The sequence below is a fragment of the Nyctereutes procyonoides genome, unplaced genomic scaffold, assembly GCF_905146905.1.
Source record: "Nyctereutes procyonoides isolate TBG_1078 unplaced genomic scaffold, NYPRO_anot_genome, whole genome shotgun sequence".
Classification (NCBI taxonomy): domain Eukaryota; kingdom Metazoa; phylum Chordata; class Mammalia; order Carnivora; family Canidae; genus Nyctereutes; species Nyctereutes procyonoides.
The window spans coordinates 10,850,059-10,921,677 of NW_026575040.1; the positions used below are offsets into that span (position 1 = coordinate 10,850,059).

The 71,619-nt window shown below is 46.5% G+C and overlaps 1 protein-coding gene across 1 annotated transcript; it reads left to right on the forward strand.

The window, feature by feature from the left end:
• Nucleotides 1-10,533: 10,533 nt before the first annotated feature.
• PARP16 (poly(ADP-ribose) polymerase family member 16) lies at nt 10,534-34,106 on the forward strand. The gene is made up of 6 exons (XM_055320131.1): nt 10,534-11,116; nt 23,731-23,868; nt 26,270-26,476; nt 29,597-29,768; nt 31,201-31,342; nt 32,659-34,106. The coding sequence occupies exons 1-6, from the start codon at nt 10,943-10,945 to the stop codon at nt 32,792-32,794; spliced, it is 969 nt and encodes a 322-aa protein (XP_055176106.1). The 5' UTR covers nt 10,534-10,942; the 3' UTR covers nt 32,795-34,106.
• The last annotated feature ends 37,513 nt before the right edge of the window (nt 34,107-71,619 follow it).

Sequence of the window (71,619 nt, forward strand, 5' to 3'; positions counted from 1 at the left end):
CAGAGACATTGGGCTCCCTACAGGGGAAAGAGGCAGAGACACAGGCAGAGGGAGAAGCAGGCTCCCTGTGGGGAGCCCAATGTGGGACTCAATCCCAGGACCCTGGGATCCCCACCTGAGCCAAAGGCAGATTTTTTTAACCACAGAGCCACCCAGGTGTGCCCTGTTCATAGTTTTCACTGGACCACCATTAAGTGAGAAATTTGCTGTAGACAGGTGGGGCATCATGAGCAGGCAATCTATGCAGTTGCCCTGTGCTCGCTCATATGGCCCCAGCTCAGCAGTCACCTTCATGAAATTCTTAGTCATTTTGAAAAAAGATCCTGCATGTTCATTTTGTACTGGGCCTCAAAAGGATTCTGGTAGAAACTCTTCTAATTAAGGTAGTCCCATTCTATTCCAAGTTGCCATGATTTTTTTTTATTGTACTAGAGGTTAGCATTGAGATAATCATAAGTTTTCTCTTTTAATCTATTAATATGGAAAGTTACACTCACAGACTTTCTATCATAAATCATTCCTGCAGTCATAGCCTAAACTCTATTTTGCAATTATGTATTTTTAAATAGACCTTATTGTTTAGAAAAGTTTTAAATATACAGAAAAGATGTGAAGATAGTGCAAAGAGTTCTGTATATCCCACACCCATTTGCCTCTATCACTAACATGTTAGTATGGTACAATTGTTAAAATTAATGGATCAATAGTTTATAGTTTATACAGATTTGTTGAGTTTATGTTATGTCTTTTTTTCTGTTCAAGGACCCTCCCCAGAATATTATATTTAGTTGTCATGTCTCCTGAGAGTCCTCTGGGCTGTAAGTTTCTTATACTTTCTTTGCTTTGATGACCTGGATAGTTTTGAGGCATCCTGGTAAGATATTTTGTAGAATGTCCTTCTACTGGGATTTGTCTGATGTTTTCCTTATGAACAGATTGGGGTAATGTGTTTTTGAGAGGAAAACCTCATAGATAGCCATTTTCATCACCTCATTTTAAGGGTATGTACATCAACATGACTTATCCCTCCTGATATGATGATATTAATCACCTCCAGAGAGGAGACAGGGCTGAAGGTTGAATCAATGGCCAATGATTTAATTAATTGTGCCTAACTAATGAAACCTCCATAAAACCCCAAAAAGGATGAGGTCCAGAGACCTTCAGGATTGGTGAACATGTGGATATGCAGGGAGAGGAGTGTACCCAGAGAGAGTATGGAAAGCATCTCTTCCCACATACGTTGGCCTGTGTATCTCTTCCATATGGCTGTTCTTGAGTTATATATTTTTAAAATGTTTTATTTATTTGAGAGGGAGTAAGAGAGAGCAAGAGCGAGAGTGAGAGGGGATCCCTGGGTGGTGCAGCGGTTTGGCGCCTGCCTTTGGCCCAGGGCGCGATCCTGGAGACCCGGGATCGAATCCCACGTCAGGCTCCCGGTGCATGGAGCCTGCTTCTCCCTCTGCCTATGTCTCTACCTCTCTCTCTCTGTGTGTGACTATCATAAATAAATAAATAAATAAAAAAAAAAAAAAAGAGCGAGAGTGAGAGAACATGAGTGGTGTGAGGGACAGGGGAAGAATTATACTCTCTGCTAAGCAAGGAGCCTGATGCAGAGCTTGACCCTGGGATCATGAGCTGAAGGCAAATACTTAACTGACTGAGCCATCCAGGTGCCTCAAGTTATATCTTTTATAATAAACCAATAATCTAGTAAGTAAACTGTTTTCCTGAATTCTGTGAGTTACTCTAGCAAATTAACCAAATCTGAGGAGGAGGGTGATGAAAACCTCCAATTTATAGTTGGTTGGTCAGAGGTACAGGTATAGCCTAGACTTGCCATTGCAACAAAAATTTATGAGATGCAAAGAAACAGAAGAAGTATGACCTATACATTGTTGAATAAAGCAGTCAACAAAAACTGCCTGTGAAGGCAACCAGATGTTGACTTGAACAAAGACTTGAAAGTAGCTATTACAAATATGTTTAAGGAAGTAAAGTAAGTAAGGTATGAGGACAATGTCACATCAAATATAGTATTAATAAAAGGATAAAAATTATTGAAAAAGAAACAAATGAAAATGCTGGATTTGAAAACTACAGTAATTGAAATGAAAAATTCACCACAGGGATTCACAATAGATGTTAACAAGCAGAAGAAAGAACTAGCAAACTTGAAGATAGATCAATAGAGATCATGTAATCCAAAGAACAAAGAGGAAAACAATGAAGAAAATTAACAGAGCCTCAGAGAAATGTGGAACACCATTAAACACATCAACATACGTGTAATGGGAGTACTGGAAGGAGAGAAGGGAGAAAGGAGAGGAAAACAATATTTGAAGAAATGATAGCTGAAAACTTCCCAAATTATAGAAAAACAATCATTTACATATCCAGGAAGCCCAGTGAATTCCGTGTGGAATACATTCAAGGAGATCCACAAACAGACATATAGTAAAAATGCCAAAAGTCAAAGACAAGGAGGGGATTTTTTTTTTAATTTTTATTTTAAGTAGGTTCCATGCCCAACAGTGGGACTTGAACTCACAATCCTGAGATCAAGAGTCACATGCTTTACTGATTGAGCTAGCCAGGCACCCAAGGAGTGAACCTTGGAAGCAGCAAGAGAATAATAAGTCATCAGTTAAAACAGAATCCAAATGAAGTTAACAGCAACAAAGCCAGCCAGAAGGCAGGGAGATAACATGTTCAAAGTGCTCACAGAAGGGGTACCTGGGTAGTGCAGTGGGTTAAGTGTACAACTCTTGGTTTTGGCTCAGGTCGTGATCTCAGGGTTGTGAGATTGAGCCCCACATCCAGCTCTGTGCTCAGCATGGAGTCTGCTTGGGATTCTCTTTCCCTCTCCCTCTGTCCCTCCTGATCATTTTCTCTCTCTCTCTTTCTCAAATAAATAAATCTTTTTTTAAAAAGTGCTCAAAGAAAACACTACCAACCAAAATCCTATATCCAAAAAAGTGATCTTTTAAAAATGAAGTCAGGGGCTCCTGGGTGGCTCAGTTGGTTAAGCATCTGCCTTCAGCTTGGGTTGTGATCTCAGGGTCCTGGGTTCAAGTTGGGCTCCCTGCTCAGTGGGGATTCTGCTTCTTCCTCTGCCCCTCCCCCTGTTCATGCTCTCTTTCATGTGTTCTCTCTCTCTTAAGTAAATAAATAAAATCTTCAAAACAATTAAAATAAAAATGAAGGCAAATTTGCAGATAAACAAAAACTGAGAGAATTTGTTACTAGGAAACTTGCCTTACAAGAAATAGAGGAAGTTCATCAGGCTTAAAGCAAGTGACCTCAGATAGTAATGATAGTCCACACAAAAAACCAAAGAGCACCTGTAATTATGTAATTACCAGGTAATTATGTAATTACAAAAGATAGAGTAAATGCAGTTTTGTTGTCCTGGTTTTCTCTTAACTATTTAACTTATTTTTAAAATTTATTTATTCTTGAGAGACAAAGAGAGAGGCAGAGACATAGACAGAGGGAGAATCAGGCTCTCCACAGGGAGCCTGATGTGGGACACAGTCCCAGGACCTCGGGATCACTATCCAAGCCAAAGGCCAACTCTCAAGCAACTGAGTCACCCAGGCATCCCTCTTAACTAATTTTTTAAAAAAGATTTTATTTATTTATTCATTTTAGAGAGAGAGAGAGCAGGGAGAAGGGGCAGAGGGAGAGGGAGAGAGAGAATTTTAAGCAGGCTCCATGCTCAGTGTAGAGCTCAACACTGGGCTCAATCTCACAACTCTGAGATTATAACTCTGAGATCACAACCTGAGCCAAAACAAGAGTTGGACGCTTAACTGACTGAGCCACCAAGGAGCCCCTCTCAACTGATTTAAAAAGCAATTGTAGGGGTGTTTGTGTGGCTCAGTCAGTTAAATGTCTGACTTTGGTTCAGGTCATGATCTCAGGGTCCTGGGATTGAGCCCTGCATCTGGCATCCCCCCTCAACAAGGAGTTTGTTTGTCCTTCTCTCTCTGCCTCTCCCCCTGTTCATGCTCTCTTTCTTACTCTCTCTCTCTCTCTCAAATAAATAAATAAATAAACAAACAAATCAATCTTCAAAAAAAAAAAACAAAACAAAAAGCAATTGTATAATATGTATTATAATATGTATACAATGTATTGTATACAATGTATTGTTGGGCTTATAACAGAGGAATATAATATATATTGCCAATAAAAGCACATAGAGTATGTGTGGGAACAAAGAAATGTCTCCAGATGGTAACTCAAATCCAGAAGAAGAAATAAAGACAAACAAATGATAAATAAGAAGAATACTATAACAAAAGTGATAAAGCAACAGAATAAACATTCTTTTCAAGTGCACATGGAACATGCTCCAGAATAGATCACATAGCAGGTCACAAATCAGGTCTCAACTGGTACCAAAAGGTTGGGATCATTTCCTGTGTATTTTTGGACCACAATGCCTTGAAATTGGAACTCAATCACATGAAGAAATTTGGAAAGAACTCAAATATGTAGAGGCTAAAGAGCATCCTACTAAAGAATGAATGGGTCAACCAGGGAAGTAAAGAATTTTTAAAAATTCCTGGAAACAAATGAAAATTAAACACAATTGTTTAAAACCTTTGGGACCAAAGGCAGTCTAAAGAGGGAAGTATATAGCAATACAAGCCTTTCCCAAGAAACAAGAAAGGTCTCAAATACCCAATCTGACCTTACACCTAAAGGAGCTGGAGAAAGAGCAGCAAATAACCCACCAGGAGAAGAGAATTAATTAATTAATTAATTAATTAAGATTAGAGCAGAAATCAATGAAATAGAAACCAAAATAATAGAACAGGTCAATGAAAGCAGGAGCTGGTTCTTTGAAAGAATTAATAAGATTGATAAACCACTGGCCCAACTTATAAAAAGAAAAGAGAAAGGACCCAAATAAATAAAATCCTGTATGAAAGAAGAGAGATCACAACCAACAGCAAAGAAATATAAACAATTAAAAGAACACAGTATGAGCAGCTATATTGCCACAGTAGGCAATCTGGAAAAAATGGATGCATTTCCAGAGACATATAAACTACCAAATCTGAAACAGGGAGAAATAGAAAACCTGAACAGACTCATAACCAGAAAGAAAACTGAAGCAGTAATAAAAAATATCCCAACAAACAAGAGTCCAGGGCTGAATGGCTTCCCAGGGAAGCTTGTTTTTAAAATATTTTACTTACTCATTTGAGAGAGAGAGAGAGAGAATATGCACATGAGAGAGAGCATGAGCAGGGCGAGGAGCGCAGAGGGAGAAGCAGACTCCCCACTTAGCAGGGAGCCTAATGTGGGTGGGACTCCAAGATCATAACCTGAGCCGAAGGCAGATGTTCAACTGACTGAGCCACCCAGGTGCCCCATCTATCAAACTTTTTTTTTTAATATTTTATTTATTCATTCATGAGAGACACACACACACAGAGAGAGAGAGAGAGAGAGAGGTAGAGACACAGGCAGAGAGAGAAGCGGGCTCCCCACAGGGAGCCCAATGTGAGACTAGATCCTGGGACCCCAGGATCATGCCCTGGGCCAAAGGCAGGTGCTTAACTGCTGAGCCACCCAGGTGCTCCTCTACCAAGCATTTAAAGAAGAATTAATACCTATTCTTCTGAAATTGTTTCAAGAAACAGAAATGGAAGGAAAACTTCCAAACTCTTTCAATGAAGCAGCATTACCTTGATCCCAAAACCAGACAAAGACCCTCACCAAAAAATAGAATCACAGGTCAATATTCCTGATAAACATGGATGCAAAAATTCTCACCAAGTACTAGCCAATAGGATCTAACAGTATATTACAAGATTATTCACTATGACCAAGTGGGATTTATTCCTGGGCTGCAAGGGTGGTTCAACATCCACCAATCACACTACATTAATAAAAGAAAGGATAAGAACCATATGATCCTCTCGATAGATGCAAAAAAAGCATTTGACAAAGTGAACATCCTTTTTTGATTGAAACTCTTCACAGTGTAGGGATAGAGGGAACATACCTCAATATCATAAAAGTCATCTATGAAAAGCCCACAGCAAATATCATCTTCAACAGGGGAAAACTGAGAGCTTTCCCCCTAAGGTCAGGAACACAGCAGGGGTGTCCAGTATCACCATTGATGTTCAACATAGTACTAGAAATCCTAGCTTCAGCAGTCAACAAAAAGAAATAAAACCATCTGAATTGGCAAAGAAGTTAAACTCTCACTCTTCACAGATGACATGATACTCTACAAGGAAAACCTAAAAGACTCCACCCTAAAATTGCTAGAACTCATACAGGAATTCAGCAAAGTGGCAGGAAATAAAATCAATGCACAGAAATCAGTTGCATACCTATACACTAACAGTGAGACGGAAGAAAGAGAATTTAAGGAGTTGATCCCATTTACAATTGTACCCTATACCATAAGATCCCTAGGAATAAACCTAACCAAAGAGGCAAAGGATCTGTACTCAGAAAAGTAAAGAAGACTCATGAAGAAAATCAAGAAAGACACAAAGAAATGGAAAAATATTCCATGCTCATGGACTGGATGGACAAATATTGTTACGATGTCTATGCTATCTAGAACAATCTATACATTCAATGAAATCTCTATTAAAATACCATCAACTTTTTTCACAGAGCTGGAACAAATAATCCTATGATTTGTACAGAACCAGAAAAAAACCCGAATAGCCAAAGGAATGTTGAAAAAGAAAACCAAAACTGGTGGCATCACAATCCCAGACTTCAAGCTCCATTACAAAGCTGTGATCATCAAGACACTATGATACTGGCACAAAAGCAGACACATAGATCAATGGAACAGAATAGAGAGCCCAGAAATGGACCCTCAACTCTATGGTCAACTGATCTTTGACAAAGCAGGAAAGAATATCCAATGGAAAAAAGATAGTCTCTTCAACAAATGATGTTGGGAAAATTGGACAGCCACAGGCAGAAGAATGAAACTGGACCATTTTCTTATGCTATACACAAAAATAGGTTCCAAATTGATTAAGGATCTAAATGTTAAGACAGGAACCCGTCAAAATCCTCGAGGGAGGGATGCCTGGGTGGCTCAGTGATTGAGTGTCTGCCTTTGGCTCAGAGCATGATCCCAGGGTGCTGGGATTGAGTCCCGCATTGGGCTCGATACAGGGAGCCTACTTCTCCTCTCTGCCTATGTCTCTGCCTCTTTCTCTGTGTCTCTCATGAATAAATAAATAAAATCTTTAAACCAAAAATATCCTCTAGGAGAACACAGGTAGCAACCTCTATGACCTTGGCCACAGCAACTTCTTGCTGGACATGTCTCCAAAGGCAAGGGAAACAAAGGCATAAATGAACTATTGAGACTTCATTAAGATAAAAGCTTTTGCACAGCAAAGGAAAAAGTCAACAGAACCAAGAGACAACCCACAGAATGGGAGATGATATTTGCAAATGTCTTATCAGATAAAGGACTAGTATCTAAAATCTATAAAGAACTTATCAAACTCAAAAAAAAAAAGAACTTATCAAACTCAATACCCAAAGAATAATCCAGTCAAGAAATGGGCAGAAGACATGAATAGATATTTTTCCAAAGAAGAAATACAAATGGCCAACAGAGACATAAAAAAATGCTCAATATCACTTGATATCAGGGAAATACAAATCAAAACCATAATGAGATACCACCTCACACCGGTCAGAAAGGCTAAACTTAACAAGTCAGGAACTGACAGATATTGGTGAGGATGCAGAGAAAGGGGAGCCCTCTTACACTGTTGGTACAAGCTGGTGCAGCCACTCTGGAAAACAACTTAACATTTGTTGATCCAACAATAGCAGAATATATATTTTTCTCAGGTGCTCATGGAACATTCTCTAGGATAGAGGTATGGTGAGAGCCATAAGACAAAGGTCAATAAACTAGAAGAATAGAGGTAATACAATATATGTTCTCTGACCACAATGAAATGCAATCAGAAATCAGTAACAGGAAGAAATTTGAGATACTCACAAATAGGCAGAAATTAAGTGGCATACTCCTATACAACCAATGTGTTAAGAAAGAGATAAAAAGAGAGATTAGAAAATACTTTGAGATGAATGAAAATGAAGATACAACATATCAAAGCTCATGGGATGTAGCTGTACTGCAGTACTTAGAGGAAAATTTATATGTATAAAGTACCTAGATTAGGAAAAAAGAAAGGTCTCAAAACAATAAACTAATAGGTCTCAAAACAATAAATTTTCACCTTAACACACTCAAAAGAATAAACTCAATCTGAAAAAGTAGAGAGAAGAAAATAAAGAAGATCGGAGCAGAACTTGATGAAAAGACTACTAAGTAAGATAGCAAACCATGAAACCAAAGAAGCACCAGACATATACTCAGAAAACTACAAAGCATTGCTGAAAAAAATTTTAAAGATCTGAATAAATGGGAAAACATCCTATGTTCATGTACTGCAAGCACCTACTACAGAGTTTCTTTTGAATGTGATGAAAATGTTCTAAATTGACTGCAGTGACAGTTACACATATCTGTGAAAATACTAAAACTAAAGTTTTACACTTTATTTTTTTTAATATTTTATTTATTTATCTATGAGAGACACAGAGAGAGGCAGAGACACAGGCAGAGGGAGAAGCAGGCAGAGGGAGAGGCAGGCTCCACCCAGGAACCCGACGTGGGACTCCATCCTGGGACCCCCAGGATCACGCCCTGGGCCGAAAGCAGACGCTAAACCACTGAGCCACTCAGGGATCCCCAGTTTTACACTATAAATAGGTGAATTGTATGGGCTGTGGATTATATTTCAATAAAGTTGTCTTTAAAAAAATAAAAAAGGAAATAAACAGGAGCTCCTGGTTGGCTCTGTCCAAAGAGCATGCGACTCCTGATCTCAGGGTCATGAGCTCAAGCCCCAGGTTGGAATAGAGATTGCTAAAAAATAAATAAACTTTTTTAAAAAAGGGAATAAACACAATGATAACTCAGCTTGCTCTGCAGAGCGCCCAGAGTCTGAGCACTGCATCTTCAGAGCATTTCCCACATCCCAAGGGATGTGGGTGTTTTGCTATGATTCTCATTTCATGTGTGAGAAAACATATTCAGAAAAGCAAATTTCATGTTTTCATCCAACAAACAAGCCTTGAGGCCAAGGAGTTGGCCTGGCCTAAGGGGCCACAGCGAAGAAGAGGTGGAATGACAGAGGGTTCCCAGGTCTCCTGTCCCACTGTTTCCAGATCTTTCTGGGCCTGAACTTCAGCAGCCATGCTAGTTCCTGTGTCCCCTGAGGTCTTGGAGGCACTTAGTGATCTTGTCTGAGGGCATAAGTTTCCACGACACTTGTTCCTGCGTCTGCACCAGTCTGGGCCTCATAGCAACCAGAGGTTTGATGTGGATTCCTGGGCGCAGCTCGCACTCATTACCTGGCCTGGGATGCCCTGTGGTGTCTGGAGGCCCAGTATTGCTCTTCCTCCCAAAGTCGTATAGGATCCAAAGTCATGGACCACCTCTTCTCTGAACCCAGAGCCCGGAGCCCAGCGTAGCCTGGATGGGGAGGGAGGGGAAGCTCCTCTCTCAGAGGATGCTGGAGTGTTGTTGCAGTGGGGGCCAGGGTATTGAGGGACATCTTGGTCTAGGAATTAGGCAACTCCCTGTGCTTCACTTCCACGTAACTATGAGGCCAAACTGGGGTTTTCTCTAGTGGGGTTGTGAATTGGGAGAGGGAATGGGAGTCTAGTCCCTTCCCTTCTGCAAGGCTGGGTCAACTTCTCCTCCCGCCTCCCCCATTAATTGTCTCTCCAGGCTCTTTTTCGGAGAGGACCCCAAAGAAGGGTCTTGCTAACAACACCTCGCCTGAGAGGCCAGGGACCTGAGCAATGCAGTGAATTCTGTAAAAAGCAGAGGAGAGGTCTCTCGGTTTTCAGATCCAGGTGTGAATGCCGGGGTCCATGCCCTCTGGCTGTGGGACCTTGGGCCTGCAGTGCAGCCCTCTGGGGCGCAGTTCCCTGGGTGTTCACTGGCTCCTTGTGCTCAGTCCGTTTCGGAGGGAACCGGTTCAGGAGGGAGGCCATGGGTCGTAGCAATTCCCCGGGAAGAGCCAAGCAGCTCAGCCGGCGGCGCGGCACAAAGTCAAAGGCCGCCGGGGTCAGCTCCCACCCCGCGCCTCTGGCTGGAGGGCGCGCGGCCGCGTGGGCGACTCCCCGGGGCGCACCTGGCGGCCGGCCCCCCCCACCCCCGGCGCGGGCGGGGCGGGGCGGGCTCGCGGGGCCCCCGGCGGGCTGGGCGGGCGGGGCGGGCTCGCGGGGCCCCCGGCGGGCGGGGCGGGGCGGGGCGGGGCGGGCGGCGGCGGGGCGGAGCGGCGCGAGGGGAGGTAGGCGGGGGGCGGGGCGCGCGGCCCGGGCGGGAGTCGGCCCGGGGGCAGGGCGCGGCGAGCTCGGCGGCGGGGCTGGCGGGGCGCCGGGGGCGCGGGGGCTTCGGCGGGGCGGGGCGGGGCGGGGCGGGAGGCGGAGCAGGAAGGCACCGGCCGCGCGGCAGCCTCGCCCGGCGCGGAGAGGGGCTCCTCCCCGGCTTCCCTGGGGCTGCCCCCCGGACCCCCGCCCCTGCGGAGGACGCGTGTCAGCGCGTACCCGCCGCTGTCGTCTCATCCCATGTCATAGCCCCTCCCCCAGGCCTGGGACACCCCCCCCCACGGGGCCCATTATCCCCAGCCCCCCCTCGCGCTGACCCCAGGTCCCGGCCGGGCCCCCCTCCTCCGCCGGCGGGTCTCCCCCGCCGAAGCCAGCCGCCAGCACGCCCCAACCCCTGTCATCCCTCCGCCTCGCTCCACCTCGGGCCTGGGAACCCCGGCGCCCTCGGGCCCTCGTCCCTGGGCTCGGCCGGCCCTAGCTCCCGGCCGTCTCCCCCGGCGACGCGCCGCCCCCCGGGATGCAGCCCGCAGGCTGGGCGGCCGTCCGGGAGGCGGCGGCCGGCGACGTGCTGGCCGCCGACCTCCGGTGCAGCCTTTTCGCCTCCGCGCTGCAGAGCTACAAGCGCGACTCGGCGCTGCGGCCCTTCCCGGCGGCCTACGCCCGCCACGACTGCAAGGACTTTGAGGCCCTGGTGAGTGCGCTTCCCTCCCACCCGACCCCGGGCTGCCCTCGGCGGCCGGGCCCCGTGGCCTGGGGACCCGGGTTAGTAAACACGCCAGCCCCCCAGACCTAGCATTCCCAGCCTGGCCTTGGGGAGGGTTTCTGCGAACTCGGAACACTCACCCATACCCTAACATCGACACCCCCAAGGCTCTTGGTGGCTGCTTCCTCGTGTTAATGACAAGTGACTACCAAGAGTGAATTCAGTAGCTGCATAGGCCTCCACAGAATGTCCTAGCATGGCCAGCAGTAGGGGGCTGATCTGAATCCGATGCTTCTGGGAAGCATGGGTAGTTGGGAAGCTAGCCACCCATCCCTTTGCAAGTAATCAGACACCAAAAATCCCCAAAGCCTCCCAGACCTTGATCTTCAAAGAGGTAATATATGGGCAGCACTTTTATAAATTGTAACATAACAGTACTCATGTCAGCTGTTATGCTCTCCAGATTCACAAGGCAAACTTAATTTCTTACAGAGTTCATTTGTGGGTCAGGGTCAGCATTCCAGATAATCAGTTGTCTTTGCAATTCAAATATTTGGAATTGCCTAGAAAAAAATATAATTTACCAAAGCTGATTCTGTAAGAAATAGAAAATCAAAATAGACCATAATCATTAAAGGTGTTGAATTAGTAGTCAAAGATTTTTCCCTTCAAAACACCAGGCCTACCTGGTTTCCTTGGCAGATTCTACCAAACAATGAGGGAATGAGTGTTTCCTGTTTTATTTTGTGTAAAATTGTTCCAGAATATTGAAAAAGAAGCTAATATAACCTTCATCTAAATCTGATAAGGATAACGCAAAATTATAGGTCAGTGTCACTCATGAGTATAAATGTAGAAATTCTCCATAAAATATTAGGATCTTGAATCTAGCAATGTATAAAAGGAATAATTCCTTATTAAGAGGGTGGATTTATTCCAGGAATCAAAATTAGTTAAACATTAAAAAAAAATCAATGTTATGAACCGTGTTAACAGGTTAAGGGAGATGTTTAAAATCAACAGATGTTTAGAATTTTCTCTGATGAAGTGGTCAGGGTTGGATTCTCTCTTTGCTACCACTAGCAGAGGAGGTCTAGGGACAAAGCCCAGCCTCGTGGCCCTTACCCCATCCATTGCTGCCCAGGCCAGGGATGTGTTGAGGGCACCTTGCCCACAGTACACAGGCATTTCAGGGTACAGGGAGCAGGAGGTTGGAGAAAGATAAGCAAACTGACATCCCCTATGGTTTGTTCTGAAAATTCAAATAAATAGTTTTGTGAGTTTATGATATCAGAGCCTTGGGGATGAAACTTCCTTCAGTTTTGTCAGGAGATACGGAGCATCTGCTGTGGGCCAGGTGCTAAGGATATAGAATTAGAAACCCAAGAAGAGATCAACAGTGTGCTCAGCTGTACTATATGGGGTAAGCCTATATATACAACATGGAAGCCCGGAGCTGGTATCCCATTCCTTGGCAGTAGACTGGGATCAAGGAGCACTAAGTAAGGGGCATGGCTGATGCAATGCTGAGGCCCTAGAGACATGGAGGAGTTTTGAGGAGCAGAGAGGAAGAAAGGGGTATTCCAGGAGAAGTAACAGGATGGGCAGAAAGCCAGAAACTTATGGAGAAGGACAAGTCTGTACTTTAGTGTCAATGTCATGGGGAGCAGGAAGAGATGAGGTTGACCAGAGCACACAGAGCTGGGCATGTCTTGCCAAGATGTGTTAATTTTACCCTTGGACAGAGGAGGCCATTGGTGAGATCCAGGGTGCATTTTTTTTTTAAAGATTTTATTTACTTATTTGAGAGAGAACACGCGCATGTGCAAGTGGAGCGTGGTCAGAGGGAGAGGGAGAAGCAGGTTCCCTGCTCAGTGGGGCTCCATCCACGGACCCTGAGATCATGACCTGAGCCAAAGCCAGACACTTAACCGACTGAGCCCCCCAGGTGCCCAAGGATGCATTCCTGAAAGACCCCTGGGGTGGCAGGGTGAGAGAGGGATCTGTTCAGGAGAGGTGGACAGAGGGGAGAGATTAGGGTCAGAGGAATAAAACTCACCAGAGACGGTGCCCCGCAATGCAGCATATTAATATTTCCCAAGAAACATCCACATGGACGAGAATGCTCATTGTGCGCTTTTCCTGCTAGAAGGTCTTGGCAGACAGAATCAAGTTTGTTTGACAAATACGGGATAAAAGCAAAGGGAGCTTTGGAATTGTTTTTGATTTGTTTATGCTTTTTATTTTATTTTATTTTTTTATTTTATTTTATTTTTATTTATTTATTTACGATAGTCATACAGAGAGAGAGAGAGAGGCAGAGACACAGGCAGAGGGAGAAGCAGGCTCCATGCACCGGGAGGCCGACGTGGGATTCGATCCCGGGATTCCAGGATCACGCCCTGGGCCAAAGGCAGGCGCCAAACCGCTGCGCCACCCAGGGATCCCTGTTCATGCTTTTTAAACATTTATTTTTACTTATGCAAACAATGGTTGGATATATTTTTGTTATAAAAAAAATACAACTGATAGTGATAAAGTAAAAAGTGCCCCTGACAGAGCTGCTCACCCTATTCCACAACCCCCCCCCCCCCCCCCCCCCAGGGATCAGTGCTCTCAGTTTAAGGCACTTTCTTCCTTCCTCCCATACCTATAATCCTTTAGGAGAGCACTGGCAACTCAGAGAACCTGAAATAGCCACTCCTTTATAGGGACTGACTATCTAGGCCTGGGGCTTATTGTGCCAGTTCTAGCCTGGACACCCTTTCTCTCAGGGGCCACTGGAGAAACACGGACAGGTTCCCACCATCCTGTTCCGCCGTCATATTCCCTAGCTGTTGGGCCTGGGCTAGTTTCCCTCACAGTGGTGCCCAATAGGGAATATGGGGTATAACATAGAATATAAAGGAGTGGCTAGAAACTAGCCCAGGCCGTGCAGCTTCTTGGCTCTCTGTAGGCATGGTTTTAGTGAGCAGTTTCCTAGAAGGCCACTCCCCCACGCAGGGCCTGGCGCGATGACTGCTGGGGGTTATGCACGTATTCTTAAATAAATATACTTTAGGTTCCATTTTGCCACATGTTACATGAATTATAGAAAAGATGCAGAGAACTTGGTATCTAGACCTTGGTATCTGACTTAAAGTTTAGCTTTTTATTATTATTATTATTATTATTATTATTATGTAAACTCTACCCCCAATGGGGGGCTTGCACTCATGACCCTGAGATCAAGAGCCCTGTGCTGTACTTGACTGAGCTGGCCAGGCACCCCTCAAAGGTTAGCTTTTAGAGAAAATGGAATCAGGCCTGGACTTGGCCTTCTGGATTATTTTGTGGTTACCTAAAGAAGGAAGGCATGTAGCTCTGAAAAAGTCCCTCATTGTTGGGGCACCTGGATGGCTCTGTGATTGAGCGTCTGCCTTTGGCTCAGGTTGTGATCCTGGGGTCCCAGGATCGAGTCCCACATCAGGCTCCCCACAGGGAGCCTGCTTCTCCCTCTGCCTCTATCTCTGCCTCTCTCTATGTGTCCCTCACGAATAAATAAAATCTTTTTTAAAAAGTCCCTCATCGTTAGCTAAAAGCACTTGAAAATAATGTGAAACTGTATTATTTTCAACCCCTTTAAATTAATTTTCTCCCCACTGTGAGGTGTCATTACAAACTTATAACACACGTGTTGCAGTTTCCAAAATTCAGATCTTTGGCTGAACTATTTTATTGACTGTTTTCCTGATAACATCCCCTTGCTGAACCAAGCTCTTGGGTTTAGGTGTGGCTCTGGCCTTAGTTTGTCCCAGGCCCAAAGTCCCAAATCATTTCTCAGGTGCCTTGTTTGGAGGACATTTCTATTCTGAGTCAGCACTTTAATTTTGCCCTGGGAGTTCTTTTTATTCCCGGGGCCTGGCCTGAGAGGTCCTTGTCAGATCTTTTGAGGAATCAAATGAGGTATGTGCTGATTGCCTCTGCCTCTGAGGACAGGTCTGTAACCTTATTCCTTAGGAAAAGGGTTGGCTAAACTCTTATCAGGTCACAGAATCTCTAAGATACTTGGGATGTCCTATAGCCCCAACCATTGACCCCTGAACTTCAGGTTGACACAGTTTATATTCCAGAGTCGCTTTACATAGGATCTTGTCATTGGTGTTACAGCTGTTTTGTTTTTCCCCTAGAAAACATCCTGCTCTGGTTCACCATGAGCCTGAAGATCCTTTCGGGGGGTAGGACGTCAGGGGGAATGGCTCCTTGGTATTAATTCTAGCCCCTTGCCACCCAAACTGTGGTTGAGGCCCAGCAGCAGCAGCAGCACTTGGGAGCTAGTTAGAAATGCAGACCTACCCTGGAAAACCCAATCAATACCTGCAATTTAACAAGATTCCTTGGCATTTGTGTGCAGTGTGAAGTCTGAGAGGCCCCGTATCCGGCTTTCCCCATTCCCATCTACTATTTTGGGGGATGAACTATGCTGATTGACTCTTCTAGTTCTGGTCTGTGGCTTGTGCTCTCTAGCCAAGGTGACTCCCCAATGTCTGGGTTAAAACATAAATAAGCTTCTCTCTGTCCTAACCCCAGGGAATGCTTGTCCTCTCCATGCCATCTCCCTCTTTGTCCAGACAAACTCTCCTTAATCCTTTAAGACCTAACTGTAGGGTAGCCCTGGTGGCACAGCGGTTTAGCGCCGCCTGCAGCCCGGGGTGTGATCCTGGAGACCCGGGATCGAGTCCCACATCGGGCTCCCTGCATGGAGCCTGCTTCTCCCTCTGCCTGTGTCTCTGCCCCTCTCTCGTTCTCTCTGAATGAATAAATAAATAAATCTTTTAAAAAAAAAAAAAAAGACCTAACTGTAACCTCATCTTATTCTCTGGGATAAGTTAGAGGAGTTAGAGGAGTCTTTCCTCTGGGATCTTTCACAATTTAAAAAAATTTTCTCTTATAAACATTGCTATGATAAATTACCTTCTACATTAGTCGTGGTTTATATCTCTAGTTATTCTCTTGAGATAAACTCCAAAGGGTGAAATTTCTGGGTCAAAGGGTAACAAACTTTTTGAAGTGAGGCTTTTGATGCTAATTTTCAGATTAGAAATTGAATAATGACATTTGTTGGGGGAAGTCATTCTTTTTTTTTTTTTTAAAGATTTTATTTATTTATTCATGAAAGACACACACACACACACACACACACACACACACACACAGGCAGAGACACAGGCAGAGACACAGGCAGAGGGAGAAGCAGGCTCCATGCAGGAAGCCGGACATGGGACTCGAATCCAGGTCTCCAGGATCAGGCCCTGGGCCGAAGGCGGCGCTAAACGGCTGAGCCACCCGCAGCCTGGGGGAGGTCATTCTTTATAAGACCGTCCACCTTGGCTCACATTAGAATCCCCTGGAAAGCTTTGAAAAATACTGATGTCTGGGCCCTCCCTCTAGGGATCTGATTTAATCTCTGAGGTGGAGCTTGGGCATTGGGATATTGTGTTTATGTGCAGAGACTATGTAGTTTTAAGATTTTCCTGTTGATCATTTTCATGAGCACTCATGTGCTGGGTAGTGAGGAAATGATTACAGTTATTCAGTCCAGCCCGTTAAGTGTCCATTTGGGTACATATGTGATATCTCAAGGTAAAATTCTGAGTCTTTTGGGTTACCTTTTTAGTTCCCTTCTCTCAGGAATAGTCTCTGAAGAATAGAGGGGAAAAGTATACAGATATAAAAAAGATTTGGATCAGACGTAGATGTGTGGCGTGACTGTGGGTAGGTATGTGATTAGAAAGATGTCTCAGCCTGTGGGATGATGATCCGGAGACCCCAGGGATGACATCATTCTTCTGGTACAGACTACTTCCTTCCTTCCCAACATCCCAGAAATGCAGGCTTTCCCCTATTGAATTGGTGAGCAGGAGAGAGGGGGCATTTGATGAATAATAATACAGTACCTAATGCTTATATGATACTAATAGCACTTGCTACCTGCCTGGCACTTTCTGAACTTTTTTTTTTTTATATGATAGTCACACAGAGAGAGAGAGAGAGAGAGAGAGAGAGAGTCAGAGACACAGGCAGAGGGAGAATCAGGCTCCATGCACCGGGAGCCTGACGTGGGATTCGATCCCGGGTCTCCAGGATCGCGCCCTGGGCCAAAGGCAGGCGCCAAACCGCTGCACCACCCAGGGATCCCCTCTGAACTGTTTCTACATGGAACTCATTTAATCTTCTTAACACCTCAGTGGTATCTTATCATCTCTGTCACCATCAGCTAATCAGTCTGTGCTGGTGGGTAGACCACCCTCCAGCTCCCAGATAATGGTGGCATGTAGCCAGAGAACCATTCCTTTACAGGGACCCCAGGCTTTTTGTGAAGAGTTCTCTTATAAAGTAAACTTTGCCCCCTAGTCTGTTTTAGTGAATCTGGATTTTTCAGACCTTAGGTTTGTGCAAAGCAAGGTATACCGGTGTGTATAACTGGGGCGGCCACCTTTCCCCAGTTTCATTTCCACCCGTCCCACCCACTCCACTGTTCCAGGTGTTACTTTATCTGCTTGGCCCTGGAGGCTGGTGACCTTGGTTGTACCTTTTGGTTCATACCCTTCTAGCACCTCCACCCACATCTAGTATCAAGACCTCTGGCTTTTTTTTCAGGTGTTCTTTCTTTCCTGCTGTCTGCCCTTTTAGAACAACATTGATTAATATCTAAACCTGAGTATCCCCACCTTTTCCTGATAATAAGAATCCCCTGTGGCAGTGGCTGTAAACACTGGTTCCTAGGCTTCCTCATCAGGAGATCATGATCTGGGTGTTTGCAGAGTGTCCACTGGGCTGTCCTGTCACTTCCTGATTCAAAGCAATGACGTGAGTTGTCTCCTTCCAGGGTCATTGGTCTTCTCTTTGCTCTGTTCCTCCCTTTCTGGTTCCTTGCCCTTGTACTCTCAGTCACCCGAACTACCTTTCCTGAGAGACTTCCTTTCTCAAACCCCTGGTACTGCCCTGGTCAGGCCCTGTCTAGGCTCCTGGACCCCTTCTCCAGCTGAATAGTTCTTTATTTCTCAGAGCAGAGGTTGCAAAAGTATAGTCTGTGGGGGTGACAGGCTTTATTTGTTCCATTAGACTAGAAATTGGGAAGAAAAAAAAAAAAGCAGCTTACAGATTTCTTTTTAAAAGAAAAACATCTGAGGTTCCATAGCCTGGCTAGAAGTTACCCATGGGCAGAAACCAGCTGGAGCTGGGGGTTGGTGGTTGGGCCCTTTGTTCCTCAGCACTCCTTCCTGGACGCCTCACATGCTCGTTTTCATCACCTGTCTGGCTCTGAGGGCATTTGAGCTTGGGACCACCTTTTGCCTATCTGCCATGCTCTCTCCCACTGGGAATGCCATCTGCTCTACCTCTCAGGACCCTCTCCACCACTGTGTCCTACCCACTCCATACACCTTTCCCTCTGCCTTCTCCCCGAACCCCCAGAAATACCTGCCTCTTTCCTGAACTCTTGCTCTCCTCAGTCAAGGTTTTGGCAAATGTCTTCTGCTGTAACTTGTCTACATGGAGGCTCCATACTGCAGGGTTCATCTTTCTCTGTACCTTTGACAGGGCTTAGGCTCAGCCATTAGCTATGATGGTTGTATTATTTGGCAGAGGGGGTGGGGCATAGTCTCCAGAAACATCCCTGATAAGCTTCCCAAGCTGTCGCTTAAAGTTCTGCCAGAATTGCTCCTTTGGGCTAAAATATTTAGTCCATAATAAATTTCTCCATTGAAGAGTGCCTGGCTGGCTCAGTCAGTGCAGCATGCAACTCTTGATCTAGGGGTTATGGATTCCAGCCCCACGTTGGGTATAGAGATTACTTAAAATCTTTACAATAAATACATTTCTCCATTGATTTGGTAGGAGAGGATAATGGAGAATGGACTTGAAATCAGGCTGCCTAGCTTCGTGTCTCTGCCCTGCCACTGAATAGCTGCATGAACCTGGGGGCAAGGTGCTTAGCTTCTCCAAATCTGTCCCCTCCTCCTTTAGCAAAGGCCAGTGCGAGGATAAAATGAGATGCACGCACAGCAGTTAGCCCAGCTCCTGGTACATGATCAGGCCTCAATAAATAGTAGCTGTTCTGAACTTGTGCCAGGTTCTAGGCCAGTTGGTGAGTCTCTGGATACATGAGGTGTGGTTGGTTCTCAGGAAGCATTTGTCCCAATCACATTTGAGGTAGCCCCAGGGAGTCAAGTACCAATGTGGGATTCCGCATAGAGCACAGGAGAGCAGAGACATCAAGGGTGGTCAGGGACGGGAGGGGGGGGTGGTGGTGGTGGTGGGGGTGGTGGTGGGGGGTGGTGGTGGTGGTGGTGGTGGTGGTGGTGGTGTGTGTGACTTTAGGCTAGCCCTGAAGACCCTGTGAAATGTTACGCTGAGCAGCTGCAGAAGCATAAAGGAAAGACACAGGGCGGGACGCCTGGATGGCTCTGTGGTTGGGCATCTGCCTTTGGCTCAGGGCGTGATCCCGGGGTCCTGGGATCAAGTCCCACATCGGGTGCCTTGTGTGAGCCTGCTTCTCCCTCTGCCTGTGTCTCTGCCTCTCTGTCTCTCATGAATAAATAAATAAAATCTTTATTAAAAAAAAAGACACAGGGCAATTGAGGAATAGCATGAGGGCAGTAGATGAGAAGTTTGTGGTAAGAGGCGCTGTCAGGCAGAGAGGCTGAGCCAGACCAGATATCCATGGGTTGTGTTAAAGGAAGCATTGTTAGATTTAGCAAACTAAGTATAGGCCACCAAATTAAGTTTGGATTTTAGATAAGCAACAGATAATTTTGAAAGTGCAAGTATGCCCCAAATATTTTATTTTTAAAAAAGATTTTATTTATTGATTTGACAGAGAGCACAAGCAGGGGGAGGGGCAGGCAGAGGGAGAGGGAGAAGCAGACTCCCCACTGAGCAGGGAGCCCAACAAGGAACTGAATCCCAGGACCCTGGGATCATGATCCAAGCCGAAAGTAGATGCTTAACCAGCTGAGCCACTCAGGCACCCCTGCCCCAAATATTGTATAGGTTATACTTACACCAAAAAAAATGGATTTTGTTGTTTATCTGAAATTCAAATTTAATTGGGCAAACTGTATTTTATCTGGCAACCCTACTTGTATGCCTGGTTCCCAAAAGGCCCTGCCAAAATGCAGGCAGGTTTTGGTCAAGAGGAAGAATCCTATTAACTTTTTGGAGCAGATTTCTTTTTTAGAGTAGCTTGAAAAGCGAAATGGATATAAGGGTAGCCCTTGAAAGGTTAAAGAGTAGGGACAAAGTGATCAGCAGGGACACATAGTGGCCCTGTTTGGGCAGGCAGCAGTGGGAGGGCCTGATCTCTGGAAGAGGAGCTCAGGGGGACCTATGTCCAGCCTGGAGCCAGGAGGGATTTCTCCCATTTTCCCAGACTGAACCCCTAGAGGCAGCCTAGCTTAGCTGACTGGCCTTTTGTGGGCTCCCTGTGCCCAGGTCTGGACTGTTGGCAAGGGCTGTGGCTCATAGGTGGGATTTGAGAATAAGAGGGATGGGGACAGTAATCGTGGGAGAGAAGACTTAGCTCTGGCTCTGGGATAACAAGCGTAGACCAGGAGTAGAAAAGAAAGACAGAAGCTATAGGCTGCTGCGGGTGTTCTCTGGATTGTGTAGGCAGCAGGCAGGATGGCCACCAGAGGGTGCCCTCCGTGGCTCTCTATAGCCTACAGAACAAAGCTGAAGGTCCCCAAGGTACGTCAAGGGTTTTCACAGACTGGCGACCCCTCCCTCACACTCTAAGCTCCAGCCACCTGGAACCTCCTACGGTTAATGATGACAGTTGTGGCAATCCCACTAACAGTAGAGTACTCAGATCCTCCTATTGTCCTAAACACCATGTTTGTTTAACCTGATTAACCTTCACAGGGATCTCATGAAGTGGCTACTATTATCCAAATTATGTATTTGAGGAAACAGACACAGGATTCAAGGTCAGACAACTCACTCAGGTCACACAACTAGTGGGGACGTAAGAGCCCTGGTTAAGACCCAGGCTGCCTAGGAAAAGAGCCTGCATACTTCACCATGTTGCCTTTTTCTTCCCTGACTACAGGCTGCATCTTCCTGCTTCTGCACCTTTGCATATCAAGCCCAGGTCACACAGCACCTCCTCTGTGAGGCTTTCCTGACCATCCCCTATCCCCCCAGGCCCCGATCACCTATCCCCCCCAGGCCCTGCCAAGCAAAAGTCCCTCCTGGTCCTCTTAGTAGTTAGTATCCACTTCTGTTAATGGCAATGAATAGGTTTCAGTTATAATTCTTTACCTTGCTGCCTTCCCCACTGTGTAGTCCCATATTCGTGGAGCATTTACACATCCACACATCCATGGCATGTATGTGTGTATCTTTAAAGATTTATTTTAGAGAGTGTGTGCATGAGAGCAGGGGAAAAGGGAGAGAATCCCCGAGCAGACTGCCCACTGAGTGTGGAGCTGGATCCTAGGACCCTAAGATCATAACCTGAGCCGAAATCAAGAGTTGATTGCTTAACCAACTGAGCTACCCAGGCACCCCATCCATGGTTTTTTAACTGGATCTTCATTGATGCTCCACAAGGCATGTAGAAAGCTCTATTTAGATGTTCAACGCTAGTGATCGAATCTTTGAAAATAGAGATAGGAATAAAGTAGTCTTGAGATGTTTCTGAATTTCAGCTACCAAGTTAGTAAATAAAACCCCCAAGGTTAGCAACAACCAACTTTCTAGAAAAAATGGAAAAGAAAAGAAATGGACACATAAATGTGAAAGAAATGTGACCTTCTTTTATCTTCTCAGCAATTCGATGTGGAAGCAGCTGGGGTTCCGTGTTAGAGGAGACTGAGGTGCAGCCAAGTCCAGTACTTTCCCTAAGGAGCAAGCATTCAAACTCGGATCTCTCTGTTCTTTCCTCTACATCCAGGAAAGAGAATTAGGAAAACACCAGACAGTCCTTGGCCTTTAGGAGTCTTGGCCATACTGAGAAGGGAGTACTGGAACTGAGAGTTGTAGGTGGTGTAGGAGAAGGGTGCCTGGGTTAGGAGAGGTGCGGGAAGGCGCATCCCAGGGGACTGAATGAGGAAAGCTTGGAGGTGGTACAACCCAAGCCATGTTCACACCGCACCAGTCTGCAGTGTCTTAAATGCCGTACTGGACAGATTGGGCTTCTAGCGAGGTATAATTTCTGGGCAAAAGCTATAGATACCTTGTAGCTATCTGTAAATTGGGGTCCTCTGTCTCTTATCAGAATTCTCAGCACCAAATGTGTTTCAAAATTCAGATTCTGTCCTATTTTACAAAGGTAATGATGTGCTATACCCATACAACTAATCCGTTGACGCCATTCACACAAGGCGGCAGCCGAGACCGAAGGCTCTCAGACACATCACAGCTCACAACAGGGCAGCTTCAGGTGTCTGTTCCTGCACAAGTCCCTGCAAGGGCTCACACAGAGGTCCAGGAGTTTGTCTTTGCCCCCTGAGAATGGTGGCTGAGGAGTAAGGAGATGAATGCGTGGGTGCGGGACCTGGTCTGGCCTTGATGAAGCCCCATGTGCCACAGACGCTGGGCTCCCTTGTGAGAACACCATAGACATAGTTGCTGGGGTCCTCACAAAAAGTCACCACACTTAGGGAAACCCCAAGCCGTGAACTCCCCACTCATAGTTTCTTCCCATCCATGTACAGTTTACCATTGTGGGTCATTTTGACCATAAGCAGATGTTGCCTGGTTATATATATAGTTGCCACACTACTTTTTTTTTTTAAGATTTTATTTATTTATTCATGGGAGACACAGAGAGAGAGAGAGAGGCAGAGACACAGGCAGAGCGAGAAGCAGGCTCCATGCAGGGAGCCCGACGTGGGACTCGATCCTGGGTCTCCAGGATCACGCCCTGGGCCAAAGGCAGGTGCTCAACCCCTGAGCCACCCAGGGATCCCCACCACACTACTTTCATCTGGTCTCCAGGAGACAGGTTAACAGGGTGTTAACTCATGTTGAGGGGAAAAGACTTCCTTAACTCTTTACCCAAGCTTGTGTATATCACCTGTTTGGTAACACCTCCAGTGAAGTGGTTTCCCATCATCAGACATTAATATTACTGCAGCAAAAGGTATCACATCAGTAGTAACAGGAAGTGGGATGAGTAAAGATTAAACTAACCTCACATCAGCTCAGGTTTTATACCAAATGAATTATGAAACAGTGTTTTAGCATTCAGAGCTTTTGGAGTTTGGTATTTGGAAAGGGGATCGCAGACCTGTACCTGTCTCTCTCTCTCTCTTTTTTTTTTTTTTTTTAAGATTTTATTATTTTATTTACTAATGAGAGACACAGAGCGAGCCAGAGGCAGAAGCAGGCTCCACGCAGGGAGCCCAACATGGGACTCGATCCCGGGTCTCCAGGATCAGGTCCTGGCCTGCAGGCGGCGCTAAACCGCTGATCCACTGGGGCTGCCCTGTACCTTTCTTTCTTAAGAAATTACTTGAAACACGAAAGACCTGCGGTTTGCCGGCCTCACCATGAGAGGGCGCCTGGTTATCATCTTGTTTAGGATCCTTACTAATGGAGGTTTTTCCTCACTTCAGCTTGCAGATGCCAGCAAGTTACCCAACCTGAACGAACTTCTCCAATCCTCTGGAGACAAAGACCTACGGGCCAGGGACCTGGTGAGCTGGATTTTATCCTCAAAGGTCCTGACAGTCCACAGTGCAGGGAAGTCAGAGGTGAGACTTGACAGCAGACTCCCAGGGCTGACGGGCTCTGGGACCTCCTTGTTCACCAGAATGGCCTGGGAAGCTTGCTGAAAATGCAGGTTCCTGGACCTTGCCCTGAGAGATGCTGATTCTGTGTCTGGAGTTGGCTCAGGAACTTGCATGTGGCGGTGCTAGGCTGTGTTCTCCTTGTTACCATAAACCTAGAGCCGGCCACCGGGTGCATTTCCATGTCTCAGTCTCCTCATCTATAAAATGGGGGTAGTAATAGTATACTTCCACCAGGGAACTGGCTGTGAGAATTGAATGAATTTTCCCATCTAGAAGAATGCCTTAGAGCATGTACTAAGGGCTCGGGAAATGTTGGGTATCACAAGCACCCCAGGTAAATTCAACAAGGGTGGGCCCTTGACCACACCTCAAGAAACACTGGCCTCATCCAGTTGTCGGGAAACAGAGAGGCAGAACCTGGTTCATGGAAAACTTCAGGCTCTGACATCAAATCCCACTTTCATCCAGTATTAAGTCTCCTTTTCCCTATTTGTGAATTGAGAATATTAATAGTTACGAGAGAGGGGAGCTATGGTAGAAAGTATGTAACCCCAGTATAGTTTCTGGCGCAGATCAGGCATTCCATAATCTAGTTTCCCTTGCCTGGGCAGGATCTCCTGGGCATTGGCTGGGATGACAAGGACCAGAGCATAGATGGCAGATTCCAGATCTGGTGCTCTTTCCTCTGAACAGCAGTGTTTATCTGTATTCTTTATCAGTTTTATTTTTAAATATTTTAATTATTTATTTGACACAAGTAGACAGAGCAGCAGACAGAGGGAGAGAGAGAAGCAGGCTTCCCACTGAGCAGGGAGCCCAACGCAGGCCTCAGTACCAGGACCTTGGGATCATGACCTGAATGAAAGCAGATGCTTAACTGACTGAGCCACCCAGGTGCCCCATACTTTATCAATTTAAATTTAAGAGCATTTCATTTTACAAGCTCCTGCTAAACACAAAAATCCTCCTCAACTGGCATAGAATTTGGTATCTCGGATTCTGGTGTCTAGGGATGTCCACCTGTGTTGGTAAAGAGTCAGTAACACAGAGAACCCTGCAGTGGGAGTCAGAAGATCCATATACAAGTCCAGGCTGGGTTGCTAACTCCTAGGTTATCTCTGGGTTTCACTTTTGTCATCTGCTAAATTGAGATTTATTCATTCCTCATATGGGTATCAAATATCTACTAGATGTTGGGTACTATAGGTAAAGTAGTTGTAGATAAGGCAGTGGCTTTTTGACTTTTAATTATAAATAAGTTAAATTTCATTAAAATATGGAGTGTTGGCACCATATGGAGTGAGAATTATCAGCTTTTTATTGTGCCCAAGTAAGGATATTATTGGGCTTCCATGTATCATCACTTTATAAAAGGATGTTTTAATCCAAAAAAGGAGGATGGCCTCAAAAAAATGACAAAAGGTCAAGGCAAGCTTACAGCAATATAAACATATCTGTTACATGGTCCTTATTTTTCTCATTTAATCACAACCCAGAGAAAACTTCATCACAGACTGGCTTTGGTCTATGACTTAGTATTTAGAAATCAATGAAATGATGTGTTCTCTGCCCTGAAAAGGATTATTGCCCTTCAGGAAGAGCTTACTCTTCTGTATCAATTAGGTTTTGTTGCATAACAAACCATCCCCAAAACCTAGAGGCTTAAAACAACATTGATTGTCTCCCATGATTCGATGGGTTAGTTGGGTTGTTCTTCTGGATGGGGCTGGATGATCTAGGGTAACCTCACATGTCTGGGTCTTTAGCTGGGATGGCTGCTGTGGATGGGGCCCTCCTCCTCTATCCTACTGAGGGCTAGCAAGGCTCGCACCCATGGCAAGGAAGGGTTCCCAGCAACAGATGGTAAAGGGCAAGCCCTTTCAAGTTTCTGTTTGGTATATAATTGCCAGGGCCAAAGCAAGTCACATGGCCAAGCCCAGATTCAAGGGGTGGAGAAGTAGATGCCACTTCTTGATAGGAGTCCTGGAATTCTGCCTACAGAGTCACAAGGATTGGGGGTGGGGGATAAGGTTTTGCCCATTTTTGCAATTAATCACACCCGTTTACCTCCTGAGATTATTGTAAAGATGAAATGCAGGAAATGGATGTGACAGTGTTTTTTTTTTTTTTTTTTTTTTTTTTGATGTGACAGTGTTATGAAAATTAGAGATGGTCTTTAGTTAGGAGGAGGAGAGTAGTCCATACTTCGCAGCCTGGTGTAGGGAGAAACAGTATTTGAGGAAAGCAGTCTTGAGCTATAAGCTTTCCCCATAGGCGGTAAGCCCAAAGCTTTAGGAGGCCATTTTGGCAGCACATCCTAACTACCTTCCCAAATAAAACTGACTTCCTACATGTTTTCAAGTTCGAAAAGATCCAAAAGCTGACTGGTGCCCCTCACACGCCTGTCCCGGTGCCGGACTTCCTGTTTGAAATTGAATACTCCAACCCAGCGAACGCCAAATTTTATGAGACCAAAGGAGAACGGGACCTAATCTACGCCTTCCACGGGAGCCGCCTCGAAAACTTCCATTCCATCATCCACAATGGGCTGCATTGCCACCTGAACAAGGTGGGGCCTAAGCCTGCTGACAAGGGGGTCAGAACCCTGGGGAATTTGCTGGTGGGAGCTGGGGGAGAGGTTCGCAAAGGCCTTGCCACTCAGGTGTGATCTGTAGACCAATAGCAACACCAGCATCTGGGAACCCAAGAAAAGCCAGATTCTTGAGCCCACCCTAGACCTTCCGAATTAGGACCTGCATTGTAACAAGATCTCCGGATGGGTGATTCCCATACTGATTACAGTTTGAGAAGTACTGATTTAAAGAGGTTCCCAGCCTTAGCCGCCCATTTGGAATCACTTGGGGAGCTTTTAAAGATCCCAATGCTTGACTGCATCCTCAGACCAGTTAATGAGGATCTCTGGATGTGGGGCCCAGTTAACAGTATGCTTTAATAGCCAGGTGATTTCAGTGTGTAGCCAGTCCTCGCGACTCAGCATGGTCTCTGGCCCAGCAGCATCCACGTCACCTGAGAACATGTTGGACATGTGGAATGTCAGGCACACCCCAGACCACCTGGTCAGAGATCATTTTAACAGGCTCACCAGGTGACTTGTATGCACGTTGAAGTTTGAGAAGCTCTTGTCTAGGAGGAGACAGTCCCACAGAGGCAGTCCTAGGAAAAATTGAGGAATGCTCCAAAGAGAGGTTCTTTCTTCCTTTTTTAAAGGTCAAAACAGTGTCAACCACCCATCTCTGCTGGCTGTGTTTTGCTCCTTAGTGAGGTATAGGAGGAAAGGTTCTGATAGCCATAAAGACCACCTTAACAGCTCTGTGTCCTGGGCAAGTTTACTTAACCTCTCTGAGACTCAGTGTCCCCATCTGTAAAATAGGATGTCATCACCCACCTTCTGGTGTGCTGAAAGGATTTAAACAATTCATATATGCAAAGGCCTCTTCCTATACTGGACTCCAAGAAAGTAATGGTTGTTTTCATAGGTGGATGGAGAGGGAATCTGGGGTAGTGGAAGGGCTGTGGCCTTCCTCCAGTCATGCCAGCATCTGCCTCATCGGAGGGGCTGGTTCTGTGAACCATGGGCTCAGTTGTGGCTGATGCAGCCCTGGGGCTAAAGAAACTTTTCCAACACTGCTGTAGCTTATTAGTGCAGTTGGGTTTTACGTAGGATGATGGGCTTGTTTATACTGGCTCTCAGCTTATTATTATGGCCAGGCTACTGGAATCCAGGAGGCCTCTGCTTCGCAGCAGAGCTGGCCGGGAGAAGCTGCCTTCAGATTACAATCTTGTACAGCAGACCTTCACTTCATTGTTCAGGGAGTTGCCACTTAGAGGCACATTGTCAGAGTCCTTTGGTAAAGTGGATGCTCTGTTGGCCACTTCTCTCTGGGTTTTTAGTGAGGGGCTTGCTTGAAGTTGAAGCTGTGAGATTGTTTTCATGGTACAGATAGCCCACCTTTCCCACTCTTGTGCACCTCTGCTCATAGCAATCTGGCTTGAGATTCTTGAGTCTAGGGGGTCTGTATATATGTGGCAGCCAGAGCTTACAATGGGTATGGAAGCAGATCAGATGACATTCACTGTTCTTGGAGAAGTTCTGTGTCAGCTTTTGAGACATGGGGATATTGCCTAACTTGACAAGGGGCTTCCCAAAGGTAAAACAAAGGCTTTCTTCATTATCCCTCAACTTCACTGAAACAGCTTAGAATTTTGGAAGCCTGGTGCCACTGAATAGGACATCTCTCTCATTTCTCAAGGTTAAATGTTCACTGAGCAGTTTGAGTTCACTCAACAGATATCGAAGCAACACAACTACATGCTTCACTGCCTGAGAAATGAAGAAATGTATGGTGACCAATCACTGACAGACTTGGAAAAAAGAGTGATGATTGATTACAAATAGTAATTTGCATCTGTTATTTGTGTAAGTGGTATGTAAATTGAAGAGCAAGCAGCAGAGTTCAAACTTTATACCATTACCCAAAGTTAATATACTATAACTGAAATTTAAACTATGTGAACTGGTGTTATGTAGTTAAACCCTGGTAAATAAAATTTTGCATATAACCCCACACACACACAAAAAAAAACCCAACCTAAACCAGATACTGATACTGCAGCCCAAACATAGCCATTGAATTTCAACTTGAATTTCAAATTCCATCCATTGGTAGCAGCTACCTGAAATGTGGAGAAGGATTTGGAGTCAATATGAATGAGTGCCACAATTGATATTTTTATGTTGGCCATCATGGTTGATTATTCGACCCTTTGACATGGTCTACCATGGGCAGAAGATGTGTTTGCTATGCCTGCTGTAGCCTCAGCTTGCAGGTATGTCACCTGGGCTCATTCTCTCTCACCTGGCATGCTTCCTCATGGAGGACCTGAAGTTAGCACCTGTCACTAGGGACCTGCCTCCTAGATTTTGGACATTTTCTTGGTTGGCAGCAATACAAAGAGAAAAAAAAATACAAAGAGTAAAACTTACTCTGCTCCTAGTAGAGGCCTAACTTGTTATGGTTTCTGGGCTAAGATTCATTTCTTCTCTGCATAATGATTTAGATTACTTCCACCCTCAGGTGTGATCCCCCTCCCTGTGCATAAGTGTGTGACTTTGTTTCTGCAGGACCATCAGTATAACCATGCTAAATGCATTCATTTAAAAGGAATTATTGACATAATACCACATAAGGGCCTACTCCTCTCATGTGCCAGGTGGCCTGCTTAAGGCTTTAGGTACATATCTCATTGAATCCTCATCTATGATGTTGTGAAGGAGATACTATCATCATCATTTTGCAGATGTAGAAACTGAGACCCAGAGAGTTGATATAACTTGCCAGCTTGTAGGAGGTGTAGTCTGAATTCAAACTCAGGTCTGTTGGGACTCTCATACCTATGTTTTTCTCACTTAACCTTGACCACTAATTTGCTAGGCGAGGCAGTCACATCCACAATCTAAAGCTAAACTGTTATCAGATAGAAATGTGTTTAATTATAACTCTGTGATGATGTCATAGAATGACGATATCATATGCCTTTTACCAGGGGAAAGGAAGGCTTGAGAATTTTGTGTTTATAGTTCTGTTGAAGAAAGACCTATGTCATCTTGCTGTGCCAACTTTACATTCACCCAGCCTTGTTTCTTTTCTGTCAACCCTTGGCATTCCAGACATCCTTGTTTGGGGAAGGGACCTACCTCACCAGTGACTTGAGCCTGGCCCTCATTTATAGCCCTCATGGCCTCGGATGGCAGCGTAGCCTCCTTGGCCCCATCCTCAGCTGCGTGGCTGTGTGTGAAGTCATTGATCATCCAGATGTCAAGTGCCAAATGAAGAAGAAGGGTGAGTGAGCACTTGGCCTGGACCTGGGCTGCAGGCCTCTTAAGTGTACGGGCTCTTGCCATTGACCCATCTGTTGGGTGGAGCACTCATTGCCTACTAAGGTATGGACCAGGTCCAAAGCAATGTGGGACAGGAGCTTGTCTTCAAGGAGTGAGCAGTCTCCTTAGGGACAAATGATGGAAAAGATACATTTACTACAAAGTGGTGGGCAGAGAGTGCCAGGTGACAGGGCTGATGGGGTCCACAGGGGCAGCTCAGAGGAAGGTGCAATAAATCATCGTTGGTCTGAGCGCTTAAGGAAAGCTCTAGGGAGGAAGTGTTTCAATAGTTAAAAGTGAGTGTGTGAGGCTAGAGTGTGGGCTCCTTGAAGGCTGAAGCTGGGTTTCAGTCACTGTTGGTCTCCTGGTATTTGCATAGAGCCTGACTTGACATTCAGTAGGTATTTGCTAAACTGAAGCTAAAGACCAGGATCCAGACCCTGTCCCTCCAGGCTACTCTGGTGAGTGGCCGAGCCCCCAGAGGATGTGAAGGGTAACTAAAACCACGGGGTGTAAATCCCCGACTCCGCCCCCCCCCCCCCCCCCCACTCTCTGGGGAGCAGAGGACTAGCTAGCCACCTCCATCCACTCCTCTGATACGTTCCTTAGAGTCTCTGGCTTGTGCACCTTACTGTTTTGCCCTCCAAGGCAGAAGAGTCACGGAACTGTTATTCTAGTCTCCAGAACTGACCTGTTGCTTCCACTGAGAAAAGGAGAATTGAGAAAACTGTCTGTTCCTGGCCTCTAATGTAAAACAACTGGAATCCTGAGGACCGGGCCCAGGTCTGACGCCACCCTTCTAAACCAGGCAGCATGAATATTTGCATTTATAATTCTTAGGAAGTTTGCAAACTGTGACATTAAACATCAGAACAAAACCTTGCAGTGTCTGCTGTCACCCAGCTTTGGCTTTGTTTGTTTGTTTTTGTAAAGCTTCATCATGTTTAAAAAAAAAAAAAGTTTTGGGTTTCTTGTTTTGTTTTTTAGACAAGTCTTGGTACAAAGGGCAGAACGTAAGAGTTCTAAGAAGTTCAAAAATCCGGATGGTTAATTTAAAATGCCTGCTAAGAGGCTTGTTTTAGGTCAAATCCTGTGCCTAAGCCTAGATAATTTTTTTGTTATGACCTTCAATCCGCTTCTTCCCTCTGCTTTTCCAACTCAGTTTCTTCCCCTTTGTATCTTTTTAATTTTCTTATTCTTTTTTTTCCCCCTCCTCTGGTTCGTCAGATTCTCCTGTTTTTTAGTGTCATATACACAGGGCATTCCCCAGCCTGCTGGGGCTTCTCCATCCTCACTACCAGAAGGCTCGACCTGTTTCTATTCATAATTTACTTCTTTTATTATTCAATTTCCACTCCCCCTCAGTGAAGCTGTCCTTAATTCTCCTTATTCAGATTCCAAGGAGATAGATCGCAGGAGAGCGAGAATCAAACACAGTGAAGGGGGAGATGTCCCTCCAAAGTACTTTGTGGTCACCAATAACCAGCTTCTGCGAGTGAGGTACCTGCTGGTGTACTCACAGAAGCAACCCAGCAGGTAAGGAGGACAGTCCCTGTGAGAGGCCCAGGATAACACCCAAATGCTGCATCAGAGTATTGGGTTCTTAGTTATCAGCTTCCCTTGCCCCCAGCCTTATACTTGAGCTACCCACGGTGAGGGGTGAGGAAGATGGGGCTGATGAGATGTGGTCCTGGCCCTAAGAGGACTGTATGTTCTAGTGAAGAAGATAGAGACTTGTAAACACAAATGACATGCGGGACTGAACGAAGCCAAATTGGCTGCCCCAGACCATGAGGCCCCTCTGCCACCTGGGCTCCTGATTGGGGTGAAGCTGAGAGGCAGGGTGGTCCCTGGACGCTAACTAGGAAGGTGTGCTGCCCTGCGTGGTCACTTCCTGCAGTGGCTGTTGATCTACCACCTGCTCCTCTCTGCACCTGAGATGCTTCATCTTGAGCTCTAAAATGAGGACATTGAACTCAACAGGAGATGAGAGCTTTCAGCTCCTAAGAACCATGGTGGATTCCTCATCCCATCTCAGCAGGGTGGTAGTGGGGGTATATGCGGGGTTCTCCAGGGTCAAGGGTCACTTTGAGATCCTGTCACATTGTTGGGGTCCATGACAGAGCTCCTGATGGGGACGAGCAGCAGATGAACAGGTAGGATAGGAAAGAGGGTCACTTTTAATACTGCCCACTCCTGCTTGTGGTTTCCATGCTTCAAGATTTCATAAACCAGTAATACCCCCCCATCCCCCAAATTGGGGAAATTTGTATGAGGTTCCTAAGTGAGGAACATTATCCTTTGGTTTAAAACCATCTGGCTTTTTCTACTTGAAAATTCCATTCCTTTCCCACTTCTCCCTGGAGTGTCTCTTCAGTGCACACTTGGACAGTTTAGATCATCTCCCAATGGGCCAAAGAGGATTTCCCCAGCTCGGACTCACATCTACATGTCTAAAAGTGAAAAAGACTTTTGCTAAATAATCGGCCACCTGCTGCCATCTGGGCAGACACCCTGAGCAGGGTCATTCTTCTAGATACCAAAGTCTCGCCTGAGAAAAGACGGGTTGTAAAAGGTACAGGAGGAGCCGTGAAAGAGAAGTTGAGGATGAGCTCATTGCATAGCTGCCTTTGTACATTTAGAAAATGTTCTGGTGAAAGCTGTGTCGGCGCCAGGGCAAATAGCCCCAGATTTTTTTGAGCAAAGGAGCACGCATGAAGCTTCATTTCATGGCTCACTCACAGGATGAAATTCATCATTTCATCTTTTTTGAGCCAGAAGTTGTTACATACACTTTAAAAAAAAAATGTTTTTCACTTCTTGCCAACGTCACTTTTTTCTCCCTCCGGCAGGGCTTCAAGCCAGCTGTCCTGGTTTTCCAGCCATTGGTTTACGGTCATGCTATCGCTGTATCTGCTGCTGCTGCTTATTGTGAGTGCCATCAATTCCTCAGCTTTCCAACACTTTTGGAACCGTGCAAAGAGATAATCTCTCTGGGCTTGGTGTGGGGGCCACCTCAACCATGTGCCTTATGACAAGCTGTCCTGTACCTCCCGTGCCTCACATCTAACCAGGTGGAGCCTGGGGGCCAGTTGGGAACCGCAGGACAATTTTCATATGCCATAAATGTATTGATTGCCTTTGATGATGCTCCCAGCCACACTCTGGTCAGCGGGGACTACGAGCCCCTCACTCTGAGGTTTTGGGGGAATCCTCCTGTCTGCTCCTTCCTAAGCAGTCCCAGGGAGTTGGCTCTTCTGCCAGGGCCAAAGGAAAAAGTCCTGCTGCATTTAAAAACAAAGTGTCTGGGCTGTCCGTGGTATGTTTACAATCACTCCTGGCAGACATTGGCCCTTTCTCTAATGCCTTCTGGAAGGTGGAATATGTGTAGTGGGGACTGTAAATCACTAGGCGGTTGCCTTGTTTTGACTTGAGACACCCAAGAGGAACAGTCATGTTTCTCATAAAAATCGGTGGGATCGTTTCTGAATTCCATCAGCCTTTGTATGTGAGTGCAAAACATTTTCACAGTTTTCTCAGATCCACAAACAGCCTTCTGCTGTAGCTGTCAGCTCCTTGCCCTAACATGGATGAGAAAGGAAGGAGCCAGAGACCTGGTAAAAAAGACAATCTTAACAATGAGCAACTCAAGTCATCTTTTTCTAAAAATCACCAACTGCTGATTATAGCTGAAATGGAAACACGTGTTTGTTTTTCTGTTTTTTTGTTGTTTTGTTTTTAATTAGCCATTTGACAAATTCATCTTTGGGAGCTGAGTAAAAGGGGAGATTTCTAAACCTAGAGCACTCTTTGGCCAGTGTCTGTAGTCTCTTTCCTGGCTGTGTTTTAGAGGAAGGGATTTGAGCCACAGGCCTGCCTCCTGTTCTCGTTCTCACGAAGCTGCCTTGATTGTGGCCTCCCAGCCACAAATGCCACGCCACAGGCCTTCTGTGGGCTGCCAGCCTTCAGGACAGAGGCCTACCTCAGTCTGCCACAATTGTGCATGGACTTAGCCTCCCTTGGAGGGCTCACAGGTCTTGGGAACTCAACCTGGGCTTTAAAAGTACAGAGAGCACCTCTGGCTACCCAGGGAGCTGCAGTTCTTGCTGATTCTCTCTGCCCTTCCTTCCTGCCCTGTTTCAGCCATCATGGAGCCCTGTCTGATTTGGGGGGTAGATTTCTGTAAAGAAGGTAGAAAGTCAGTTTTCTATAATCTGTGAAGTTGTGAAAAAGCCACTATCATGGTTTTTACATCGAATATTGCAACATTTCAAAAATAATAAAGGTATTTTCCTAATTAGTAGGTTGTCTCTGACTGCTTTCAGCCTTAGCGAGAGTCTGCCGAGTATGCCCTGTTACTAAAAATCTTATCCTCGCTTCCCTTCCTTGTTCGAGGTAGTGGTTTGCTGAACAGCATGTATCACCTGGATATCTAGTAGGTATTAGATTTCTCATCATTGATTGAACACATATGAACACCTGCCATGTGCCAAGCGTTAGAAATAGGAGCTCCCGAGACCAAGGTCAAAAGGCCCCTGCCCTCCTGGAGTTGAGGTCTGGCAAGGTGGGAATATAGATAGGCATTCTCAGGAATGAGGTTGGATTATATGGTATTATTATTTTTTTAAAAAAATTTTATTTATTCATGATAGACAGAGAGAGAGAGAGAGAGAGAGAGACAGGCAGAGGGAGAAGCAGGCTCCATGCTGGGAGCCTGACGTGGGACTCGATCCTGGGACTCCAGGATCGCACCCTGGGCCAAAGGCAGGTGCTAAACTGCTGAGCCACCCAGGGATCCCTGGATTATATGGTATTATAAAGGAGTTTTGGGAAATACTTGGCAAGGAGCCTAACATAGTGTGGGGTCAGGAAATACAACAGTCAACATGTAGCACTGCAGAACACCTGTGGGTACTGATTTCTTTCATCCTGACAACAGATGAGATATTGAAGTCCCGGAGAGTTTCATAGCTTGCCCAAGGCTACCTGGTCATTGGAAGTGGTATAGAGCTGGGAGCTGTTCTCATAACCATCATCCTCGACGGCTCCCCTGGCCTTCTAGAAGAGGTGATGTTCAACTGACACCTGACAGAGCCATCTATGTTAGGCTAAGAGATGGAGGAAGAGTGTTTCAGGCAGTGGGAGCAGCACATGTGAAGACCTAGAGTTCTTGCCCGAGAAGCTAAAGGCAGGAAAGTCACTCAGGAAGAGGCTGTGGTGAGAAATGGGGCTGGAGAGGTGGGTAGGGGCTAGATCATGAAAGACTGCCAACGCTATGGGCCAAGGAGAGCCATTAAGTTTTAAGGAAGGAAATATAGGATCGGGTTTGGTTCCCGGTAAGATCACTTTGGCTCGTGGTTGCAGAATAGAGTTAGTGTGATTTTGAGGATTAAAAGAACTGACACAGTAGGGCTCGTCACAGAGCAGATATAGCTGGTGTATTTCAGTTGCTGTTATTAGTTTTTAATGGCCCTGCGGAGGGAATGAGCATGCAGAGGAGACCTAGCAGCAATGTCCAGGGAAATAGGAGGAAACCCAAACAGCAAGGTGTCATGGAAGCCAAAAGGGAAGTCTTGGTGAGCAGCATCAAATGCTGCCGAGCAGTCAACATTATACTTCAGAGTATCCACTGGATTTACTGAGTTGGAGATTGTTGGTGAATTTGGTAGGAACAGTTTCATCAGAGCTCAGCCCCAGGGGATGTGGACAAAGTCCGACTGCATAGATGTGAAATGTGCACAGTTTCCAGCAATTCTCAGGCAATATCTATTTAAAACCTAGCCTTTTTTTTCCCTGAGGTTTCTGCTCTCCACCCGCACCCTCAGTGTGGAGCAGGGTCAGAGCAATACCTGATAATGAGCGTGGAGCAGGCATAGAGCTTATGATGGGGACATGAGGGTGAATAAAGAACGGTCCTATCCTCCAGGACCTCCTAGGCTAGTGGACAGGTACATTTTGATATGGCAAAGGAAATCCCTGGAGTCTGGACAGTTGAAATGAGCAGAAAGGAAGATTAGGACAGAACTCCTTTATGACTTAGTGTGCTTTTTTTTTGCCTTCCTGGACTCCTTCCTCAATAAAAATATCTAAAATTATATTTTATGGGGTGCCTGGGTGGCTCAGTCGGTTAAGCATCTGACTTTGGCTTGGGGCATGATATCAGGGTCTTGGGGTCACGGAGAGTCTACTTGTCCCTCTCCCTCTGCTTGTGCTCCCTCTCTTTCTCGAATGAATAAAATCTTTAAAAAAAGATTATGTTTTATGATTGTGTTGGTATAAAGATGAATATATTATTATTAAATACTAAAATGTTTGCTTCTGCTTACAAGCTTGTTTTTTCCTTTGGATTTTAAATGAAATTAAAACATTTTTTATAATGCGGACTCTAGGCCCTGTGCCTACAATGCCCAATGGATGAGTCAACCCTGGACTAGGGTAATGGGGAACAGCGTGAGATCCCTGGGTCGCTGGGAATGGAGAAGTAGGCAGGAGACAAAGATTTATAGTTCTGTTTAGCTCCAACCTGACATCTAAGGCAGACCGCATAGGCCAGTCAGCTCCAAGAAAGAGCTAGTTTGGGTGCTGGGGTTTGGGAGCTCAGGGGGCTCTGTTACACATTTTCGTGGAGCAGGAAGAAGCAGTCTCCTTTTTTTTTTTTTTTTAAGATTTTATTTATTTGATGGAGAGAGAAAGCAACCACAAGGAGGGGGAACCGCAGAGGGAGAAGGAGCAGCAGGCTCCCTACTGAGCAGGGGGTCCAATTCAGGGTTCCATCCCAGGACCCCAGGATCATGACCTGAGCGGAAGGCAGATGCTTAACTGACTGAGCCGCCCCGGCACCCCAAGAAGCAGTCTGCTTGCTGACAAATCCCTTCTGGGCCACTGATGGCAGAGGAGACCAGATGGTGGTTCAGTTGGAGCCACCTCACATGGGAGCCCCAGCTGCCTTGGTCTTGTGAAGTAACCCCATCAACCCTCTGTCATTAATGCCGCTATGGGAGGGGGGGAGCTTGGGGGAGGGGTGGCAAATAGAATTCCCACAGGTTAGGTCCCTGCTTCTAGAAAGTGCCAAGAATCAATGAGCCATCAGTTTCCGCCCCACAAAGGGAAGAGGTTTTACTCTGTGGGCTTTTGATAAGTGTACATGTGTATGTGAGAGAGACCTGGAGTAGGAATGTGGTTCACTGTTGTTTCTGATTAATTCATTTCATTAAACACCGACTGCCTACAAAACCAGGAGTGGGTAAGCAGTTTGTGGCTTAAAAAGACCAATTCAGATCTTTTTCTTTAGAACATGACCCCATGCATCTGAGCCCATTCCTGCCACTAAGCCCTGGAGGTTTGTGTTGGCTTGAAATCAGCTGCACTCACCCTCCCCGTTGCCATGGTGATTCCTGGGCTGGTTGTGGGGATCTGGGTTCAGCTTCTCTCACACACAAAACCCCAGGACCATGCCCTTCCTCAGCCCCCTCCACAGCCCCTACCCATCTCTCTCCTTGCTCCCCTCCTTTCTACCCTACCCCACCTCGTGAGTTTTCCATCTCTTGGCCTTTGTTTGTTTTTGCTTTTGTCAGTCTCCCTCCTTTGGATTGGTTTCTGTTTGTTTCCAAACTGTCTGGGGCTGTGTACCAGGGAGACAGTGTCCTGGGCTGCCTCTAGCCCTGATCTGGTTAGAATAAGCCCCTCTCCTTTGTATGATCTCCAACCTGACATTTGGAACATCCAAAACAAATCATGACATTCTGAAGCAAGATAGAAACCACCATCCCCACCCACTCCTGTTGGCACTCCTGTCCACCTGGAAAGGATTTTAGAAAATTTCCAGTGTTTTCCACATCATGCAGCCCTGCGGAGGGGAAGCAGCACTTACTGAATACCTACTGCATACCAGGCACTGGTATTTTTGCGTGTTAAAAATTTGGTGGTGAAGGTGATGTTTCCTGCATTCAAATTCAACTGCAAGCTGTCTGAGGGCAGGGTCCAGGCTGTCTTGGTATATCCAAGTATCTAAAATATGGTGGATACTCAAGAAAAGTTTGTTGAGAGAATAAATAGAGGAGAAGATGCAAGAAACTTCCTGCCATAGCAAAGAATAATGATTGAATGTCAGCAAAAGTGATTGAAGTTATTAGACTTGAGAAGAAATGCATTGGCAAGGTCATGTGGATGGGCAAGCATTTCAGGAAAAGCTGTGGACTTTGGATGCTTGATTTCAGACTCCCTTTGCTCTCTCTACCTTTTTGGAGTAGTCGGGCAGAGGGGTAAGGGGGGGCAGGACAGAGCCTTTTATTTTACAGAAAAGGCTCAGAGTTAAAATTTTATTTTAAATATTTTATTTGTTGATGAGAGACACAGAGAGAGAGGCAGAGACATAGGCAGAGGGAGAAGCAGGCTCCATGCAGGGAGCCCGACACGGGACTTGATCCTGGGTCTCCAGGATCACGCCGCGGGCTGAAGGCAGGTGCTAAACCGCTGAGCCACCCGGGCTGCCCAAGGCTTGGAGTTCAAATGCAAGTAGTCCTTCCTGTAGGGCACCTGGGTGGCTCAGTGGTTGAGCACCTGCCTTTGGCTCAGGTTATGTTCCTGCGGTCCTGGGATCGAGTCCCACATCAGGCTCCCCTGTATGGAGCCTGCTTCTCCCTCTACCTATGTCTCTGCCTCTCTGTGTCTCTCATGAATAAATAAATAAAAAAGAAAGATTAAGCTACTGATCTGATGCGTATTCATACACACATGTAAGTGACTGGTAATAGTCTTTTCTAAGAACAGGATTTAGGAATGAGCCGGGGAAGAGTGGTGGTAAAGAGAAAGCAACCACTGGAGGTTCAAGGGCAAGAGATCTGAGGGGGGCAGTGGGAGAGAGGGAAGGCCTGAGCCACTGGAGTCAGACTTCTTTCAATACCTGTGTAGCCAAGGGAAAACCCGGGTGTCCACTAGTGGGGACAGGAAGGAGGCGAGGCCAGTCTGAATTCCTGGGAAGTATGGATTACAGATCGGCTTAAAGATGTAGTTTTACCATTCTTAGGTAAATATTGGCTATCCCAAAAAGGCCCGGTAACATTGCCTGTCAGAGATCTACAGGGATTTAAAACTAGGGATCCCTGGGTGGCACAGCGGTTTGGTGCCTGCCTTTGGCCCAGGGCGCGATCCTGGAGACCCGGGATCGAATCCCACGTCGGGCTCCCGGTGCATGGAGCCTGCTTCTCCCTCTGCCTGTGTCTCTGCCTCTCTCTCTCTCTCTCTCTCTCTCTCTCTCTCTCTGTATGACTATCGTAAAAATAAAAAAATAAAAATAAAAATAAAACTAGCACAGGCCTCAGCCAATCAGCAGGCTGCATTCCTATGGCCTTTGTGACTGGCTCAGATGCCAACATGTGCCCCAATAGGAGACTAAGTTTTTTGCAGGGGCTGCTGGGAAAGAGGCTCTTGCGTTGGCCAGTACCCCCCACTCTGCAACTCGCTACCCTCGACCTACCTCCTTCCTCCATGAGAGTCTGGTCCTGGTGTTACTCTCAATGGAGAGCAGAGCCAAGAGAGGAAGAGAAACGGAGTCCTGATGATGTTGAGTACTAAGTTGGGTTGTGCCTAAAGCTGGACTTCTCACTGTGCAACCAGTAAATTCTTTTTATTTAAGAGTTTAAATTGGATCTTGTGGGGATACAGTGGGGAGAAGTCCTTAACTAACACCCTTTGCCATCCTGGAACTTCATTATTTTTGGTGTCAACCCTTTATTAAATACATAGATGAATTCCAAACCAATGAGTCAGGATTGATGAATTTTTCTTGACACCCTCCCTGCCCGCTCCCACACTTGGACAAGGCACTCAGACCTATGCAAAATGAGAAGTGGGCAAAACACACCAAAAACCCATTGCATTCTGGGGTCTTCTGTAGCTTTGGCATCAAGGGCCTCCTTGGGTCAACTTGGACTCTGCTCCAGAAAGGCTTCCAGCCTAAAGAACCCCAGGGCACTCAGATCTGGGAGCATCAATAGGTAATGCGACCAGGGCAGATGTAACCTACACTGGAGGGGCCTGGCCCTCAGGAAGACCAGAAGTTGGGTCTGCTCAACACAAAGAATGGGAGAGAAAGGCACTACCATTTCTCCAATGCCTCCTGCATGGTGGGTGTATTGAAAGAATTCCTTAATCTTCACAGGATCCTTGTAAGACAGATACCATAATCTTTCTTTTACAGAAGAACCAGACCTGGAGAGGTGACTTGCCCAAGGTGAAAAGGCCTGAAAGGCCACACCAAAGCCGACTCTGGAGCTAGAGTAATAAGAAAGGCAGATAAGCACAAGGCTGCAGCTTCTACGGGCTGTCTGAGCAAGAAGGATCCAGGCTGGTGTAGGGAGGTCGGAATGGGCAATACTAAGTCTGGGGGCTGCAGAAATGAGCTCCCTTCCTAGGCCCTGCCATGTCTCCCATCTCATAAGCTGGGGGCACCTGGGGTGCTGGGAGGGGGACCATAGGAGGTCTCACCCGACAGCCACACTATTAGCAAGAGCTCAGGGTTCAACTCCATTCACCTTCCTGCCCATCGCTGCAGGCCCAGGAGGTGAGCTCAGAGGCACATGGCATAGAATGTGGGGCAGGGAGGGGTGGGCCCTCTCTTCCACCCCTGCTGCCTTCTCGGAGCTCGGGCCATCATCCTGCTCTGATTAAGCTGACTCCTTGGAGTCCTCAAATGCAGGGGCTGCCAGCAGCCAAATCCCCCTGATTGTCTGGGATGTTCCCGACAGCAGAGAATAAACAGTCTCCCCTGTCCGGCCAGCTGTGCTGAGCAGCATTCCTGTCTCTCGGCCCACCCAGTTGGGTGGGGCTGCAGCCCTGCGTCCACCTCCAGCAGAGGCTTGGCGAACCTGGTGAGAGGGTGGAAAAAGAGAGGAGAGGTCACTGTCTCCAGGCCACATGGGACATTCTCTTGCCTGAGTCCTCATTTTGCCTCAGCATGAGGCACCTCAATTTCAAGCCACTCCTGGCACAAGCTCTATGCTTGTAATAATGGCCATGTGACTTAAGAGGAGGCCCACACCAGGCCACTGGCCCCAGGGGTTGGAGCCCCTCACCCTTCCCCAGAGACCGCCTGGGGAATTTGAGACTCCTATATCATTCTAGCTACATCTGAAGGCATCACACCCAAATGGTTCATTTTATGGAGGAGGACGCAGTGAGTCAGCAACAGAAGCAGGACCAGACGCTGGACCTTTCACTGCTATCCGCTGTGGATGCTGTGGATGGTGTGTCTGGAATGGCAGAGGGGCTCTGAGTGAGAGGGGCAGCCCATGTTTTTGGAGAGGAGCAGAGGTGTTTTCATCCTACGCCTGTTTTGGAGATCAGGCTTGTGGCCGAGCCATTTCCTGAGGAAGTAAGGCCTCTGGAAAAGCACTGTTCACCAGCCCCTCCTAAATCATGCTTTTGGGAGCAGAGCTGGGGCAGCAGGACCTGAGTGGGGCTCTGTTACTGTTCAGAGGCCAGTGCCCAGCCTGGGCTTGGCAGACTATGGGTGGTGCCCGGGGACAGAGGGCAGAGTCCTTGGCAAGGGGGAGCACCCCCAGCACACACCATGTGCGGAGGCCAGAGTCCTTGGCAAGGCGGAGCACCCCCAGCACACACCATCTGCTTTTTTGCTGTAGGACTCTGGCCTAGGATTGCGGAGGAGGAGAGACGGCAGCCTTTCCTAGCCAGTCTGCAGAAGGAATTCCTCTAGGAGCTCCCTCTGGCCGCAGACAGAGAGGGAAGGAGGCAGACAGTGTGGGAGCCCAGGGGTCTCTGTGGACAGGTGTCTCGCTCCCAGTCTGTCTCAGGCCTATAGCTTTGTCTAGCTGCATGTATCAGTGTGAGTTTATGTGACCGTATGTCTGGCTGGCTGCATTTCTGGTTGGAGCTGGGTTCCTTGGCGGGAAAGCGTGTACTTATGTGTTTGCCAGGATATCTGTGAGCCCACATCTCTGTGTAAGCTTATGTATGTGGGTATGTGCAAAGGAATGTGGGGGCCTCTGCACAAATGAGTCAGGTCTACACCTGCCAACATGTTTCCGTGGGAGTATGCATTGTGGCATTTAGGTTATTTTGGTATAAACATGTACCCATCTTTCTAGATGTAAGATTAGGCATATGTGTCTCTGGGAGCATGGGTAGATATTTGTCGATAATGTGTGGGTGAGTGCCTAAAAGGGTGTATGCCTATTTACATTTGTGCAGAAGTCTTCATTCACTCATTCAATTCATTCACAAAATGATTTTCTCATTTATTAGCAGCCATTTGTAAAGTGCTTGCTCCATGAGCACTGGGCACTGGGAATTTAGAAAGGTTTCCAAGGCAGCGCCTAACATTTGCAAGAACCAGGGCAAGAGTACAAATGAAGGCTTACATTCGTATGTCTAAATATTTAAATATTATAAGTCGCAACAACAAACTGTTAAATAAGATACTTAATCCCAATAAGCCAGAGGGCTGGGTTTGATTTTGAATTCCCAACTCCTCTGACTCCTGTGCTGGAATTCAACAACACAGAACAAGGGGCACTGATCTGAGTTGAAGCCACTGTCCTATGCTCAATTTAAGACTCACTCTGTGAGGGACGCCTGGTGGCTCAGGGCTTAAGCGAGTCTGCCTTTGGCTCAGGGCGTGATCCCGGAGCTGGGATCGAGTCCCACATCGGGCTCCCTGCATGGAGCCTGCTTCTCCCTCTGCCTGTGTCTCTGCCTCTCTCTCTCGTGATTAAATAAATAAAATCTTAAAAAAAAAAAAGACTCTGTGATCTGGCCTCATTTTCCTCACCTGTAGAATGGAGGACTGTGTTACCATGTCTTTAACTTACAGGCCTTGCTTGGTTTACAGGAGTGTAATTAACTTCCTGAGTTAATTATTCTCCAGAAGTCAAATAGAGGAATGCTTAACTGTAGAATCTGTGGGTTCAGACAGAATTGAGTTTGAATCCCAGCTCTCCCGTATACCAACTGTGTCTCCTTTATTATTTTTTTTAAAGATATATTTACTTATTTTAGAGAGAGAGCAGGGAAGGGCCAGAGGGAGAGAAGCAGACTCCCTGCTGAGTGTGGAGCCCTAAACTGGGCTTAATCCCACAGCTCCAAGATCATGACTTGAGCTGAATTAACCAACTGAACCACCCAGGTGCCCTGCTGTGTCTCCTTTAGAATTACTTAATTTCCCTTAGAGTTATGAGGATTAAATAAAATAATGTGCCTACAGTGTTGAGTACTGTCAGGTTCACATTAGATGTTCAATAAATATTGGCTTCTGTCCTTGTCAAGGTTCTTTCCAGCTTCCATACCTTACAAATTCTGGATTCAGTAGACATCTTGATTGATTGAAATGATTGGGACCGGGATCCCTGGGTGGTGCAGCGGTTTGGCGCCTGCCTTTGGCCCAGGGCGTGATCCTGGAGACCTGGGATCGAATCCCACGTCGGGCTCCCGGTGCATGGAGCCTGCTTCTCCCTCTGCCTGTGTCTCTGCCTCTCTCTCTCTCTCTCTCTCTGTGTGTGTGTGTGACTATCATAAATAAATAAATAAAAAATTAAAAAAAAAAAGAAATGATTGGGACCATATGTTTAGGGAGTTCTGGCCTTGTTGAGGGTGGGGGATGGTGGCAGGGACAGTTGGATGAGAAAACCAGTGCCTTCTAAGCTGCCACTCCAGATCTGTGTGTGAGCCATGCCTTCTATCCCATTCCCCGACGTGGACCCTTGACATTTTCTCAGTCTTAGGTCAAGTGCTATGAAGCGCAGGTTCAACAGCGTCTTCTGACCTGATTTTGCCCCTGAGCCCCTCCCTGGTGCTGTAGGATGCTGAGCTAAGTAGGATCAAGCTACCGGGCAGGGCTGGGTCAGGTAAGGCCTCAGGCTCCCCAACATGTCTGGGCCTGCCTGACCAGCCCCAATAGTGGGCAGATCCAGCTAGGCAGAGGGCACCTGTCTCCTGTGATTGATATTCCTGGGAGGGCATCGCTCTGCTGCTGGCACAGCTAGCCTTGGGATCCCGAAGCACTGGGGTGCCTACGGAGCCCCCTCAATGACTCCTGTCCTCTCAAGTTCCCTAGAATGGCTGAGTTCCAGCAGCAACACTATGAAGAGAATTGGGGAGGGACAAGTGACAGTGCCTCTCAGCCAGGGCTGGTGGGGGTGACCATCTTGGGAATCCCCTGGAACCTGTGAAAACTGGCGGCTCTTGGGCTCTCCTGAAATATCCCTGACCCAAAGGGAATGAGGGAGGGGTCCAGGGCTTGGCCAGCGTTGCTGAATTGGGAAATGCTTTGAGTATGAGCTCAGGGTAGCTGAGGCCATGAGGTAGATGGTGAAGAAGAGGGTCTGCCCTTGAGGTCATGGTGGCCATCCCTCTGATCCCATGCACAGCGGGTGCGGGAGAATTGGTTTGAAGATCTCCCGGCTCCTGGGATTACTGGGGAGGTGGGAGCATCGTAATCTCCAAAAGGTCCTCTGGGGGGGGTCCTTGTGATCACTCCCCCACCACCTCTAAGCCACTCAATTTGGGGTTAGAACTGGGATTTTTCCTCTTGAGAAAAAAAAAAAGAAAGCAAGGGAGGTAGTGGTGGGTTGAGGCCAAAATAATATGTTTAAGGAAATTTCTGCTTCATGCTGGCTAGGACAGGGAATGTCTAGTCAAAGAGCTGCTGACAGCCAGGGTCCCTGTAAGTAAACAGACTGCCTCTGATGGCAGCCGTGAGCTCATTTCCCTCAGCAGTGTGTGAGGAGGATGATGTCACTAGAGCAGGGCCTCCTAGTCATGGAGTTTGTCAGTGAGCGGGAGTGAATCTCAGGGATCGCTGGCCGCCTGGGTGCTGCTGCCTCGTTATTGCAAGCAGCTGCTTCCCACACAAGCAGCTCTGACACCCTTCTGCACATACTCATCTATGATGGGACTCCAGCCACACCAGGACCCATAGCCAGGGATGTTTTTTGGGAAACTAGGATTAACTGTGAAGTCTCTAGATTCCATGCGAGGTCTCTTCCTCACCCAGAGAGCTGGGCCCCCTCTGGTCTATGACAAGGGGCACTTAAGATGGGTTCAGTTGCAAGAAGTGGTCCCCGGAGGTACAGGCTCATGTCCTGCCCCTGTGGAGAACAGGCAAGGGCAACGTGCACCACAGTGTGTCTCCTAGGCCAGGCAGCCAGGTCCACTGGGGCACTTTCCATGAGCAGAAGGCCAGGTCAGGGGAGGTTGGGAGGTTGGGGAGGAGGTGGAAGAAACCATAAAGCTCTCTCTGTCTCTTGCATAGGCTTTTCCTGAGCACTGCAGTCGCCAGGTGAGGCTTTTATGGGGTTTGAAAGGCCTGCAGCAGAGTTGATGAGGAGCAGCTGCCAGCCACTGGGCCAGACTCTGTAGCCTTCCCCCACTTGCCCTGTCCCATCCCCCTTTCACCTCCTGGCTGGGCAATCAGGAGCAGGGAACCTCCAACTAGAAAGGTGGGCCAGAAGCTTCTTAGGGTGGCCCTCAGGCTTTCACTTCTTTGTGTCCCCCAGAATCCTAGCCTGACTTCACAGCAGGGCTCATCAGACACAGATCTACTCCATTGAGCAAACAGCACACTCGGTCCCTGCCTGGCCAGCCTACTCCAGGCTGACCAAAAACCTCAGATTGACAGGCAAGCTCACAGAAAACTTACTGCCTGCCTCACTGCCTGACTGACCCACTAAGCGAGTCCACTTAGTCAAAAAAGACTCATTGAACACCTTACTTGTGCCAGGTTTCATGTTGGGTCCAATGGATACAGCAATGAACAAGAAAGACAAGATGTCTGCTCTTAGGGAGCTCACAATAAGCAAACAAAATGGTGACAGAATGTGATAAATATATTACGGATGGGAAGTAAATAGGATTCTGCATGAGAGAGTATCCAGCAGGCCCTACCATGAATGTAATAGTCAGGGAAGACCCCTTTGACACATAATCTGAGACCTAAGGGATGGAATAAAGAGCCTGTGGAAGAGCTTACCAGAGAGAGGGAAAAGTGATGCCAAGGCCTTGAGTTGGGAAAGAGTTTAGCATAATCTTGGATAACCAGAAGACCAATGTGGTTGAAACATGGTATGTGAGGGGAAGGTGCTATGTAGATGAGGCTGGGAAGGAGGGCAGGAAGAGACCAGACAGGGCCTTGTAAGCTACAGCAAGGGTTCAGGTAAGTGTTTGGAGAAACCCTAAGGGCTTTAAGCAAAAGTGTGACACATACTCAAGAAGAGATAGATAACATGAATAGCCTTATATCCAATAAAGAAATTAAATTTATAGTTAAAAATCTTTCCGTGAAGAAAACTCCAGGCCTTCACTGGCGAATTCTACCAAATATTTAAGGGAGGAAAAAAATACCAGTTTTATATAAAATCTTCCAGAAAACTGAAGAGAAATGAATACTTCCCAACTTATTGTACGAGGCCAGTATTAGTCTGATAGCAAAATCAGACAAAAACATTCCAAGTGGGCAGCCCGGGTGGCTCAGCGGTTCAGTGCCACCTTCAGCCCAGGACGTGATCCTGGAGAGACCCGCGATTGAGTCCCACTTCGGACTCCCTGCATGGAGCCTGCTTCTCCCTCTGCCTGTGTCTCTGCCTCTGTCTCTGTATCTGTCTCTCTCTCTTTCTGTCTCTCATTAATAAAATCTTTAAAAAAAAAAAAAACATTCCAAGGAAAGAAAACTACAGACCAATATCCTTTAGGAACACAAATGCCAAAAAGTAAAAATAAAAATTCTAGCAAGTAAATCCAGCAATGCATAAAAGGATAATTCAATAGTTAAATGGGATTTATTGAGAATATCAGGTTGGAGAAATATTTGAATATCAGTTAATGTAATTCACCATATTAACAAACTTAAAAGGAAAAAAACATATATGATCACTTCAGTGATGCAGGAAAAGGATTCGACAAAATCCAACATTTTATTCCTGATAAAAACCCTCAGCAAAGTAAGAAAAGAAGGGGACTTCCTCAATCTGAAGTCCCTCAACCTGGTATCTATGAAAAACCTAAGGCTAACGTCATAGTTAATGGTAAAAGATTGAATACTTTGGGGAAAAGATCATCTTTTCAACAAATGGTGCTGGAACGACTGGATATCTGTGTGCGGGAGAAAAATAAACCTCTACTCTTACCTCACAGCATACACAAAACTAATTCAAAATGGATCACAAACCTAAATGTAAGAGCAAATTTATAAAACTTCTAGAAGAAAACATAGGAGAAAAATCTTTATAACTTGGGGTTGGGCAAAGAATTCTCAGATATGACACAAAAGCAATAAAAGAAAAAGCTGACAAACTAAATTCATTACAAAGTTTTGATTTCTAGAAGATACCATAAAAAAAGTGAAGGACAGTCATCAGCAGGAGAAAATATTTGCAAAACATATATCCAACAAAGGACTTGTATCTAGAATATATGTATATATATATTTTAAATATTCATTCATTCATTCATTCATTCATTCATGAGAGGCAGAGACATAGGCAGAGGGAGCAGAAGCAGGCTCCATGCAGGGAGCCCCAGGATCACACCCTGAGCCGAAGGCAGATGCTCAATCGCTGAGCCACCCAGGTGTCCCTAAGAATATATTTTTTAAAAACCTCTTTATATACCCAGGATACATAAGAACAAAGGATTTATACCTAAAATATATTTTAAAAGTATATGCAGCTCAGCAAAAATTTTGGACAGACATTTCTCCAAAGAAGATATACAGATGGCAAATAAGCACCTAAAAAGATGTTTTCTTGGTTATCAGTGAAATGTAAATTAGAACACAATGAGACAGCACTGCACACTCACTAGAAAGGTTAAAATTAAGAAATTGGCTATAACAAGCATGTTGGCAAGCATGTGGAACAGCTATAACTCTTCTATTTTTTAAAAATATTTTATGTATTCATTAGAATATACAGAGGAGAAAGAGAGAGAGGCAGAAACACAGGCAGAGGGAGAAGCAGGCTCCATGCAGGGAGCCTGACGTGGGACTCGATCAGGGATCTCCAGGATCATGCCCTGGGCTGAAGGCGGAGCTGAACCGCTGAGCCACTGGGGCTGCCTTTTTTGTTTTAAGCTATAACTCTTCTACATGGCTTATGGGAATGTAAACTGTATAAACACTTCAGAGAACAGTTTGGCAATTTCTCAAAAAGTTAAATCTAACACCTCCTCCATGATCCATTCCTTCCTTCCCTAGGAATTTACCATTAAGTCCACACATGAATGTTTATAGCACCTTTATATATGACAGCTAGAAACTGGGAACAACCCAAATATCTATCATCAGGTGAATGGTTAAACAAATTGTGGTACATCCATAAAATGGAACGCTATTCAACAATAAAAGCAAACAAACTATTGATACAGTGGACAACATGGATGAATCTCAAAGTCATTAAACCACATGCAAAAAAAGAGAATATACTATATTATTTCATTTATGTAAAATTCTAGAAAATGCCAACTAGTCTGTAGTTATAGAAAGCAGATAAGTGGTTGCCTGGGGATAGGAGGTGGGGGAGGGAGGGTTGGATTTCTAAGGAGCACAAGGAAACTTTTAGGATGATAAATATGTTCTTTATGTTCATGAGTGTATACGTATGTCAAAACTTATCCAAGTGTATATACTTTAAGTGTACAATAAAAGTGTATGTCAACAATATCTCAATAAAGTTGTTCAAGAAAACTGCAGTCTGATCTAATTTGTGTGTGTGTAATTTCTTTTTTAAAGTAGGCTCCAGGGATCCCTGGGTGGCTCAGTGGTTTAGCGCCACCTTCAGCCCAGGGCCTGATCCTGGAGTCCTGGGATCGAGTCCCACGTCAGGCTCCCTGCATGGAGCCTGCTTCTCCCTCTGCCTGTGTCTCTGCCTGTGTGTGTGTGTGTGTGTGTGTGTGTGTGTGTGTGTGTGTGTGTGTGTCTCATGAATAAATAAATCTTAAAAAAAAAAAAAGCAGACTCCATACCCAGCATGGGGTTTGAACTCATGACCCTGAGACTGAGATCTGAGTTGAGATCAAGAGCCCAATGCTTAACTGACTGAGCCACTAAGGTGCCCCTGTGTGTGTTTTTTACTCACTCTGGCTGCTGTGAGAAGGGACTGTGGCAGCCTAAGTGTAGAAGCTGGGAGTCCTTAGGAGCCTCGGGCAGTTGTCTGGGTAAGAGATACTGGTGACTGTGATGGCAGTGGAAATGGGGGGGAGTGGACAGATTTGAGAAACATTTTGAGACTTAACAAGATTTGCTGGCGGTTGTTATATACAAGGCATGAGGGAAATGGAGAAATTGAGGATGGCTACAATATTTCCAAACCTTGAGCACTGGGTGGCTGAAGACATCTGGCCAGGAAGATCTGTGGGTGGGGAAGTGGAAAGGGCAGAGGACAAGAGTTCTCTTTTCTTTTCTTTTCCTTTTTTTTTTTTTTAAGATGTTATTTATTCATTCATGAGAGACACGGAAAGACAAGCAAAGACACAGGCAGAGGGAGGAGAAGCAGGCTCCATGAATGGGAGCCCGATGCGGGACTCGATCCTGGGAATCCGGGATCAGGCCCTGAGCCAAAGGCAGAAGCTCAATCGCTGAGCACCCAAGCCTCCCAAGAGTTCTCTTTTCATCTACCTGCAGAGATGGCTGGGTTCTATGAGAAGAGTCTGGGTAGAGATAAAATTTGGAGGATATTAGCAAATAAGTGGTTCTTTGATGCCAAGTGAATGGATGAGATCACACAGGGAGAAAGACTAGACAAAGAAAGCTCTGAGGACTGAGACGGGGGCATTCCAACACTTGGAAATCCCCTGAAGGAGCCTGCAAAGCCCCTCAGGAAAGAACAAGTAGAGAAGTACCCAACTATATTCATTTCCTCTGGCTGCTCTAACAAATTACTACAAACTGGCTTAAAACAGGCAGAAATTTATTCTTCCACAGTTTTGGAAGGCAGAAGTTCAAAAACCAGATCACTGGGCTGAAATCAAGGTGTCAGGAGGGCCACACTCCTTCTGAAGGCTCCAGGGGACAATCCGTTCCTTGACTCTTACAGCTTCTGGCAGCTGTTGGCATTTCTGGGCTTGTAGCCATACCACTTCAATCTCTGTCTCCATGGTCACATTATTTCCTCCTATTCTGTCCATTTCAAATATCCCTCTTCCTCAGCCTTAAAAGGAACGTTTGTCATAGGATTTATGGTCCACCCAGATAATCAAGGATCATCTCCTAATCTCAAGATCCTGAACTTAATTACATTCAAAAAGACCTTTTTTCTTCTTTCTCCTTTTTTCTAAATAAGGTAATATTCACAGGTCCTGGGGATTAGGATATGGATATATCTTTTGGGGGCCACTATTCAACCAACTATACCAATTAACTGACAGACTAATTAATAATGCAAAGAAGTGACTAATTAATAATGCAAAATGGCAAAACTTCCTGTGCCTGAGAAGAGGGTCAAGTAAGAGAGTCAGTTGTCAAAGTGATTTTTAGGATGCAGGTCTGTTCACATCATTCTAGTTAGTGACCCTACCCAACAGCTTCCTGCAGCTTTAAGGCCAAACACTAATATCCTTTGCCTAGTCTACAAAGCCCAAGGGCCTGGCCTCAGCCCACCTCAGCAGGCTTGTCTCACACTGCTCTCCTCTGCTATCTTGCCTCCAGCTGCCTCTCTGGCCACCTTTCCTCCTGTCCCAGGGCCAATGGTTGTTGTTCTCTCTGCCTGAAGGCCCTTCTTCAACCTGCTTCACAGAGTTAGCATCCACTAATGCTTCAGATCTCAGCTCAGAAGTCTTTTTGCTTTGGGGAAGTCTTCCTTGATCCCTGGTCCATGTCATACAAATGTGTGATATAATTTCTCATGGTTCCCTGCATTCCTTTTTCATAGGACTGTCAAAGTCTACAATTGCATACATATCTGTAACACTATTTTTTTAGTATGTATCTCTGCCACTAGACTGTAAATACCATTAGGGCAGGGTTTGTGACTTACCACTATCCCAAGTGCCTTGTCCAGTGCTTGGCACACAGAAGAGGTATATAATGGTTTTAAAACATATCTGCAATTTTTTTGACACGCTTCCCACCAAGAGATAGAGTCTAGCTGACCTTCCCTTAAATTAGAACTGGTCTAATGACTTGCATATAATTAACAGAATGTGGCAGAAATGATGCTTTGGGACATAGAAGGCTAGGCCATAAAAAAAGTTAATATGGCTTCCTCCTGGCCGGCTCTTTTCAGATGTTCCCTTTTAGATCCCAGTTTCCATGCTGTGAAGATGCCCGGGGCCACATGTAGATGTTTTAGCCAAAAACTCCACTGAAAATCTAACCTACAGCCAGCATCAACTGTGAGACATGTGCTGAGGAGGCTTTGAGAGGATTCCAGGCTTAACCGCCTTCAGACTACAACTGCCTGAAGACACCTGAGCAAGAGTTACCTAGCAAACCCAGTTAGTCCTAGAGCCATGAGAGATAAAAATAAATGATTGTTATTATTACAGAAGCTACTAAGTTTTGGTATGATTTGCTATATAGCAGTAGATAGCTAGAATGGAGTCCAATAGATACTTACTGAGTGAATAAAGGTGGAGAGATCTGGTTGAGGAATCTCACTTGCACTTTAGCTCTATGCAGGTGACCATTCTCAGTTATTCCTTCCCCAGGAAGCCCTGGAGATCCCTGAAGCCCCAACTCAGAACCTCAAAGGTCTGTATTCCTCATAGCCACCCAAAGGGAGACTCCTGGAAACTCTCTGCTCAGAGTACAGAGTGAGGCATGGTCATTACAAGTTAGTTCTGGCAAGAACTTCAGAGAACGTTCATTTCACTGCGGGTTCTTAATCTTGGGCCCATGCATGGTTTCAGGGGAGCACTTTTTCTCTTTCAGAAGCACTTTTTCTCTATGTATATGTGTATTTTCCTGGGGTTAGAGTTTCCAGGCTCTAATTTTTACCAGATTCTTAAGAGGTGTGTGTCCCCAAAGTGCTAAGAACTACTGATCTAGTTCAATTATCTCAACGTCTAGGTTAAGAAACGGAGGACATTTCCTTTCGTAGTAACAAAATGGACTAGGTACCCTAAATGAGCTTCCTTCTCTTTTTTAAAGTAAAGATCTTATTTATTTATTTATTTATTTATTTATTTATTTATTTATTTATTTAAGAGAGAGAGAATGAGCAAATGAGAGAGAGAACATTAGTGGGGGGAGAGGCAGAGGAAGAAGCAGATTCCCCATTAGCAGGGAGCCTAACTCAGGGCTCAATCCCCAGACTCCAGGATCATGACCTAAGCTTTAGGCAAACACTTAACTGAGCCACCCACAAGGCCAATGAGCTTCCTTTGGAAAACAGTTCTGTATGAGGGAAAACAAAATTTTTAATTTTTTAAATTAATTTTTGAGGGGGGGGGGAGAGGGAGAGGGAGAGAAACTCTGAAGCAGACTCTCCGCTGAGCATAGAGCCTGAGGTAGGGCTTCATCCTATGATTCAGAGATCATGACCTGAGCTGAAAGCAAGAGTCAGATGCTTAACTGACTGAGCCCAGGCACATCCATCCTGTTTTATTTAAGAACAAATTAAAGATTTTTTTTTTTGGTACTCTAGAGGTTTTTTTTTTTTTAATTTTTATTTATTTATGATAGGCACACAGTGAGAGAGAGAGAGGCAGAGACACAGGCAGAGGGAGAAGCAGGCTCCATGCACCAGGAGCCCGACGTGGGATTCGATCCTGGGTCTCCAGGATCGCGCCCGGGCCAAAGGCAGGCACCAAACCGCTGCGCCACCCAGGGATCCCCAAATTAAAGATGTTGATTAACTTTAGACTTAGACAAATAAAATATGCATGTCAGAAATTTCTAGTGTAACCACTAAACACAGCAAAAAAGGTATAATTTGCAAACTAGTTAAAGAGAAAAGTGGAATAAAGAAAAATAAGAAAACAAGAAAGAATAGAAAAAGAAACCTAGAGAATAAAAACTAACAGGTTAGAAATACATACATGCATACCTATAAATAAATACATAAATGTATGTGTGTGTATGTATCAGTGTTTTAATAAATATAAATGGAATTTAAGCTTCATTTAAAAGAAAGAATTGCCAAACTAGACAAGGTAATGAATCTAGTTATAAGCTTATATTCACAAGAGGCATATTTAAAACATAAGAGCACAGAAAGTTTGAAAGTAAAAATTTGTCAAACATTAATCAAAGGAAGCTATACATCTATGTTAATTTTAGTCAAAGTAGACTTTCTTTAAGACAAAAGGCATTATGAGAAACACAAGGGTCACTTCATAATGATAAAAGGTTCAATTCATCAAAAAGAATAATCTTAATTTTTTTAAGGATTTTATTTATTCATGAGACACAGAGAGAGGTGTCCAGACACAGGCAGAGGGAGAAGCAGGCTCCATGCAGGGAGCCTGATGCGTGACTTGTTCCTGGGACCCCAGGATCAGGCCCTGGGCTAAAGGTGGCGCTAAACCACTGAGCCACCTGGGCTGCCCAAATAATCTTAAATTTATACACATCTAGGGGCACCTGGCCTGGCAGCCTCAGTCGGAAGAGCATGTGACTCTTGATCTTGGGGCTGTGAATTTAAGCTCCACGTAGTGATTACTCGAATAAATAAACAAACTTTTAAAAACACATATACATGTAATAACTTCAAAATAGATAAAGCAAAAGGAAAAAAGCAATGAAAGCAATATAAAAATGGACAAATTTCATAATACAGTCAGAGATGTTACCTTCTCTCTGTAACTGACAGAATAAGTCAACAATGAGCAAGGCCTAGGAAATTTAGGTCCATAAAGGAGAAGTAATAAACTTTCCTTTATCCTTCTGGTCATGGAGTACCTACCATGTCCCAGAAACTACACTTACCTCTTTCCAGTAGTCCAGAGAGAGAAAAAATGTTTCTACTTTTATTAGTTAGGAATTTTAGTCCCATTTCATAAATTAGGAGGCTGAGGCTTAGAGGGGTTAAATAATTTGGATAAGGTACTCTTCCTTAGAAACCTTAAATGTCAAATCTTGCACCCAACATAGCCTTCCTACTAGTGGACAACCTTAATCCCCCGACACTTCCTCCTTGGCTTCTTTAATTTCCCAGAGACCTCTGGTCCCACTCTTTTTGTCCCCTCCCATCACACTTCCCTCTTCCCCATCCTGGATCCCTGGAGGGTGATTTGAATCTCTCCCTACCCAGTACTGCTACCCCTGATTCCCTTGCATCCCTATCCTCTTTTTAGTTCCCCTGAAGATTTAGAGAGAGAGGGAGCACAACTGGGGGGAGGGGCACAGGGAGAGGGAAAGAGGGAATCCCAAGCAGACTCCCACTTAGTCAGAGTGGGGACGCAGGGCTTGATCCCATGAGCCATGAGATCATGACCTGAGCCAAAATCACAAGTCAGACCTCAACCAACAGAGCCACCCAAGCACCCCTCCCTTGTCCTCTTGAACTCATCACCGTATCACACTTAGAGCCTACCTTTTCAGCTCCTGATATTGACTGGCTGGCTTGCTGAGCCTTGCAGGAGAAAGCTGCCATCTCTACAGCTTCTCCCAGTTCCTGGCTCCCATTCCTTCCATTCATTCTGGGATCTTGCTCTCTTATCTCTGCTCACCCCATATCTATAATCCCTTGCTCTCTTGGCGCCATCTCTTCAGCCCAACAACTTGTGCAAGCTTCTTCCACTCTAAAAAAAGGATCTTCTCCCCCACTTTCTGGTCACACTATAACCACTTTACTCCTCTCTCCATTCAAATTTCTCCAAAGAGTGAGTAACACTGTCTCTACTTCCTCATTTCCCATTCTTTCTTCCTCATGTTTTGCAGGCTGTCTTCAGCCCCCATCACCCCACTGAAACGTCTCTTCCTAAAACCACCAAGAACCTATTAATTACCAAGTCTAACATATTTTTCTATCTTTTTATAATCTGGACTCCTCCATTTATAACCTGGGGCCTCAATATAAGTGGAGCTAAAATAATATGAATAAAAATGAAACAATAAGCATTCAAATTCCATCTGTTCTTTGCAGTCTCCTGCTGAGGTGAGGTGGATAAAGAGTCACTGGAATCTCTGAAAAATCTGCCCACATATTTCTGAGAGTCCTTAGACCATAGCTCCTATGAGCTCACAAATAGCCTATTCCAGTAGGACATCAACCTCTCTTTTCCTGCTTCGATTGAGGCAAAGAGCTCTTGAGAGGCCAAAGCTGTGAGGACTACCACTGTGGAGGGGAAATGTTTCTCACTGCTTTAAAAGTTCCCAAAGCAGAACTGCTTACTGCTTGAAATCCTTATTCTGGGGTGCCTGGGTGGCTCAGTTGGTCAAGTGTCTGACTCTTGATTTAGGCTCAAGTCATGATCTCAGAGTTATGAGATTAAGCCCCACTGCAGGCTCCATGTTCAGCATGGAATCTGCTTGAGATTCTCTCTCCCTCTTCCTCTGCCCCTCCCACTGCTCATGCTCTCTCTCTCAAATAAATAAAAATCTTTTTTTTAAAAGATTTTATTTACTTATTTGAGAGTGAGAGAGAGAGCATAAGCAGGGGAGGGGCAGAGGAAGAAGCAGATACTCTGCTGAGCAGGGAGCCTGACCTGGGGCTTAATCCCAGAATCCTGGGATCACGACCTGAGCCAAAAGCAGACCCTTAACTAACTGAGCTATCGAGGTGCCCTTAAATAAATAAAATCCTAAAAAAAAAAAAAAAAGGAAGAAAGAAAGAGAAATCCTTACTCCATGAAAGGGAGCTAGATATATGCAAAACAACCTCCAAAGGCCACAGGAACCATAAGATTGAAGAAAAAGGCTGACATGTCCAGTTTGATAAGAAATATTTTATTAAGGGGACCTATGGACAGAAATGTGTCTTGGGAAACCAAAAGACAAGTATATATCCTCGACTCCACCTCTCATACGACCTGCTTTTATACCCTAGGAGCTGGGGAGTGCATGCTCTGGGACCACTAGGAGGAGAATGTTTGAAAGTAGGGCCTGTTTAGTCATATCTCCAGAGTATATTAAGGACATGAGGGTATAGTTCAGGGTTTGGATAAACAAAAAGAAAGGATATGTTTGTGGGCTTCAAGTCATGGAGTGGCCATCATGGTGGATTTGTCCAAGACGGCATCAGTCTGGGTTGCACATCCTACATTGTTTTCATTACATTTTCCCCCTCCAAAGGACTCAGACATGAATGCAGACTTAGAAGTGAACTCAGATTCTTTATCCTCTTACTCCCCCTGCCTACCCCAAGCTCTAAGGTGATTCCCTACCCCCCCCCCGGGATGGGGGGGGGGTCATGTTCATAATACCTTCAGTTCTTTCCTCAGTGAAGCAGACCCTGCCTTTTGGCTCCCCAGTGGCCATTCCCCCTTGTACGGCCCTAATCACCTCTGACCTTGTTCAGATATCCACACTCCTCTAAGAACTACTTTCCATAAAGAGCCTGGCCCCATAAGGAAGGTCACCATTTGTTTCATCAGAGGAGTCCCAGTGCCCCCTGTTAGTGATTGTTTCAAGCACAGACTTCTCCTCCTCCTCCTTCTTCTTCTTTTCTTTTTTAAGATTTCATTTATTTATTCATGAGGGACACACAGAGAGAGAGGCAGAGGGAGAAGCAGGCTCCATGCAGGGAGCCGGACGTGGGTCTCGATCCCCGGTCTCCAGGATCACGCCCTGGGCTGAAGGCAGCGCTAAACCGCTGAGCAACCCAGGCTGCCCAAGCACAGACTTCTTATTAAGTTTTGTCCCATTTCTGTGAGGTTGAAACACTCAAGCTCAAGTTCATGAAGTGCACTGTCTTCAAGGTAAAAGCTGATTTCATTGCTTTGAATTCATTGCCCTCTGAATTCAAGCTTTTGTTTCTCTCTGGCCTGAGTGTTCCTTATTTCACTGCCAGCTCATTAGTGTACTTAAGAGGATTTTTTTTTCTTTTATCTAGAGTTTGGTGTTGTTTTCAGAAGGAAGGTTAGTTAGGGTATCTCAGGCTACTGTACTATCAGAAGTGCTCCCAGTTTCTTAGTTTATAAAATAATGTTGTTGTACTAGATCAGTGATTCCTGACTTTTTGGGAACATGCACTGTACATGCCCAAATCTCCTCAGATTCCCTTTACCATTCTTGTGCACCCAGCCCTTCACTGAGCTTTGTTCAGGGATCACCCTTGGTAAGTGGAAGCTTCTTCTCCCTTAGGAGAGCAGCAAGTGCCTGGCAGTTTAGGACCTACAGAGAGCTGCAGGGCACCTGGCCCATGGCCAATAACCGACATGAGAATACAAAAGCCCAGCTACTTTGTCTTGAGCAGGGAAAAGCCTAGAGATATAAATAATGCTCTTGAGTTCTCCAAGAGTCAGACTGAGTATGGGGTTTCATACAAAATTACTCTCTTCCCTGGCTTCTTCCCTTTCCCCTACCATCCTGCTTCTCCTGCTCCCTTACTTGGTTTCCCCTGGGAACATTTCTTTTCTTTTTTTTTTTTTTTTTTAGATTTTATTTATTTATTCATGAGAGACAAAGAGAGAGAGACAGAGAGAGAGAGGGACAGAGAGAGAAGCAGGCTCCATGCAGGAAGCCTGATGCGGGACTCGATCCTGGGTCTCCAGGATCATGCCCGGGCCGATGGCAGGCACTAAACCCCTGAGCCACCCAGGGATCCTCTTTCTTTCTTTCTTTCTTTCTTTCTTTCTTTCTTTCTTCTTTCTTTCTTTCTTTCTTTCTTCTTTCTCTCTCTCTCTCTCTCTCTCTCTCTTTCTTTCTTTCTTTCTTTCTTTCTTTCTTTCTTTCTTTCTTCTTTTCTTTCTTTCTTTCCTTTTTCCTTTTCTTTCTTTCTTTTCTTTCTTTCTTTCTTTCTTTCTTTCTTTCTTTCTTTCTTTCTTTCTTTCTTTCTTTCTTCTTTCCTTTCTCCCTTTTCTTTCTTTCTTTCTTTCTCTTCTTTTTTTGTTTTTTAACATTTCTTTACTAAATCACATACATGTGAATTTTCATTTCAGGATTGGCTTCTGGGAGAACCTGACCTAGAGTGTGGATTCCTTTGAGAATCTGATAAAAGTCATGTACACTGTCCCCAGAAAAATACACTCACACACATTCAAAGTGTTGTATATACCTGTTTGCTCCCATGGACTCAAGATGAAGAACTATAGACAAAATGATCTCTGGGGTCCCTCCAGAGCTAACTTTGCCATGTCTCCCACCCTATGTGGGTTTGAGGAGTTTAGCTTTGAGTTTCTAAATTGGGGTTTCAGGGCGCCTGGCTGGCTTGGTTGGAAGAACATGCAGCTCTTGATCTTGGGGCTGTAAATCTGAACCCCACATTGGGTATAAAGATTAGTTAAATAAATAAGTAAATAAACTTTAGTAAATAAATTGGGGCTTCCAGGAGTGTGGGATCCAATATTCTTTTTATAAATTACTTATCAGTTTAAACTAGTTAGTACTGGGGGCTCCTGGGTGACTCAGTCAGTTAAGCCTCTGCCTTAGGCTCAGGTCACAATCCAGAGTCCAGGGATCAAGTGGAGTCCCACATCTGGCTCCCTGCTCTGAGGGGAGCGCCTCTTCTCCCTCAGCCCCCCCCATTCATGCTTTTTCTTTCTCTCCTTCTCTCTCAAATAAATAAATCTTAAAACACACACACACAACTAGCTAGCACTGGTTTCTGTTGCTCTTGACTAAGAATCTTGTCAGGGACACTGATTGCCACATGCTTCAGCAGCAGCTCCTGACGCATCATGCTGGTTTTGCTCATGCCCTCTTCTCGCCTGGACTACCCTTCCTCTTCCTTTTCATCCAACTGCTATATCTATTTAACGTTACCTCTGACAACACCTCTTCCAGGAAGCCTTCCCTGAGGTCTGTTTATGGGTCTATCTCTCCCTCTGTGGGTACATTCCTCAAAGGTAGGGACTGTGCTTCATTCTTTTTAGTAACCTCAGCATCTAGCTCAGGACCTGCTACAAAACATTTGTAGGACGCATGTGTGACTACAGGTTATCTGTGGTGGAGGCAGGGCTTGATCCAGTTTTTCTGGCTTCAAAGCCTGTGTGTTTTCTACCTAGATCCCAGGAGGCAGGGTGGGGGCAGTTTTTAAGAGTTTTTAAGTTTTTAAGAGTTCCCTCTTGCCTCAGACGTTGCTGAGGCTGTAGATGCTTCTCTGGAGGCCATAGCACAGCCTGGGGGGTGCTCCCTGTGCCCACACTTTATGTGCCCTCGGTTGGAAAACAGAAGTGGGCAGGATGCCACCACCTCCCTGAGGAGCCCCCTGAGGGAGGTGGTTGCATCTGCTTCTGTTCCCCGACTCCCCGGTGTGGGGCCCAGTCTGGCAGCCCTGCCGTCCGCCCCTCCCACTGCCTAGGGGCTGTGCGGTGCCCCTCCATACTCCCCCCATCTCCCCCCATCTCCCTCCCCGCCCCCCCCAGGCCGGAGCCGGGCACACCAGGCCGCGAGTGCCCCCCAGAAGTACCGCTCCTCGGGGCGGGGGGTGCCTGAGGCGAGGCCGCCGCTGCTCCCCGGGGACTCGGGGTCCCCCCCCCCGCGCCAGGCCCGGTGCAGAGCCTCCGGCCTGGGGCGCTCAGGGCTCTGGCCTCCGCGGGGGGCCTGGCGGGGCTGCGCTGCGGGCTGGAGGGAACCGGTCCGCCCCTCGATGGGGCCTGGGCGGCGGGGGAGCCCGGGGCACGGCGAGGGGGCGCCCTGCCCAGCGCCCGGCTCTCGGGGCGCCCTCCCCGGGCCTCGGGAGGGAAGCAGGGGCGCCCTCCGCCCCCGGCCATCGGCCCTGCCCGACTCGCGGAGGGGGGCTCCGGCTCGCTGCCCGCCGATGCGCCGCCAGGGGGCCCCGGGAGGACCGAGGGCGGGACGGGCAGCCCGGGGCGCACCTGCCTTTTCAGCGCGCTCCCCCGCACCTGGCCGGGGGGGGGGGGGGTCCTGGTGCGCGCCCCGGCCTGTCGGGGAGCAGGTGCAGCGGCGCCGGGAGCCGCTCCCCGGGGCTTGGAAACGCGGACCCCGCGCGCCGGGTCACGGCGGCGTCTGGGACCCCCGCGGGGCGCACCCAGGCCCCGCCAGCGCCCCGGCAGACGGCGGCGTCCTCCCCTGCCGAGGGCCGCGCCCGTGGGAGGTCACGGCAGGTGCCCCTGCTCGGCGGAGGCCGGTCCCTCGGCCGGGAACTCGCTCCTCCCACCTCGCTCTCCAAGCCCGGGCTCGGCCTCGGAGCCCAGGCCGCGCGGCCACCCCGCTCCCAGCCCCGTCCCCTCCCTGCAAAGGCGCGCCCTTCGGGGAGGGCAGGATGCATTTTTGAGGTGAAACGTCGTAGGACGGCCAGGAGTGGAAAATATTAAAAGCCCACTGGCGCCAACAAGGTTCACTCGAGGGCCAGAAAGTCCAGAAAAGAGGAAGAACGCTCCCAGTGGTGAGGGCCCTAAGACTGGCAGGATCCACCGAGCTCCCACATCCTATATCCCAGGCTGTCTCCATTTTCAGGGTTAGAGCGAGCCTCTCCGGGGCCAGAGGAAGGTCCTGGAGTGTGACCCCAAGAGGAAAGCCCCATGGGTGTATTAAGTTTGGTTTACCTCACACTCCAGAGGAGGGTGGTAGGCACAGGGTCATTAGGGCCATTGAGGGTGGAATGTCTTACTGGGAGCACATGAGGCAAGGTCCACCCAGTCCACACACAGGTTCTGAACATTCCAGATGCTGGGATGCCAAAAGAGCAGGATGTGGTCTCTTGTCCTCTAGAGACTTCACCATGCAGATGGGGCAGGCAAGAAAGCAGTGTCAGTAGAATGTGATAATCTTTCTTCTGGAAAAGTGCTCAGGGCACAGGGCTTGTAGAAGACAACAGAAGGGCAGTTAGCCCAGTGTGGGGCTATGAAGAGGGGTTCCTGGAGGAGGTGGCACCTGGCCAAGTCTTGCTATAAATAGATACTATGAGAATGTGCACAAAGCTGGTGAGGGGGGGTACATGCCCTTGGGAGCCTATCTCTGAGGGGGTTGGAAAAAAAGACACTTGCTGAGACATAAGCAAATGAACTCATTCTCCCCCTACCCTCTCTCCTTTTCCATTGCCCAACACAAACACACTTGTAGCAACAATTTACACACAAACACACACACACATGCACAAGGTAGTGGAGAATGTTCTAGAATTCTTCTCAGTGAGAGAGTTGTTCCTGTAAAATAAAGACTTCAGGAGGAACTTGGGGAAGAAGATGAGGCCCCTGGTGGCTGGGGATCTACAGGGATGGGGCTTCAGAGGCTGGGAGAGTCGCTCTGTTGAAAACAGAGACAAGAGTCTGGAGGCATTGGTTTAAGGAGAATTGATGGGAGAGGAAGAGGAGGGAGCTTTAGAGTCAGCCAAATCCTCTCTGAGGTCTGGAGAGGGAAAGTGAAATGCATAAAATTACACTGCGCTTGGGGATCAGAGCTAAGTGTGGGGCATATATACACATCACAACACACCTGGTCAGGTTTGCATGCTCCCACATGGCCACTTGCATTATAGGCACAGAGAGTTATGCACACAGCCATTCCACCGACACAGGCACTGTCCCCTGGGTTGGTGTCATTTACATTTCAAGCTGCCCTGATCCCTCATTAAGCTGAAGCAGTTGGGTCAGGCCTGCCTGCCCACTTTCCCCACCCACTCTAGCCTTCATGCATCACGAAGCCCATAGTGGGAAGTAGAGCATTCAGGAACCTGGGATCACACTGCCTGTGGGGCTGCTCTAAGTATTCCCTGGAGAGCCCATCAAGCAGACAGGAGGTTCACCCCAGAACTGCCTCAGGGCTGCCCAGGCATCAGGAGTCACAGTTGGGAAGGATGTCCCAGTGTCTCAGGACAGAGCCAGAGGCCTCACTTGACCCAGAAGTGGGACAGCAGTCCCCCAGTCTGATGAGTCTGATGATGAGTCCCTAGTCTCATCAGAGAGATGCTAGGGAGCCTACTTAATGTAGAGAGGGGCCTAGATTTGGAACAGGAGATCTGGGTTCCACCTAATTCTGACTCTGCCTCCATGAAACGCCTTGGGTAAGCCCTCTCTCCTCTTTGAGATTTATGAATTTATGTTGTTGAGCCACGTGCTAGGTACACAGAGATAAGGAAGACGCAGCCCTTACCCTTTAGGAGCTCAGGTGAGGGAAGACAGCATTCCCAGGTGGAACAAAGAGCTTTCAACTCATGGTGGAGCTAAGAGGGGCTGAGCAGACTCAGAGGGAGGAGAGAAATGTGACTGAGTGCTTAGGGCATGTGTGTGCATGCTTCAGAAATGAGGACAAACCCTCATACTGCACTGGTAACCCTCATGGTGCCACCACACCTCAAATCCCCTTTTAGCTGTAACTACCCATCCACAGTCTCCTCCTTGAGGAAGCAGTACCAACATGGGGTTTGGCTAGGAGAGACCACTGATAGGCTCAGGGTGAGCATCTGACCTAGGTACAGCCCATCCATAGGCTATCTGGTGACTGGTGAAGGCCTTCATGGGAAAGGCTTCACCCTATAGAGGTGAGGGTAGGAACTAGCTGAGTCCATCAGCATGGTTCTGCTGAGATTTGACCTAAGAAAATGCAGGAGATGAACCCATCTGGAGTAAGAGGCAAGTGGAGCTGCCACAAGGAGAGAAGCAGACACACAGCAGGAGGAATACCAGGCAGCCTGAGAGGGGCCCAGTCCCAGCTCCTGACTTTGGCTATTTCTTTAAGCTTGCTTGCCTGCTTGCTTGCTTGCTTTTTTTTCTTTTCTTTTTTTCTCAGAATGGTCTGTTCCCAGAAGTGCATATCAGTTAAGGAGCCCTCTCACTACCCTGGCATCCCAGAAAGCAACTAATGCTCTCCATCAACTTGTATGAGAGGCCATTGTGGAAAAATGGAAAGATCAGAGGACTGGAAATTAGGAGACCCAGCCTAGGTTCAAATTTATAAGCTTTCCCAAGATCCAGGTCTTGGCAGAAGTCTTTTTTCTTTCTTTCTTTTTTAAAGTAATCTCTATGCCCAACATGGGGCTCAAACTGACAACCCCAAGATCAAGAGTCACATACCCAACCAAGTGAGCCGGCCAGCCACCCCAGCAGAAGTCATATATCTTGCACAGTGTGCTTTTTCCTTCACCAATTATGATCAGGCTAAAATGAAAATCAATAGCAACTTTGACAGGTGAAAGCAGCAGAAAGGTAAAGGTGGCTGACACTTTCTCAGGGTTTTCTCTCTCTGTTTGATGGAGACTGATTAGTTGAGTGTAGAGGACTCAAAACCTCTTTGACCAAGGAGCCTCCAGGGATATATGAGTCATTAGAGAAGAGAGACGGTTCTGGACCTAGATTGTGGTTGACAGTCATTGCATCCTGGTGCGGTTCTCAGCAGACTTGTGTCTCAGTCCTGGGAGAGCAGAGGGGCTATAAGTAAAACCTAAAAGAGCTGTTCCATTGAAAAGTCTGTGTCTTATTCAGGCATAAGAAGTCCCTGTTTTGGGATCAGATAAGAGAAGCATTCATTCCTACTATGCTACTGACTTTTGTGTAAGAAATCTCAGTGTGGGGATCCCTGGGTGGCGCAGCTGTTTGGCGCCTGCCTTTGGCCCAGGGCGCGATCCTGGAGATCCGGGATCGAGTCCCACGTCGGGCTCCCGGTGCATGGAGCCTGCTTCTCCCTCTGCCTGTGTCTCTGCCTCTCTCTCTCTCTCTCTCTCTCTCTCTCTGTGACTATCATAAATAAAAAAAAAAAAAAAGAAAGCTCAGTGTGCTGGCATCAATGACTCAAAGAGCCGTACTGTTAAATATATATATAGATAAGGGTTGTTCAAGAGAAAGGAGAGTCTTTTCAACAAATAGTGCTGGAACAATTAGACATTCACATACAACAAAATAATAATAATAATAATAATAATAATCATCATCATCATCATCATCATCATCATCATCTTGGCCTACACTTCGAACTATATGCCAAAATTAAATAGAACCATAGGTAAAACCAAAAACTAAAAAAACTCCTGGAGAAAACGTAGGAGGAAATTTTTGTGGCTGTGGATTAAGCAAAAATTTCTTATATCCAACACCAAAAGCACAGTCCACAAAATGAAAAATTGATAAATTGGACTTTATCAAAATTAAGAACTTCAGCTCATCGAATGACACTGTTAAGAAAATGAAAAGCAAGCTACAGATCGGGCAAAAAAAATTTTCAAAATACATACCTGATAAAAGACTTCTATCCAGAGTATATATATTCAATACAGGTTTCCCCCATTATCTGAAGGTAGAGGGATCCCATAAAAATTTTCATAAGCCAAAATGGTGTAAAATGAAGAATCAATTACCATTAACTCATATGGAAAAAAGTTTGAGCCTTCCCAAACCAAAAAGTAATCTCTTTCAGGATTTTCTGGTATCTTAGGAAGCCAGGGCAGCTTGCTGCTGAGATGCTGAGTGTAGTTCCTGGGGAAGTAGCAGGGCGACGCCAACTCTCACTGCTCCAGTGCACCCCTACAAAACAGACGCTGATCATTATTTTTGCTTTTTTGTCACTTTTTGTGAAATTGACTATTGTCTTTGGATTTCATTCGGTTAGCAAAAACAGGTACTAATGTAGGTCCTTTTGTAAAAGTGAACTGGCATAAGGTGAACTTTTGAAAAGGGAGGGATACTATAATAAGAGAACAATTCAATTACAAAATAGGAAAATATTTGGACAGACTCTTCACCCAAGAAGATATATGCACAACAAATAAGTTTAAAAAGGATGCTCAACATCACTGGTCACCATAGAAATGAAAATTAAAACTGCAATGAAAAACAAACCTGAAACTGTATCAAGTGTGGACAAGAATGCTGAGCAACTGAGTCTCTCATATATTGCTGGTGGGAATGGAAATGATCCACTCACTCTGGAAAACAGTTGGGCAGGTTTTTTTTTTATAAGATTAAACATATGCTTAACATTTAACCCAGCAATCTCACTCCTTAGGTATTTACCCCAAAGAAATAAGAAACATGTTTACACAAAATCTGTACACAAATATTTATAACTAAAATGTAACTGCTAACAAGTGGAAACAACCCACACGTTCTTCAAGTGGTGAATGGATAGATTAAGCTATATATGGCCACACAATGGAACACTACTTGGCAATAAAAAGGAATGAGTGGTTGGCACATTCAACAACACGGATGATTATACTCAATGAAAGAAAGCAAGCTTAAAAAGCTCATACTAAAGGATTCCATTCATATGACATTCTCAAAAAGGCAAAACTACAGGGAAAGAGAGGGGTTGACTATAAAGGGAACATCTGAGGTGCCTGGAAGTATTTCAAGTCTTGACAGGATGGTGGATTCCTGGTTGCTTGCATTCATCAAAACTCACAGAATTATGTGTTCAAAATGGCAAATTTTACCATATGAAAATCATGCTTCAATTTTTTATTTTTTTAAATTTATTTATTTATGATAGTCCACAGAGAGAGAGAGAGAGAGGCAGAGACACAGGCAGAGGGAGAAGCAGGCTCCATGCACGGAGCCCGATGTGGGACTCGATCCCGGGTCTCCAGGATCGCGCCCTGGGCCAAAGGCAGGCGCCAAACCGCTGCACCTCTCAGGGATCCCCCATGCTTCAATTTTTTAAAATGCAGAGAGGGATTCAAATGTCTTCTTCCCTTTCTTTCTTTCTTTCTTTCTTTTTTTTTTTTTTTTTGCCTTTCCGGTCGCTGACCAACATTCTGTCCTCAAAGCTCTTATTCTTCTGCTGGGGAGGGAAATGCCCCAATCCAGCCTCCCTGAGTGCTTCTTGGCTTCTGGGAACAAAAGGTCAGCCCACTAAGAATGGGGTCAGGGCCCACGTGTCTGTCTCTCTCCCTCTTTCCCACCCCATCTGGCTAAGCCTGCTCACTACAGCCTTCCTAACCTCCGTTCCCCTTCCACCCTCCTGCTCACCCTGGCTGTTGGGAGTCACAAATCTTTATGGCCCAGGTGCTGTGTGGGTGAGAAAGAGTCGGCTTGGAAAGAGGGAGGATCCTCACAGTCAACTTTCCATAGCTCTAGCCCATAAAGCAGCTGCGTGTCCTGGGAACTGAAGGCTAGAGAGGACTTCTACCCAGCATCCACCTCACCTCATCCCTGAGCAAGGCCGCCCCCATCACTGCCGCAGGCTCTTTCAGACTGCCAACATCTTGGTCAGAGCTGAGGCCATACCACACACAGAGCGACCTGGGCCTTCTTGAGGGAGTCATGAAAAGAGGCATCGGGTCACAGGAAACAAGCAACAGAGTCTGGTAGATACTCGGGTCTAGTTTTATGAACAACCAGGGCAAACACGTCATGGTGAGTGTGACAAGTCAGAGGAGGGGTATGTGAACACTCTTGAGAGATCACCCTAGTAGGATCACCCTAATCCTACACGAAGACTGTGACTCAAGATGTTTCTGAGAAATACTGGGGGCACCATGGGGACACTATGTCCATGTATAGAATATGAACTCACAGGTTCATTCAGTAAACACCACAATGTCACTGGGTACGAGCAAACTGTAGAGGTGTGGTGAAGATGCTGTGGTGACTGTGAGCACACCATGGCAAGCTTGGTGAACATCAGGAGACATAGCAGGAATCTCCTAGTCAGTGGTGCAAATAGTGGGACATGAACATATTGTGGTAAATATGGTGAACTCTAGAGACGCTGCCTGTGAACATGAGTCTGTGACAGTGGTGAATACACCATGGGGATAGAGGGGTGACCCTGTTTTAAGCTGGGGGAGCATTCTGTGGTGACTACAGTAGGCACATTAGGTAAGGTGGAGTGCTCTACTGGACATGTTTTGGGGGATTCATAGTCCATTCTGAGGGAATCTGCTCCCACCCAAGAGCTGCACAAAGTAAGACAAGGTGCTGACAGGTTTCTTTCTCTTTCTTCCATGCCCTCAACTGGAGTTATTATGGTTGTTCGGTTTTGCTCAGCTCTTCTGGGGTGTGTTACAAGAAGGGGAGGTGTCATTCATGGGTAGGTTTGTAATGGAACTAATGGAGGGTAAAGTCTCTGGGTTGATAGCTGTGAAAGTGGTCTCTTGGTATCAAGACTCAACTCCTGATATCAAAGTTAGTGGTTAGACATTTTGGGTCAACTCCTCCTGGGATAGAGTGCTTGTGTTTGTGCTTGTGTTTTCAGTAGATACACATCATTTTTTCCTTCCCCACATCCATTCTTCCTACTTCCAATGACAGCACCACAATTTTCTTTTGGGAAAAATCAGTCCATGTGACTCCAGTGGGGCTGATCTACCCCTGGCTCCAGAAAGGAGCTTATCAGAACTTTCCATGCCATAGTTATAGGGACTGGGTCAGGAATGGGTCAAGGAGGACCTCTCCTAGAACTTTTGCTGGAACAATTAGGGAAGAGACATTTTCCTTCTGCTGGAGATTTGAGATGTGCTAAGAGGGAGCCTGGAGCTTCTGGAAGATACTACATGGAAATAGCTTCTACTTTAGGTACTACTGCTGTGTAACAAACTACCCCAAATCTCAATGGCTTAAATGACCTATAGGTCAGGATTTCATGTAGGACTTTAGTGGATAATTCTGCTTTTTGTGAGTTTACTTGAGGCCATTCAGTGGTATTCATCTGGTAGATGGGCTGGTCTGGTCTGTCTCAGGTAGCTGCACTCATATGTTTGGTGCCTTGGTGGTGAGGGACGGAAGTCTGGGCTCAGCTGGGACTACTGACCAGAACTACACCAGGTCCCTCCAGGATGGTGGTCTCAGGGTCGTTGGACTTCTCATATGGCAGCTGGCTTTCCCCAGAGCAAATGTTCCAAGAGATCCAAGAGGAAACGATGTGACCTTTTGTGACTGGCCTTAGAAGTCCACCTCATTCCTGGTTGCAAGCAAGTCATAGGCCAGCTCAGACTCAAGGGGGTGGGGGGAATTAGGTTCTATCTCTTGATAGTGGAATGGCAGAGTCACATTGTACATGAACATGTGCAATGGAAGCTATTTTTGTAGCCGTCTTTGGAAAATACAGACTGCTGCACCATCCTTGAGAATAAAACCATCTCAGAGGAAGCTGTTGAGATATGAGAACAGCCCTAATGCTGTCTGAGTGCCTGGATCCAATTTTCCCCAGGACTACAGTTATGAGAGCCATTGGATTCCTTTTCTGCTTAAACCAATCTGAGTTTGTGCTTTTGCTGCTTGCAATGGAAACAGCTTTTGCTCTTACTGAGCCAGTTATCTATTGCATTATGATAAACTATCCCCAAACTCAGTAGTTCATTAATAATAGTTTATTATTTCTCATGATTCTCTGGGTTGGCTGGGCCACTCCTCGGCTGATCTTATTTGAACTCATTCATGCAACTGCTGGAGTGGAAAGTTCAAGAAGGCCTCATTCACATATCTGGCTGCTGGCTGGGAGCCTCAAGTTCTCCTCCATGTAGTCTCTCATCCTCCAGTAGTATAGATTGACTTGCTTACAGGGTGGTCTCAGGACAATGTTCCAAGAGAGTGAAGGTAGCCAGGACTTAAGGCCTGAATTCCAGAATTTGTACAGCATCACTTCTGTTGTATACCTTTGCTCAAAGCAAGTGACAAAGCCAGCCCAGTTCAAAGGAGTGAGTAAATAGACTCCATCTCATACTGGGAGAATTGCAGAGAATTTGTGGCCACGGTATGATATATGGATTATGTTAGATGGGAATATCTTTAGAGTAGAGGAAGCAGGGTGTGTGTGCAAAGAAGGCAGAGCCAGGGTATTCTAGGCATGTTCTCACTGAGGAGCATATAGTTGGAATGGGATTTCCATGGTGGCTCCTCTGAGCTGAAGGCCCGTGACAAGATCTACACTAGATCACTGGTTTCTAGAGGCAACTTTGAGTTAAAACCTACAGTGTCGGGATCCCTGCCTGGGTGGCGCAGTGGTTTAGCGCCTGCCTTTGGCCCAGGGTGTGATCCTGGAGACCCGGGATCGAATCCCACGTCGGGCTCCCGGTGCATGGAGCCTGCTTCTCCCTCTGCCTGTGTGTCTCTGCCTCTCTCTCTCTCTGTGTGTGTGACTATCATAAATAAATAAAAATTAAAAAAAAAACTAAAATCTTTAAAAAAAATAAAAATAAAAAAATAAAACCTACAGCGTCTGAGTGACTTCACCTCTCGGAGCCTCAGATTCTCCTCTATAAAATGGGTGTGATCATCCCTGCCTCACAGATCTGCTGTGAGGCTGAAGATGATGACTGTGAATGTGCTTTGTAAATTAGAGTACCAACCACATATGACTGAACATTGTTCTAGAAGGAATAATCAAGGATGGGCCTGGGTGGTCAGAGAGGGCAAGAGGGAGGAAACTGAGATAGGGCTCTGAAAGATGGAGACATTCACACCAATGGGGAGGAAGGGCTATATTTCAAGATGGAAAGCCGAAGAGTAAAACTATAAAGGTACAGAGACAGAACAGTGACAGACTGTACACAGGACAAGGAGAACAAGGTCAGAGAGTGAGCTCCCCCACTGCCCTGGACTCTGGGCTTCTGGGCTTCCGTGTACTGGGTCAGCAGCCCCTGATGGGCACTCAGAGCTGTAGTCAAGTCCTTCTGTGCCCAGGAATCATCAGTAGCCTGTCGCTACCCAGGCCTGCAAAGCCTCCTCAGGCCACAGGGGGTGATAAGGGGACTATGGGGGGGGGGGTCAGAGAGCATGCTAGAGGCAGAACACCTTCTTCTGGAACCACTAGGATCATATCAGACCCTCCTCTCACCCCCACTCCCAACCAGTGTTCCCAAGCTCCTTTCTCCTCAGCAGGGTGGGGACTGTGGCCATAGCCTCAGGACACAGGTGGCCTGGCTAAACTGGGCTCCAAGGCCCTTGATCCTCTGGACAGGGGTAAGCGTGATTGATGGGTTTCCAGTGTGTTCCAGGCAGGGGCTTGGAGCTGCTGCAGATTAGCCTGGCCTGCAGAAGCCCCAGATGACCACTTGTGGCTGGGGCTGACCTCTCCAAGCCAGGCCCTGACAGTCCAGATCTGTGGCCACCTCCCAAGCCCTGTCTATCCTAGGGTCCTGACTGAGGACAGCAGGCCTCTTCTTCCTCAAAAGAATCCCGGGAGGGAAAGTGGGGAAAGACTCAGATTCCCTCCAGTCTAGCCCTGCCCAGCTCACAGTTCTATCTCACTTGGGACAGGACAGGGTCCTTTGATTGGGGGCTGGGGGTACAGGAGGTGGTGAGGCAGGGAGGGAGGACATGAGCTGGAGGAACACAAATGGCAGGGTTGGAACTGAAACCAAGGGACTAGCTCACAGTCCCTCAGCCCTGTGCCAACCATGACAATACCCAATGGCCATTTGGGGCTAGGGAAGTGGGGTCCTCAGTGTGAAGTCTGGGCTAAGCAAGGAGACCCAGGCAGGATTTGTGGCCTAAAGGGTTCCACTCTGCCCAACTCTCACCCCACAGGGTACTCTGGCTCCCATTACAGACAGAGAAGAGAGGGGTGCAGAAGAGAGGTAGGCTGGGTGCAGAAGGCCTCTTTCATGTACCCTTGGGTTCCATAGAGCAGAGGATGTAGAAAGCAGCTAATTACCCTAACATTGACCTCAGTCCTCTGATTTACTTCCCCACCATCCTCTCCTGTATACCTTGCTCTCTTTATCTGGCCTCAGTGGTCACATTGCTTCTTTGGCCTCCCTCCTGATCTGTGGCCTGACTTCTTGCAGCTGTCAGGCCTTCCTTTCTCTCCTCTCTACAATGTTTGTTGTTAGCATCTTATCGATATTGCCAGCAGTACTGGGGGCCTCAGAACTCGCTCTGTCCAAATTTTTGTTGCACGGTTGGGGATCCTGAGGCCCAGGGTCACTTGGATCATTGCTTGTCCAATGTCACACATCAGAATCAGCAAAAGAGCCAGCACTAGGCTTTTGTCTCCCAACTTCCTATTTTTCTCCTGTCCTTTGATCTGGCTGTTGCAGTCTAGTCTTTTTCCTCAGACTAGTAGAGCTCTTTTTAAAGAATTATTTATTTATATGGGGGGTGGGGGGGAGCAGAAGGAGAGAGAGAGAATCTTAAGCAGAATCCATACTGAGCATAGAGCTCTATGCAAGGCTCGATCTGACCACCCTGTGATTATGCCCTGAGTCGAACCAAGAGTCAGATGCTTAACCAACTGTGCCACCAACTGCACCAACCAGGTACCCCAGACTAGTAGAGCTCTTATGGTTTTCACTCAGCTCAGACTTTGCCTTCAAAGCCACGGCTGTAGCTACTTCACAGTTTGGCTCCAACAACAAATTGGACGAGACTGGGTCTGGCTACAGAATCTATGGGCCAAGGGGTAGGGACTAAGAGGGAGACTAGCCTCCAGGAGACAAAGCAAACCAGATCTGTGTTTTAGGTCGCTTGCGAGCTGTTGCTGCTCAACATCCTTCCTCCGTACCCACTCTTTCCCTCCAGCAGCCCAGGTTTAGGGAGATGCTCAGAAAAACAAAGTTCCTAAACTCCTGCCTACACACACACACACACACACACACACACACACACACACATACACTCAGAGACAAAGACACAGACACACACAAGCACATATACACAGCTCTCTGGATGAGGATCACAGTCACTGCTCACTGTGAGATCCTTACCACGTGAGGCTCATTTCTCTGAGAGCAAGAACGTGTCTCCTCCCTTGTGGCCTCCCAGCGCTCAGCCTAAAGCCTGCCATGGAGCTTGATGAGGGTGTGTGGAAAGAGTGAGCCGACACTTGGTATTGATGCTGTTGGGACCAGGCCTCCATCTCCCCATCCTGGCATGAGGCAGGAAGCCCGGCCCAGGCCTGAGGAGCCTGGCCCATGAGGTGGGTCCTAGAA

Bases quoted from the DNA above. Each gene is read 5' to 3' on its own strand.
- PARP16 (XM_055320131.1), top strand. From the start codon at position 10,943: ATGCAGCCCGCAGGCTGGGCGGCCGTCCGGGAGGCGGCGGCCGGCGAC. The intron at 11,117-23,730 runs GTGAGTGCGCTT...TCCTCACTTCAG, and splicing joins GCAAGGACTTTGAGGCCCTG to CTTGCAGATGCCAGCAAGTT. The intron at 23,869-26,269 runs GTGAGACTTGAC...CATGTTTTCAAG, and splicing joins ACAGTGCAGGGAAGTCAGAG to TTCGAAAAGATCCAAAAGCT.